General features: G+C 39.9%; 1 protein-coding gene across 1 annotated transcript; it reads right to left on the bottom strand.

The window, feature by feature from the left end:
- Positions 1-20883: 20883 nt before the first annotated feature.
- LOC106832275 (cytochrome P450 3A12-like) lies at positions 20884-56421 on the bottom strand. The gene is made up of 12 exons (XM_070485388.1): positions 56110-56421; positions 52404-52497; positions 50460-50512; positions 49770-49869; positions 45829-45942; positions 45424-45568; positions 40159-40286; positions 39431-39497; positions 36115-36275; positions 26204-26430; positions 23572-23734; positions 20884-21319 (listed from the first exon to the last, which is right to left on the bottom strand). The coding sequence occupies exons 1-12, from the start codon at positions 56178-56180 to the stop codon at positions 21224-21226; spliced, it is 1419 nt and encodes a 472-aa protein (XP_070341489.1). The 5' UTR covers positions 56181-56421; the 3' UTR covers positions 20884-21223.
- Positions 56422-72089: the final 15668 nt, after the last annotated feature.

The raw sequence follows: 72089 nt of genomic DNA, 5'->3' as shown, positions 1-72089 counted from the left end.
GGGGCCTAGAAAACTCATCAAATTACAAGAAGAACTTCTTGATTCCAAGGAAAATGAAAAGTTGTCATGAATAAAGTTGGAAGCATAGAATTAGAGCTGTGATGGCTCAACTGTGAATAGTAAGTACTTAAATCATATTGATGCAGACACTGAACAGGAATCCAATTCCCATCCCTGTTTTGGGAAGGCAGGAAGTGGTTGTCAGGCAAGGAGGATATCAGAAAACTTCCAGAGTAACTAAGAAACAGTAGTATTAGCATGTCATTTAAAGACATTACAATAAACACCAGAATGAACTATAAACAGGTTGAAAGTGGATTCTGGAAGGAAAAAGCAGAGCGGAGGTCGAATAGGGCAAGGAGTTCTGAGTTTTGTTATAAAACTTCTAGGGCTGTTCGATATTATAAAGCATGTATATCTATAAATTTTATTTTTTAAAGGCCTCAGATCAGATGTCACCTCCTTATCAGGTGTCCCAATCCTCTTTGGGGACAAGTGCTCCTTTTCTGTGCTCCCAAAGTACCAGGGCTGAACTTCCACCATTGGTCTGTTCACGGGTCTGACTTTTCCCTCACCAAATTGAGGCGTCTCGTTCCTGACCCAGAGTGGTGCTCAAAAAATGTCTGTGGATCTTAACAGAAGACTGGAAAAGAACCTTCCTGCTGACGTTCCAGGGGTGATCGAGGTGAAGGTGAACCTCATAGTAGCAGGTGTTGGGAAACCCCCCAATTACATAAAAGTGAATGGTGCCAGTGTGAGTCTACCATTGTTTCCAATACATGTTTCACAAACAGCCATTAGATGTTCTTACTGAAGGACTAGTATGTGTTCAGCAGCATTTTGGGTATTAACCACCTAGCATTTCCTGCCTGTCCCTCATTGAGCAAAGCACATGCCAGTGGGCACAGAGCATCCCTCATCCCTGAAGCACAGCAAGCCCTCAGCATGGAAACTCTCTGCAGGGATATGTGAGGGCACCAAAGCATCTACTCCAACACATGCAAAACTGCAAATTACTTTTATTCCTTTCTCCTTTTTGTCTGGAGCAGATACTCAAAAAGTTCTCAGGAGAAGGAAATTCATGGATAATAGTTGAAACTCTTGAGAGAAGTAAAATTGTTTTCATTTCTCCGCCAGCAAACTCCATACCTGGTGAGAGAGCATAGGAAGATTTGGTTATCCAACTGGATGATGGTAAGGTAGTTTCTATGCTCAGCCTTCCCTCCTGGCCTGGCTATGCTTACCTCCTGTTCCAGATCCTTCTTCAAGACACTCTCAAGGCCTGCAGCCCTCTCCATGGAGTCTGGCATAGTAGTGGAAGACAAAGTCAGTGAAGGGAGACACACAAAACTTCTGGGTTGGAACGGAAGATATGACTAGAGTGATGAAAGATGGAAGAGCAAGAAATAGGGCAGCAGCTTGAGTGAGCACTCCAAGATCAGCCAAAGGATTGAGTCTGACATTCTGAATCATCTCTTTTCAAGCAGGGGCCACCTTCAGAGTGTGGAAAACAGATGTCAAAAGACAACGGTGCCAAGTGGACAAAATCCAGGCCTCCCTTCAGTTTCACCACAGAACCATTTTCTAAATTGAGACTAAACATTTCTTCTAAGACTGTGGGCAAGAGCCCCAGAGGGTCTCTGAGTCTCTGCATCCATCTTCCTACAGCTGCCTTCCCTCTTTGTGTCTCTTTGTATAATGACACCACTCATTGAATTAAGGCCCACACACTCCACTGTGACTTCATGTTAACTAATTTCACCTGTGGAAGGGGGCATTGGAGAAGGCAGGGAGTGGAAAGCAGGAAACAGCCAGATCAGACCAGATGTCAAACTATGAGGAAATGAAGGGACGTTTGGAACAGGCTTGCTGGGAGGAAGTCATCTGGGGAGTCAGGACCCCAGGATCCCACTCCAATGTGTCATTCACTCACGTGACCATATGCAAGACCCTTCCACTCTCAAATCCCTGTTTCTAACATAAGGATGTCATACTCTATGTTCCTAGTGCCCAGGTACGAGGATCCCATGAGCTAAGTTCAAAACTTCCAAGGTTACAGACCTAGAAGACAGAGATAGGAGGGAAGGGTGGTGGCTGAGATAAGTAGCCAGACAGAATATGTCACAACTCAAATCAAGTCACCAATGATAACACATCTCATGTTTTCCTACAATACTGCCTCGTTGGCATAATCCTTGTTGAATGTTAAACAACGACCTTAACTTGGTACATGAACCTTAGAAAGTCCAAAGATAATCAGCATAAATTAGACAGGTTGTGAATATGAATTCAGCTCACCCCAGGAACACACTGTTATGAAACAACTCTAATGCCTCCCACTAGAATTCAGGGCTTTTTTGACAGTTTTGATTCTCCCAGAATAGAGCCATTAAAGTAGAACCTAAAAGAAAGTGACTTGCATGCCCAGAAATTATAACCACCAAATAAATGGCCCTGTGAAAATTCACTGAACATCATAGGTTCAAATTCTCTGGGAGACTTTCATCAATAAAACCCAGTGAAGGGGAAGTCACTTTACCAATGACAGAGTCAGAATATTTCAAATATATCTCAGAAACGAGGCAGGGACTGTGAACTATAAGGGATGACGACAATCTCTCTACACTCTAGGTCCTTCTGTCTGGTCTAATAACTAAATTGAGGGCCAGCCCTGGTGGCCAATGGTTAAGTTTGGCACACTCTGCTTCAGTGGCCCGGATTCAGACCCATCAAGCATGTGTCAGTCCCAAGCATGGACTTACACCATTCGTCTGTCAGTGGTCATGCTGTGGTGGTGGCTCACATACAAAATAGAGGAAGACTGGCAAGAGATGAGCTCAGGGTGAATCTTCCTCAGGAAAAAAAAAAAAGAATTAAATTGACGTGAGACAGAATAACAGGAGTAAATCAAACATAGGTTAGTAGTATGTAAACATGGGAAAACACCAGAAAAATTGACTCACTTGCCAGAATGGTCAAAGCCTTCATCTTAAATATTATCTTCAACCAAAAACAAAGAAGGGTCTTGGGGCTAATGGTTTGGAACTTCAAAGGGGAAGAAGGCAGTTTACATGGAGATAGCAATGCAAATGTTTGTTAAATAAGAGTTTGCTTGACCTTCTACGGAAACTGTGACTGGAAAGACAAAACTTTGATAAAAATGGACCCTCCCAATTTACCAAAACTCAGAGATACCTAGGGAATAGCCTGTCCTGAAAGAGATCTTCCATCTTAAATTGTTTTTTTTAATTTTTATTTTTTATTGCAGTAACATTGGATTATAGCATCATATAGCTTTCAGATGCACATCATAATGTATTTAGAATTCTGTGTAGATTACATCATGTTCACCACCCAAAAACTAATTATAGTCCATCACTACACATGTGCCTAATCACCCCTTTTGCCTTTCCCCCACTCCCTTTCCCTATGGTAACCACCAATCCAATCTCTGTTGCTATGTGTTTGTCATTGTTTTTATCTTCTACTTATGAGGGAGATCATACGGTATTTGACTTTCTCCCTCTGACTTATTTCAATCAGCATAGTACCTTCAAGTTCCATCCATGTTGTCACAAATGGCCGGATTTCATCATTTCTTATGGCTGAGTAGAATTCCATTATGTATGTATACTACATCTTCTTTATCAGTTCATCTCTTTATGGGCACCTAGGTTGCTTCAAGTCTTGACTATAGTGAATAACTCTGCAATGAACATAGGGGTGCATGTATCTTTATGCTTTTGCATTTTCAAGTTCTTTGGATAAATACCCAGTAGTGGGATAGCCGGATCATATGAGAGATCTATCCTTAATTTTCTGAGGAAACTCCATACTGCTTTCCATGGTGGCTGCACCAGTTTGGACTCCGACCAGCAGTGTATGAGGGTTCCTTTCTCTGCACATCCTCTCCAACACTTGTTTCCTGTCTTGTTAATTATAGCCATTCTGACCCGAGTGAGATGATACCTCATTGTAGTTTTGATTTGCATTTCCCTGATAGCTAATGATGTTGAACATCTTCTCATGTGCCTGTAGGCCACCCATATATCTTCTTTGGAGAAATCTCTGTTCAGATCTTTTGCCCATTTTGTAATTGGGTTGTTGATTTGTTTGTTGTTGAGACGTATGTGTTATTTATATTTTGTATATTAACCCCTTATCTGATATATGCTGTGCAAATACCTTCTCCCAATTGTTAGGTTGAGTTTTTGTTTTGTTGATGGTTTCCTTTGCTGTGCAGAAGCATTTTAGTTTGATGTAGTCCCATTTGTTCATTTTTTCTTTTGTTTCCCTTGCCCATCCAGACATGGTACTTGAAGATATGCTGCTAAGACTGATATCAAAGAGTGTACTGCCTATGTTTTCTTCTGGAAGGTTCATGGTTTTGGGTCTTACATTCAAGTCTTTAATCCATTTTGAGTTGATTTTTGTGGGTGGTGTAAGGGAATGGCCTACTTTCATTCTTTTGCATGGGGCTGTCCAGTTTTCCCAACACCATTTATTGCAGAGAGACTCCTTTCTCCATTGTATGTTCTTGGCTCCCCTGTCAAATATGAGCTGTCCATAAATGTATGTGTTTATTTCTGGGCTCTCAATTCTGTTCTATTGAGCTGTGTGTCTGTTTTTGTGCCAGTACCATGCTGTTTTGGTTACTATGGCTTTGTAGTATATTTTGAAATTAGGGAGTAGGATATCTCCATCTTTGTTCTTTTTCCTCAGGATTCCTTTGGCTATTCAGGTCTTTTGTTGTTCCGTATAAATTTTAGGATTCTTTGTTCTATTTCTGTGAAAAATGTTGTTGAAACATTGATAGGGATTGCATTGAATAAGTGGATTGCTTTAGGAAGTATGGACATTTTAACTATGTTAATTATTCCAATCCAAGAGCACAGAATATCTTTCCATTTCTTTGAGTCTTCTTCAGTTTCTTTCAACAATGTTTTAGAGTTTTCAGTGTACAGATCTTTCACCTCTTTGGTTTAGGTTATTCCTAGGTATTTTATTCTTTTTTTTCCAATTTAAATGGGATTGTATTCTTAATTTCTCTTTTTGCTACTTTGCTGTTAGTGTATAGAAATGAAACCGATGTTTGTATGTTAAGTTTGTGTCCTGCGACTTGAATGTATTTATTTATTATTTCTAAAAGTGTTTTGGTGGATTCTTCAGGGTTTTCTATATATAAAATCATGTCGTCTGCAAAGGGTGACAGTTTCACGTCTTTCTTTCAATTTGGATCCCTTTTATGTCTATTTCTTGCTTGATTGCTCTGGCTAGGACTTCCAATATCATATTAAATAAGAATGGGAAAGTGAGCATCCGTGGCTGGTTCCTGTTCTAAGAGGGATAGTTTCAGTTTTTCTCCATTGAGAATCATATTTGCTATGGGTTTGTCATATATGGCCTTTATTATGTTGAGTATTTTCCTTCTATACCCATTGTATTTACAGTTTTTATCATAAATGGATGTCTTATCTTGTCAAATGCTTTCTCTGCATCTGTTGAGCTGATCATGTGATTTTTATTCTTCATTTTGTTAATGTTGTGTATCACATCGATAGACTTGTGGATGTTGAACCATCCCTGCATCCCTGGAATGAAACCCACTTGATCATCATGTATGATCTTTTCAATGTATTGTTGTATTCGATTTACTAGTATTTTGTTGAGGATTTTTGCATCGATGTTCATCAGTGATATTGGTCTATAATTTTCTTTTTTTGCGTTGTCCTTGTCTGGTTTTGGTATCAGGATAATGTTGGCTTCATAGAATGTGTTAGTAAGCCTCTCCTCTTCTTCAATTTTTTGGAACAGATTTAGAAAGATAGGCATGAAGTCTTCTTTGAATGTTTGGTAGAATTCACCAGGGAGGCCATCTGGTCCTGGACTTTTATTTTTGGGGAGGTTTTTAATTGCTGTTTCAATCGCCTTTCTTGTGACTGGTCTATTCAAATTCTCTACTTCTTCTTGGCCCAGTTTTGGAAGTTTGTATGTTTCTAAGAATTTATTCATTTCTTCTAGATTATCCAATTTTTTAAAGTATAGTTTTTCATAATATTCTCTTACTATCTCTTGTATTTCTAGGTGTCTGTTGTAATTTTTCCTCTTTCAATTCTCATTTTATTTATTTGAGCCTTCTCTCTTTTTCTCCTGGTGAGTTTAGATAAGGGTTTGTCAATTTTGTTTATCTTTTCAAAGAACCAGCTCTTGGTTTCATTAATTTTTTCTATTTTTTTCTAGTCTCTATTTCATTTATTTCTGCTTGATTTTTGTTATTTCCTTCCTTCTGCTGATTTTGGGCTTAGTTTGTTCTTCTTCTTCATTTACTTTAGATGCACTGTTAGATTGTCTATTTGGGATTTTTCTTCATTGTTGTGGTAGGCCCGAATTGCTATAAACTTCCCTCTTAGAACTGCTTTTGCTATGTCCCATAGATTTTGGCATGTCGTAGTTTCATTTTCATTTGTCTCTAGGAATTTTTTTATTTCTCTTTTCATTTCTTCATTGACCCAATCCTTGTTCAGTAGCATTTTATTTAGTCTCCATATTTTTGTGGCTCTTCTGATTTTCTTCCCGTAGTTGATTTCTAGTTTCATACTTCTGGGGTCAGAATAGATGTGTGGTATTATTTCAATCTTCTTAAATTTATTGAGACTTGTTTTGTGGCCTAATATGTGATCAATCCTGGACAATGTTCCATGTGCATTTGAAAAGAATGTGTATTCTGTGGTTTTTGGATGGAGTGTTCTATATGTATCTACAAAGTCCATCTGGCCAAATGTGTTGTTTAAGGCCAGTGTTTCCTTATTGATCTTCTGTTTGGAGGATCTACCCATTGGTGTAAGTGGAGTGTTAAAGTCCCCTACTATTATTGTTTTACTGTCTATTTCTCCTTTTATGTCTGTTAATAGTTGCTTTATATATTTAGGTACTCCTATGTTGGGTGCCGAGATATTTACAAGAGTTATATCTTCTTGTTGGATTGTTCCCTTTATCATTATGTAGTGCTTGTCTTTGTCTCTTGTTACAGTTTTTGTTTCAGTCTGTTTTGTCTGATGTAAGTATTGCTACCTCTGCTTTCTTTTCTTTGCCATTAGCATGGAGTATCTTCTCCATCCTTTCACTTTCAGTTTGTGAGTGTCTTTAGGTCTGAAGTGTGTCTCTTGTATGCAGCATATATATGGGTCTTGTTTTTTCATTCAATTGGCCACCCCATGCCTTTTGATTGGAGCATCTAGTCCACTGATATTTAAAGTAGCTATTGATAAGTATGTTTTTATGGCCATATTGTTATTTTTTTCTGGGTGTTTTATTAGTTCTTCTCTGTTCCTTTTGTTTCTCTTGCTCTCTTCCCTTGTGGTTTGATGGCTTTATTTAGTAATATGTTTGATTTATTTCATCTTACTTATTTGCTTACTTATTATAGGTTTCCAGTTTGTGTTTACCATGAGGTTCCTATATAATATTCTATGTATATATCAGTCTATATTGAGTTGATAGACTCTTTAGTTTTACCTCTTTCTAAAAGCTCTACTTTTGCACTCCCCTCCTCCCACATTTTATGTTTTTGGAATCATATCTAATCTCTTATTTTGTGTGTGTCTATCCATTGCCTTCTTATCACAGAAATAGATAATTTTAGTATTTTTGCCTTTTAACCTTCAAACTATCTTCATAGGTGGTTGGTTTTCTACCTTTACTATGTTTTTACCTTTACCAGTGATTTTATTGCCTGGTTTTGGGTTTTTTTTAAATAATTTTTATGATCCTTTTTATGGCTATTTGTGAAGCACGGGTCTTCTGCTGCTGGTAAGCCCCACCTCCCACAGGTCCACAAACACCATCAACAGAGTCCTGGACTGTGCACACTTCACAGCTCCTGGGAGCATACCCCAATGCCCCACTGCAGGGGGCCCCACCTCTCCACCAATGCCCCTTACAGTTCACCTGGTCCTCACACAGGCCCAGCTCCACAGAGGCGGACACACTCACCTGCCTGTAGAGGATCAAGACACTCAGTCAATGCAGGCTTAAAAGTAGCCTGAGGGCTTGCTGTTGGGTGGGGCTGGTCCCTGGGGTGGGCTGCCTGCCCTGGCTGAACTGGATTACATCTGTGCTCTAGTGGGTGTGGCATACCCCTGGGTTAACAGGCCAGGGGAAGAATTTCCATGACTTCTGCCAAGGTCTGTGTCAGCACGCCTGGACTAGGTGACAACAATGGCGACCACCAATGTCTCAGTGTCTGGAGAGGTCTCTCGTCTCACTGAGATGCACCCAGAGCCTACCAGGTGATTCTCTTTTCACCAAACGACTGTCAGCCTTCTTTCTGGTGATTTTAGGTTCCTGAGATGGGTGAGTTTGTGCGTAGGCCCTTTAAGACCCAGGTCTTTTTGGCTTTGATCCAATAGCTTTTCTGGGTGTATTTCCCACTGGAGTTAATAGCCAGCAAAGCCAGACAGTGATACCCTCATTTCAGTATGGCTGAGTCTGAAGGATGTTTATAGCAGTATCGGGCCTGTGCTCAGGATCTCACTCCTCCAGGGAGGGCTGCATACCTTAGAGTGGCTCCCGCCTGGCTGGGTCTGAAACTCTGCTGCTTTTGAAGGTGGTGTTTTTTCTCTCCAGAAAGAATTTCTGCCTCCTCCGCCCTAGTGAGGACTGTCCCTTGTTGTGAGGGTTCTTTTTATCCAGGTTTCAGCTTTCTATCCAGGGTAACTTTTCCAAAAATAGTTGTAATCTATTGTATTCATGTTGTGTTCATGGGAGGAGATAAGTTCAGAGACTGCCTATGTCACCATCTTGAAGAGATCCCTAATTCCCATCTTAAATTCTTTTAGGCAGTTAGGGGGAAGGTCAAAGTTGCTTTCAGAGTCTTTTGATCTTAAAAGATGTCAAGCCAAAGAGACACATTTTAGGGTATCCAATTCTGATCTCCCACAGTACTATTCCCTCAGGACTTAGGTTTGCTGTTAGAAACGGATTCCCTTTTCTTTATTTTTTTCTTCATTCCACGGTAACTCAAAACCAAACAAAAATGTACAGTTCACCAATAAAGGTAAATATATGGACAAATAAAAACCTATTTTATCACAATTTTGGTTTGTTACTCTACTTTTTATTCTATTATACAGTTTAAAAGATAAAAGCATAAAAAATACCTATAAGTCTATATTAAGGGGTACACACTATATACAGATGTAATTTATGACATGAATAACATAAAGGGAGTGTGCAGAGCTGTAAAAGAGCAGAGTCTTTTGATGGGATTGAAGTTAGTTGAAAGTAGATTGTTATGACTTTAGGATGTTTGATGCAATCCCCGCAGTAACCACAAAGAGAATCTCTGTAGAATATGCACAATAGGAAATGAGAAGGGAATGGAAACGTGTCACTACAAAACATCCACCAAACTCAAAGGAAGGCAGTAAGGGCGGAACTGAGGCACAAACAGCTGTACGACACACAGAGGACATCAAAATGGTAACAGCAAGTCCTTCTCTATCAGTAATTACTGTAAATATAAATATAAATGGATTCACCTTCCCATTCAAAACACATAGATTTTGAGATCAGATAAAACAGAATCCAACTATGTTTTGTCTACAAGAGATTCGCTTTAGATTTAATGACATGCATAGTTTGAAAGTGAAAAGATGGAACATGATATTTCATGGAAATGAAAACCAAAAAGGGTCAGGGGTGGCTATACTCATATCAGACAAAATAGACTTTGGTTCACCCTTCACTCCCCCTGCCCTAGTCAGACCCTCATCATCTCTGACCTAGACAACAACCACAGCTTCTTGGCTGATCTCATTTCAGAGGGGATCTTTGTACATCTAATCAGGGTGCTCCCAGGTTATAGACCTCACATGGTCAGGTGCTGCCTGTGCCTTAACCAGTGAGAGGTGAACACTACAGCTGGGTTGCCAGCCCCCTTCCTCAACCTCATCCTGCCTCAGACTGGAGTCTTTGCAGATCCTTGCACACCCCATTCTAGCTCAAATCTCCACACCTTTGCTCAGGGTGCTCTGCCTGCCTTATTCTCTCAAAAATGCCTCCTCAACTTTAAGATTTCTTCAGAAACTTAAATATGGTTAGTTGAACACTTGCATTTACTTCTAAAGCCTCTTGAAGTCCCAGTAAAATCCACTAAAGGGCTTTCTTGAAAGGCGTAGATCCACAGGGAGAAAGACAACCAGAGAGGGGACAAGAGCCACCAAAACTTTAAACCCAGACAGTAGATGGAGCCAAGTCATCATGAGCTCTTCATGACAGATGCCTTTCTGAGCACTCTCCTGAGTCCTCAGAATAACCATATGTAGTAGATACTCTTATCACCCCTTTTTCACAGGCACAGAGAGGTTAAGTCACTTGAGCAACATCACACAGCCACAAAGCCAGGATATAAACCCAGGAAGTCTGGCCCCAGAGTCTATGCCTGCGACCACTGTGTGTCTTCCATGAAAGGGTACTCACTTGACAGAGCAGAGAAAGCTGAACCTGAAGCCTACAGCACTATAGACACCAGAAGCAAGCAGAACCAGGCTGCTGGAGGCCAGAAAGACTCAGAAACTGAATGCCCAGGACCTATAAAATCAGAAGGTGTAAGTGAAGCTGAAAACAGAACCTTGTTGAAAGGCTGTACAACAAAAGAGTTAGACGTCCAGATTCCCTCCTGTACTGGGATGAATAGTGCCCCCTCCCCAAAATTCACATCCACCAGCCACCTTAGAATGGAAAGAGAGTCTTTGCAGATGTAATTTGTTAAGATTAACTCATAGTGGAGTGTGTGTGTGGGCCCTAATTCAATGGCTGGTGTTCTCAGAAGAAGAGACACAGAGACATGAACAGAGGGAAGGCAGCTGTGTGAAGACAGAGGTAAAGACTGGAGTGATGCTGCCACAAGCCAAGGAACACCAAGGAACGATGGTAACCACAAGAACCTAGGAAGAGGCATGGAGCAGAGTCTTCCTCCCAGCCTAAAGTAGGACCCCACCCTGCCAACATCTTCATCTCAGACTTGGTCAGAGAGAGAATAAATTTCTGTTGTTTTAAGCCACCAATTTGTGATACTTTGCTATGGACACTTCTCTAACCCTGCAGAGGACTGGGAGACTCTTCTCTGTACATATTGAACTGGAGAGACTATGGACGTGGGGACCCCTGGTAGAGAGGAGGATGAGATGCTGGAGTGAAGGTGGGAGAAACCATGAGATTTCCATCACCATCTGCCACCTGACCAACAAGGCAGACTTCCTCCTCCTGGGCAGAAGACCAGAAAATTCATCCTTGGGAAGCTGCCCAGCCCAAAGGATTTACAGACCCTTATATTTAGGGGTCTCCAGACAGATGACTCTAGACCAAACCCCACCACTGACAAATCCCACACACTCTCAAATACAAGCAGACAGGCAAGGACCAGCCAGCACTGACAGGAAAGACCAAAACAAACAAAGAAGCTCAAAGGAACAGAAGCAGTGTGGGAGGAGGAGAGTTTCAAAAACAGTCACAGTGGCCTGAGAGCTGTGCTCTTGTGAATTCAGAGCACAGAGCAAAAAGGAACTCTTGGAAATAAAAAAAAATATACCAGAGGATTTAACGTTCTTTGGAAAGGTAGGAAGGTGAAGTTAAGTGTTTGACTCCAAAAGAAAAATAAACAGATGGAAATGGGAGAGAAAAAAATAAGAAAATTAGAGAATAGTTCCAGGAGTTCCCTCATATGACCAGTAGGAGTTTCAGAGCAGAGAACAGAAAAAAATGAAAGAATTAATTCAAGAAAATTTCCAGAACTGAAGGTCAACACACTGCATTGTCCAATACAGTAGCCCCTTGATACATTTGGTTAGTTAATTTAAGTACAAAGTTTTTAAAATTAGGTAAAATAAGAAATGCAATTTCTTAGTCACACCAGCAACAATTCAAGTGCTCAATAGCCTCATGCAGTGGAGGCCACCCTATGGGACCACACAGACAATGCGCATTTGCATGATCAAATAAAGGTTGATTGGACAACTCTGGCCTAGAGTAATGGATGAAAGCAGATCCACCAAGGCACTTGGTCATCAAATTTCAGAACATGAGGGACTAAAGGAAAATCTCAAAAGCTTCCAGAAGGAGTTGGGGAGCAAGAAACAGGTCACATACAAATGATCGGAAATCAGAAGAGCATTAAACTTCTTCACACCAATATTAAAAGCCAGATTCTGTGTCTTCACATTCAGGGAGAAAATTCTATCTCACCTAGAATTCTATGCCCAAACTATCAATCAAGTCTGAGGGTAGAACAGAGAATTATTCAGAATGCAAGTTCTTAAAAAGAAAAAAATTACTCCTGCACATCATTTCTAAGAAAGCTACAAGAAGATGTCTTCTACCAAAAAAAGAGAGAAAACCAAGAAAGAGACATCATGGATCTGGGAACAGGCAATTCAGTGCAGCAGAGAGGTGAGGGGAATTCCTGAAACTATGGCTCTGCAGAAGCCACCAGGAACAAACAGCCTGGACTAAAGCAAGGAGAAAGTCTACCAAGGGCTTAAACTAGAAGAGTGGAGTTACAATTCTTGCAGTAAAAGGATGACAGGGAAAGAGAAAACTCATCAAATTACAAAAAGGAACTATTGATTCCAAGGAAAATGAAAAGTGTCAAGAACAGAAATGGAAACATAGAAGTGTCTGTTACTCAACTGTGAACAATATGTACTTAAGTCATATTGATTTAAACACTGAATAGGAATCCAATTCCTGTCCCTGTTTGGGAAGGAGGGAAGTGGGTGTGAGGTTAGGAGGATGTCAGAGACCTAAACTCTCTTCCCAGAGCAATCAAGAAACTGTATTATTGTCATGTCATTAGTTAAATGACATGACAATAAACACCGGAAAAAACTACTAAATATGTTGAAAGTGGACTCGAGGGAGAAATCAGAGTGGAGATCAGGTAGAGCAAGGCACCTCCAGTTTCTTTTTTTTTTTCTCCCCATAGCCGCCCATTACATAGTTGTACATTCTTAGTTGTGGGTCCTTCTAGTTGTGGCATGTGGTAGGCCGCCTCAGCATGGCTTGATGAGCAGTGACATGTCCACGCCCCAGATTAGAACTGACGAAACACCAGGCCACCTGCAGCGGAGCGCACAAACTTAACCACTCAGCCACGGGGCCGGCCCCCACCTGCAGTTTGTTATAAACGTTGTAGGACTGTGTGATGTTATAAAACTTTTCATCTATAAATTTGATTTTTTAAAATAAATTTGTAAAAGCCCCATATCAAGTGTCACCTCCCTCCAACCCCTTTAGGGAGCAAGTGCTCCTTCTCTGTGTTCCCAAAGCACCAGGGCTGAACTCCTGCCATATAGAATTGGTCTGTTCGTGGCTCTGATGTTTCCCCACCAAACTGGGAACATCTTGTCCCTGACCCAGAGTGGCACTCAGGAAATGTCCATGGATCTAAACAGAAGACTGGAAAAGAAGCTTCCTCCTGACCTCCCAGGGGTGTTTGAGGTTCAGACGAACTTCCTGAACGGGGTGCCACAAGGATGAGTGGTTCCAGTGTGAGTCTGCCTGGTGTTCCAATACATGTTTCACAAACAGCCATGAGATATTTTTACTGAAGGCCTACTATGTGCTCGACAGTCTTCTAGGTCCTGAGAGGACATCAGTGCAGCACAGTTGCTCAAGGAAAATGTAGCTTTTTAACTTTTCATAATTGAGATCATCATCCCCATGAGACCTGGGGTGGGATACGAGAGAGACAATTTCTTGTTACCAGAAAACAACTTCTCTCTCTCATTTGGGGAATGAATTCTCTGACTTTTGTCTTTCTAATCCAGTTGCCACATCTGCTCCTCCAAGGATGAAGTTGGGATGTTTGGGGTATAACTTATGGCAAAGGGAAAGTGGGCTCAGATCTTCCCCCTGCCCTGGGCCTTGCAGGGGACACTTGCTCTCTGGCCTGGTTCTGCAGAGGGTCCTAGAGTATTCACTGTTGCATTTGTAGTTCTATGAGGCCTGAGAGTCACCCCTGCTGACCTGGGCCCTTCTCACTGGCACCCAGGTCTCAGCTCCACCCTCCACCAGCCTTGATGAGAGTGCACATGCACTACTTCCAGTCCCCTTAGCCAGCCTGTGACAGCCACCTGCAGGCCCATGGGCTCTCTCCTCAGATCCTATTATAGGCTGGATTGTGTCCCCTCCAAATTTATATGTTGAGGTCGTAACCCCCAGAACATCAGAATGCAACTGTAGTTGGAAATAGGATCTTTAGAGAGGTTAAGGTTAAATGAGGTCATATGGGTGGGTCCTAATCCAAGTTGACAGGAGTTTTTGTAAGAAGAGGAGATTAGGACACAGACATGGTCCTGGAAGACCATGTGAAGACCAGGGAGAAGATGGCCATATGCAAGTGAGAGAGGCCTCAGGAGGAAGCAACTCTGCCAACACCTTGATCTCGGAATTCCAGCCTCCAGAAATTGTGAGAGAATAAATTTCTATTTAAGTCACTCAATCTGCCATACTTTGCTATGGCAGCCCTAGCAAATTAATACAAATCCCTTCTCCTTCCCCCATGGGCCATGCCAGAGGCCTCTGGGGGCACACTGGTTGTACAGTAATTATGTTTCTGTCTCTCTAGGTAAATTATGAGATCCTCCTGGGAAGGAACTTTTATTTTTTCATTTTTGTATTCCTGAGGCCTAGGGCTGCTCTAGATGGATGGTGATTTTGAGTGAATACATGAATGAAGGAATTGTCTCCATCTTGCAAAACTATATTCAAATTTTAGTAAGATGGGGGGCTGGCCCCGTGGCCAAGTGGTTAAGTTCATGCACTCAGCTGCAGGTGGCCCAGTGTTTCATTGGTTCAAATCCTGGATGCAGACATGGCACTGCTCATCAAACTACTCTGAGGCAGCATCCCACATGCTACAACTAGAAGGACCCATAATGAAGAATATACAACTATGTACCCGGGGGCTTTGGGGAGAAAAAGGAAAAAAATAAAATCTTTAAAAAAAAATTTTAGTAAGATGGAGAATGCAGAGATCACATCATTCCTTAAATAGACCAATTAATTAATTGTTAGTACCAATTCTCATGGCATAACCCAAGAGTCATGGGTGTGATGACACAACTCACTTGTAATTTTCTGGGATAGGGAGGATCAAGCGTTGGGCAAATGTGGCTGGGCCATGGAACCATTGACACCTGCAGCAGCCTGTTTTAATCCCAATGCCTATTTCTAGCACTTCCCCTGGAGTCAATTCACCAAAATCATAAGACACTAGGACCTAGGATATTCCATCACTGCCATTTCTCTGCCACAGACTGCAACATAAGTCCACAAAAATAAAGAAAACAGTAAAGTAGGTTGAGGAAAAGCCCACCAATGAACCCATGTGGCCATAGAATACGGGCAGCATGGCGGGCCCAAGAAAGTGATAATGTAGGAGATGGGGCAGATGGCAGGACAAGACATAAGTAGACAATAAAACTAGTAAACTGTGTTTACAGGAAAACCCACTTCTTCACCTCACAGTGCAGCATCACAGAGGTCTTGGGTGGTAGGAGAACCAAAATATCAGAAAGTATTTTCAGGAATCCAGTGACTGAGGTATTCAGCAAATTGACTCTCCAGCAAATTGAGTTGCTTCCATCAGTCCTGCACTTCAGAGAAATAAATTTTAATAACAATAGCCATGACTACCAGGGGTTCACCACTTTCCTGAAATCCATTCTCAGAATCTCAATTATATTAACTTTCTTAATCCTCCCAATCACCCCATGAAATAGGTGCTGTTATCATCCCTGCTTCAAAGAAGAGGAAACTGAGGCTCATCAAGGTTAAAGTTCTAGATCCTCCAGCTTGTAAGTGGCAGAGCTGGTTAATGCATCCAGGGAGAGCCTGCCTTCTCAACCACTATTCCCTTTTGGCAGCAGTAATCTTTATTTTCTCATCAGGACAGCTGATGGGACAATAACCCTTCACATGTGTGTACACACTCCTGTATACACACACACAGCAACAAACCAACTCCCTCCCTTGCCTAGAAAGTTCAGCTGACAGTCATGTCTCTGGACAGTCTTCAGAGTTCTCCGCTGCAGCCATCCAAGATGATGTCTCAGCTTGTCTGTCCCTGTATTAGTTATCTATTGCTCTGTAACAGATTACCCTAAAATTTAGTGGCATAAAACAATAATTTTATTATCTCAGATTCTATAGATGGGGAATTCAGAAAGTGGCTTAGCCAGGTGGTTCCAGCTCAGAGTCTCTCATGAGGTTGCAGCAAATCTGTTGGCTGGAGCTGCCATCATCTGAAAGCTGGATTGGATTAGATAATCTGCATCAATGGTAGCTCACACATGGACCAGGACTTATTGAGGGGAGAGGTCTCAGTTCCTCGCCATGTGGCTACTTGAGTCTCCTCACAACATGGCAGCTGGCTTTCCCTAGAGTAAGGGATCCAAGAGGGCCAAGGTGAAAGCCTCTACGACTCAGCCCCAGAAGTCATACTCCATCATGTCCACAATATCTGAGTGACTTCACAGGTCAGCCCAATTACTGTCGGGGAGAATACACAAGGGTGTGAAAGCCAGGAGGAAATAAACATTGGGGGTGCATTTGAAAGCTGGCTACCACAGCCTACAGCCACAATGTTGCCCTACTGATAGGTATTTTGGGAACTCAGAGGCTTGCTATCAAGCAGAACCAGCATATGATAGGTACTCAGTAAAGTCAGTACACTCCATTTCCCTTTGGTCATCAACCATATCACCCCAAGAGTCAACCCTGCTTAGACTTTGGCACTCTTTCCTCTGAGCTGATCCACTACGCTACTGCTGCTTCCATTGATTCACAGTAACTTAAAGGATTATTGCTTTCTCCAATTTCCCTGAGTTCTCATCTCTCTTCTGAGTCCTATACATATTACTCTATCTGAAGTGAAGGAGGGATGTTCCAATTATCTATTGTGTCATAGGAAACTACCCCAAAAGAGTGTACAATAATGGTCTTTTACTTTGCTAATGAATCTAGGGTTGAGTGGGCTCAGCTGGGCTGATCTTGCTTGGGGCCTGTCATGTGATTGCAGACAGGCTGGAGATGGGGTCACCCCGGAAGCTCTCTTGACTTGTCTGGGTTAGAAGACTCAAACATCTGAGGGCTGTAATGCCTGGGTCTCCTCAGACATTTCCATCTTTCTAGATAGATACACAGATAATTAGATAGATAGATAGATAGATAGATAGATAGATAGAAAATAAAGATAGTTGGATAATAGATATAGATAGATGTAGTTAGATGATAAGTAGGTAGGTAGATATAGATGCATATAGTTAGAGATAGATGGATGATAGATACAGATAAATGAAAGTTAACTAAGTAAATATAGATAGATGATTGAGAGACTTGGACAGACATATATAGAGATAGATGATAGATAAATGATAGAATCATATATACATATGTACAGACTTAATTACTTATAAGGACTTTGTGCATCTCCGAAACAAGATTCCACGGAGAGGACAGTTCTTGTCCTAAAAAATCAAATATGGAAGTTCAGACACCTAACTGAGAGCCTTCCATCCCTGTGGATAACCACCCACTCTGCTTAAGTTTTCAGCCTGTCTGTCACAGGAGAGGAAGGTTATCTCTGAATTAACCAATGTTGACTCCACCATTCCCTGGTCCTGCCTATCTTTGAGCCCTGAAGGGATAAACCTGTCTCATCCTAGCTTTTCATGTATCCTGACGCCACACAGCCTAGACATGGCCACAGAGACTTGTCAGAACTCTGGGACTAGAAAAGCAATTCTAAAGGAGGGCAGAGACACCACACGGACCCGGTGGGAATATTTCCCTTTAGTCACTGCAGGGCAACCCCTCACTGAGTTTGCCCACACTTAGTTGTGATGATAAAGGCACTCCTAGAGTAGAGATGTTTATATTGTTCTTAGGGAAGTTATTGAACAGCATCAGCTCTGACATCAATGATTTCATGCTTAAACTTCCATGAGAAATGTAAGCAATTATTTTCTAAAATGGTAGATGAAGCTGGAGTTGATAATGCTGGAGACCAAATTTCAAAACCAATATTGGCCTCCTGAGGACGGAGGATATTTGGATGAAATAATAGCTGACATTTATTAAGGGCTCACTGTGTGCTGGGCGGTATGTGTCCTAACTACTTTGCACACATCATCTGATTTTATTGTAACTTGGGATAGGTGGTGGCATTACTCCCTATTTCGTAAGAGGGGACTCTGAGGCACTAAGTACTAAAGTGTGAAAGTGTCAAGTAACTTGTTCAAGGTCATACTTGTAAGTGTCTGTAGTGGAGGAAGATACCAGATCCCTTCCACTGGGCTATGCACTCTTCCCCAGTTGCTGGGAGTATTGGTTATTTCTAGCTCACAGCTGCCCTATTCTCTGGAGAATCACCCTTGGCCAAACTAAAAACAATTCACCTGGGGGTTTAAGCATTTACCCAAAAACACTGATTGGTCCAGACTCAGCTCTGGACTGAGCTGGGATTCAAAACGCAGGATCTCCAGGTTCATAACGCCCCATCTCTCAATCACTGTGTGTTGCTGCCTTCTGATATTAAAATAATATGAGTAAGACTAAGGGGAGAGAAGGAGAGACCTGTATAGGCCAAAAGGTGTCTTTGTGCCTCTTCCCCCAGCAAATAATTTCAAACTTACAGAAGAGTCTGTTCAAAGAACTATTTTCCTGAGCCATCTCAGAGTAAATTGCCGACCTGATACTTCATATCCCCCTGTATTTCCTACAAACAAGGATATTCTCCTACATTACCTCAATATGAACTTCAAAGTCAGGAAATTAGTGCTGCTATATTACTGCCATCTAACCCTCAGACTCCACTGAATCCTCACAGTAGTCCTAACAATGTCCTTTATAGCAGAAGGACCCAGCCCACGTGTTCTGTTTACATGTCAGCTCTTTGTAGTCTTTGGTCTGGAACACTTCCTCAGTCTTTGGCTATCATGACCTTGACTCTTTTGAAGATTAAACAGCAGTACAGACCAGGACTATAATATTCCTCAGTTTGGGTTTGTCTGATTGTTTCATGATTTCTTTCAGGTTTGCTTCCTTGGCAGAACTGTCACAGAGGTGACACTGAGTTCTCACTGCATCCCATCAGGTGACACTTGGTCAATTCATCCTGTTCCCAGTGATGATCTCCCTGATCACTTGATTAAGGATGTGTCTTCCAGGTTTCCCCACTGTGAAACTACCCTTTCCCCTTGTAATTAATGTGAATTTTGAGCAGCAGCACTTTGTAAATATCCTCACCAAATTGCAATATATCCATTCATTTGTATGTATCTGTGTGTACTCATGTTGTCCTACTTTATACAGTGGGTCCTAATCTCTTACTATCATTCTTATTGTGATGCTCAAATTGTCTCTGATTTGTTCATTGGAAGCCCCTCAGGCTGGCTTCTGTGTCCCGTTGACATGTCCTCACCACTTTTTAGCATTCTCTTCCCTTCTAGCACAACAAGACGTTTCAGGCTCATCTTGTACTGTCCCAGTCCCAGCCCTGGGATTAGCCATTTCTCTAAGGAGCCCTGGTTCCTTTTAGTAGAAAATAGTATTTATAAGTCAACATCTGGGCCGAAGATGTGCTTATTGCTATTAGCGTGTCACCGTTCCTAAGCCCTATCAGCGGAGAGAAGTAAGGAGGATGTGTTTTTATATTTACACACACACACACACACATCTATCTATCTGTCTAACATTTATCAACCATCTACTTATACAAAAAGCATGAATTCACACTAATACTTTCAGTTCCTATCCCTGACTCCACAGAGTTCATTCTGGTTTTCTCCTTTTCCGAATCAGTGACTCCCTTCTCCAAAACGCAGAGACCTGGCTCCCAGGATGGTTAACATATTTATTTATTTGATGAATCCCCCTTTATGTAGCCAATCCACACTCCATCCCTTTCGACACACGGATGCTCTTGTTACCCTACCTGGATTCTCCACACCCTATTTGGCTTCTGGCTGCTCTCACCAGACCACCCCTCAGGTGGACCCCTTTCTCACCTTCCTTGCACTCCCACACGTATGTCAGGCTGCCCCTCCATGTGCACACTCTCCCCACCCTGCTCTGTACCTGACTTGGAGCCACTGTGACTCCCTTCTCCACCCTTCCCCTCCAACACGTGGCTTCCCACATTGCTCTGCCCCACCTACTGACTTTAGGACTAAGTTATCCAGGAAGGGAAGATGGGGAGGAGAGGGAAAGGGAGGGAAGCATCAGAAAAAGAAAAGGAAGAACGTATGCCGCTTCTGATGTCAACTTAAACTGATGAAAACTTGTAGCCTTTCTGCCCAATCAGTTGATCTATCAACCATTTCTTATTTGATCTCCATTGTGTTAAGACAGTTGGAGTTGAGGATGGAACACAAAGAGATATAAGACAACATGTTTCCTGCCTTCAGGCAAGTAGGGGAGATAAGATAAAAACCCTAAATCAAAGTTAATATTCTAATGATAAGTGCCTCAGCTGAGTGTTACAAGAAATATGTGCTCCAAAAAAGAGAGAATTAAGCTGTGAATATACTTTCTAAGCAACAGGCAAAATCACAGTAGATTAACTCTCATCTACCTTATTATACCTAATAGGAATTCTGAAAAAGACCCCACCCAATCAGTGATTCTGAGGCTCAAAAACTTTTAATCACTGGCTCTCACTGATTCCATTCCAGATTCCCCCTAATGTGCACAAAGGCATCAGATAATACTTTTGTAAAGAGATGTTCATTGACTTGTGAAATATAATACTTTATGGAATATTCTAAATGAACATGTGATATAAATGCCTCTACTACAGTCAGCAGAATAATTCTTGTTCTCATTAAAGTTTGTTGATAAAATTGTTGAGAAAGTTTTATTCTCAGTCAGTGCTCAGGAAGAGTATATGGTATTAACTGGGGGTGGATGGAGATCGTCCTGTGAGAACCAGATATACTGAGTCCCAATATCTGGCACTTATTTAGCCCCTCCTTTATATCACACAACATGTAATACTCTGTGTAGACACTGAGCTCAGGAATGTAAGAATCAATAGGCATCCATCAAGTTCAGTAGGTTAAGTTCATCTTCATTCTGGATTTTATTCACAAAGTAAATTAAGGTCTCTGATGTTCTCGGATACAGATTCCTTGAAGGACAAAACAGAAGTCCTTAGGGAAAATCAGGCTCCATTCCAGGTACCATCTCTGGACTCAACCTTTAGAACAATGGGTTTCTGTGGTTGAATAAGTCCTTGATTGCCTATTTTCAGGGGGATCTGCAACAGTTAAACAAGCATATGAGAACTGCTTAATGACACCCTGTCGATAACAGAAGCAAAGTAGATAAGATACATTAAGGACAATAATGGTTTACAAACATATAAACTACTTTTAGCATCATGAAAATTTGATTCTTTATACTTCATTTGTAAACTATGTCAGACTGGATAGTGAAAGCTTTCATCCATCTATTCATTCAACAAAATATCTATGGAGCACATATTCTGGACAAGGCCAGACACAAAATGATGTTGGCTTGTATTCCTTTTTGAGTTAAAATTTAAGTAAAAATGAACCTTTAAAATTTAAACCAAATCCTTAGGGTTTATGGCAAACTATTTTGACAAGCCATATAGAGTTAATTTTGTGTATTTTGAAACTTACAAGGTAACTTGGAGGGTGTATTGCACATTTTAACTGTGTGGGACATCTTCAAGTTCTAAAGAGTCCAGTCACCTCTTCCAGTGGAACTCATCCAGTTTCATGACGGGGAGAGGTCTTTGTGAAGCACTATGCCTATTTTTTAACATCTCCTGGCTCCCACGTGTAATGCAAATGGTGCACTTCTGAAGACCTACAGTTTTTTAACCAATACTATTAGCTCAGTTCTTTTATAGTCACTCCTCAGTGTTGGGGGAGCCAGTGGCAGAGCAATCTTGTGAAGTCACTGGACTGAAGGGCAAGAAAATAGTCGTGGAGAGTGAGAGGCACCAGCTTGTGGAAGACTGAGAGTTTGCAGAAAGTGTCTGTCTATCCCAGGTGTGCCAGAGGCCCACTTTCTCTCAGGGCTGAGTCCTCTGTTTGTCCACTCTTACAGGATTGCCACACAGATGCGTTATGCTACAAATAAGATGGAAATCATCTCCATTCTCCTCTCTCCTGCAGAAAGCATACTTAAGGAGAGGAGTTGCATATTAAATGCAAAAATTCCAGAAATAAGTCTTATTATAGGAACTTGCTTGATATGAATCAATGGCTACTGCTCTTTATGTAATCAAGGAGAGATTCCTGATCCTTTTATAAATGTAAAACCTTGTTATTTTCTAATTTGAAATGATGTGCATATATATCACCTGCAGGCAGTCAGACACACACACAACACACACATACACAAATCCAATTTGTTAAATTTTTATAGTTAAAATTGTTCAAAATTTGTATCCAGGAGCTCTAAATCAACTGCAAATCACTCCTTAAGCATTCACTGAATGACAGCAAGGCATAACTGGGAGTTTATGAAAGGAATAAATGAGGTGCTAGTGTTAGAGACATTCTTAGGTACAAAGAAAACACAGAGAACAAAACTGGATGTTTTAATGACAAAGTATTAAATTAAGTGCTCTGACCAATGATACCAGCCTGCAGTAATTGACAACAGAGCAAAGGAGAGAATAGGCTCTGGACTTGATGGGGAAGGCCCCAAGGAGGGGCTTGGGGATTGAATGACAACTTGAAAGATGAGAACAGAACATGGAGGAAAGGAGAGTGAGAAAAACATTCATAGAGTTATTATGAGGATGTAAAAAGAGCCCAGCTTGACTGGAGTTGGGATTCTGGAAGGTGAGGTCAAATAATCAGGATGGCCCCAGACTGTGGGAGTCCTTCACATCTGGCAGAAATGCTTTCAGTTCATGATTCTCAACCTTGGCCGCACATGAGAATCAACGGGGGTGCTTTGAAAGCCACACATGGGTGAATTATTTTAGAATTTCTGAGAGCACCTAGGCTTGAAAAATTTTTAAAGTACTCTATTGATTTCATTATACAGACAGTAGATGAGAACCATTGTCATAAAGCTTCAGTAAGTTCTGGTAGATAAGAGCATCCTTCAAAAGGCATGATGTGGTAATCACTGAATTTCATGGCTATTTACAACACTTCCCCTTCCTTCCAGTGGACTTCAAATAGAATTTTAAACTTTGCTCAAGTTCAAAGGACTGAACACAGTCATGTCATACAAACTGAATTGATTCTATATGACCTTTATAGTTGAATCTTTATAAAGCCACAGACTTAGCAGACCAGAGCTGAATGGCTCTACAGGTTGCACATGACTTCAGATATACTCTGGCCAATAGAATAAATTATTCTTTGAATAGCACATATTCTTTTATATATATGTATGCTCTTCAAAGGATAATTTATTCTTTATATTCATATATATTATATATATATATGTATATAATCCTCGGTTTTAAAAGAAAACCTCCAAGAAATCATTATTCATGCAGAAAGTTAACTGTCTGACCTGTGTTTCTTTACAAGGTTTGAAGGAGAAGTTCTGCAGCACTCTGACGATAGCAAGTTTCATGTTCATGATAGCAAATCTCATGCCAATGCAGTTTCGAGGTCCAGTTCCAAAGGGCAGGTATATATAAGGATTTATGCTGTCCTTGTTATTCTTACTGAACCTGGTTCCACAATAGTAGATGACAAGAAGTTAATCAAGCATAAAATCCACAAGAGCTACAGGTTTGGAGTTCTCACTTAGACTCCTCAACCAGTAGTACACAGGACACTTTTGTGGGCTAGTCATTGACATGCTGCTACGGGTATTTTGCTGTGAGAAGTGTAAGCTACAGATACTTTTCATTCCAATGACCCTCTTGGAGCTTTCAATCTTGTTGAAGAGATGAGATTAATGCTGTTTAAAATAAAATTTATCTTTAAACATGAAAACTACACTCAGGGTGATGAGGTGTTCACAAAAGGAAATGAAAGTGATTGAAGGAAAAGTAGATTCCTGCCTCCACTCATTTATGTTGGTCATGTGCTCATGAAGAAAGGAAGCAGGAGAAATGTCCCCCATTATTTAAATTGTTATTTTCCCTTCTCTTCTCTTCCTCTCCCCTCTCCACTTCTCCCTCTCCCTCTCTCTCTCTCTCTCTCTCTCTCCCTCTCTCTCTCTCTCCTGTAGAAAAGCCTGTCAGGTGATTTACATGGGCATACGATGCTACTCTACTACAGTATAATCACTGATTTCCTTCTCTCTCTGTTACACTAAGCTATAAATTCCTTGAAGGCTAGACCTATATTTTATCCAATTTGATTCCTCAACACGTAATTACATTAAGAATAATTGTGGATTTCAGGAAAGTGATAATGGCATTGTAGTATGTACTTTTTAAAGAGTCCTTATATTTTAGAGAACATTCTGGAATAGTTATAGATGATGTGACATAATAATAGGGAATTCAGGAGAAGAGCAGCAATGATGTGCGAATGGGGCAGCTAACATGAGCTAATGGTTTTTGGGCAAGTGATGGAGACATATAGAGGCATGAAAACTCATATGCTTGGGTACATGTTAAATACACATATACTTGTGGACATATCAAAAATCCTCCTAAATAGGAATTTCTTTTTAAAGACTGGCACCTGAGCTAACATCTGTTCCCAATCTTTTTTCTTCTTCTTCTTTTCCCCAAAGCCTCCCAGTACATAGTTGTATATTCTAGTTGTAAGTCCTTCTGGCTCTGCTACGTGGGACACTGCCTCAGCACTTCTTGATGATCTGTGCTGAGTCCTCTCCCAGGATCTGAAGCAGTGAAACCCTGGGGCGCTGGAATGGAGCACATGAACTTAACCACTCAGCCATGGGGCAGCCCTTAATAGGAATTTTTTTTAACATTTGGATTTCTCACTGCATGGCCCAGTTCATGACACAAACTAAGCACTTACTTTTTGTTTGATGACTGAATGAATCAAAAAAAAATACAGTGACTGGTCTCTGATTTTATGTTTACGAAGTTACATAAAGGGGAACTGCTGAGCTGGGAGGAACCACAGAGGTCCCCTGGTCCAGGAAAAATAGGAGTTGGTCAACTCTGACTTCTTCTTTCAACAAGTACTATGTGTAGTTGCTATGCCAGCACTAGGGACACCAGGGCCAATATGACAAAGTCCCTGGAATGAGGGAGCTTATACTCAGGGGCTAATAAAAGTCTAGATCTTAGCTAGTGCCCTAAAAAGTTCATTCCAAGTTGTGCTCACCAATACAGTAAATGGGAAATTATCAACTCTTTTCAGAGTTCAAGTTGTGCCCAAAGTCAGACCTTGGCTCTGAATTCCCAGAAGAGCACGCTCAAGACCCCACCAAGGAGGATGTCTCAGATGTTTAGAGAGCAGATGACTTTGCTTTGGAAGGGTCACCCAATGCTAAGAGTAGAGGGGAGCTGGCACAGGATTGGTTGTCATGGACAGCACCAGAGGTCCTGTGCTCACCTTCATCCTCAATAAGTCTGCTTAAACCACCAGGGAAGAGGACCTCTCAGGTCATCACCTGTACTCTCATAATAATGCTAAAGGAAGCAGCACCAATGTTGGAAAAAATGGAATGTGGGAAATTTGGAGGCAATTTAAAGATCTGAAGAGAACCGTATAGAAAAACACAAAGGAAAGTATAAGCCTATATTCCTAAAATAAAACAGTGGTTTAGTAAACGTATGGCAAAATATGAACACACTCAAAATTTACACATATATATATATATACACACACATATGTAGTAGCATAAGATATTACTTATATTTTCCTGTTAAAGTAACTAGTTCACAACCAAATAAAATATAATGCCATTATAATTTTTAAAGTCTATATATGCATAGAACAATGTCCATAAGGACATACATCATATTATTAATGAGGCATATCTTAAGGTATTGGCAATGTGAGCAGCTATAATTTTCTTTTTCCTAGTGTGCACTTAGTGAAACTTTGACAACAGTGATCACTCTTGTAATAAGAAAAACAAACTTTTAAAAATAAAATTATGTACAAATGATTGCACATAACACATTTGTCATCTATACTAAAAGATGCCAGAATATGCTCAAACCTGCCAGGATCAGAGTGTATTCCCTTTCCCAGGGGCACTGTACCTTTCAGGACAGAACTCCTCAGGCTCAGGCCAGAACTCTGAGGCTCGATGAAGAATAAAGGTTGGCACCATCACCACTGTCCCTTTGGGAATTAGCACTCCATTGATTTCCACATCTTTCTTACAGACCCTCTCAAGTCTACCAGCAATTGGGAACAATCTGAGAGATTCATTCAACACCATGTCAAGATACTCCATCTGTAACAGGGTATCATATGTGGGAAGGGCCTGGGAAGAAAGAAGCAGATTTTGATAAATTGAGATTTGGGGTAAAATTTCCGCACAGTCTCTGTAGTACTAATGAAATGTTAGAAGCACAAAATAAAAATTCATATTGATAAAGGACCTTAGAATTTATAGAGATTTTAATACATATCATGTCCTCTGACCTGTTCAGTCATTCATTGAGATATGTGGAGTAGCTATGACTATGGGAGTTCACTGGGACAATACCCTAAACAGGGCCTGAAATCCCTCAAATTACGATGTAGAGGTTTTTCTTTCTCATGTGATCAAATGTGATTAATAGACTGTGACCTTACTCTTAAGTGACATATGCCAAAGTCATTGTTTCCTTTCCAAAAAGAGGCCACATATCTATACCAAGGAAAGAGAGTGTGTAAAAGAGAAAATCCCCTATTTGACATAAAGTCTTTTAGTTGAAAAATCCTGCTTGCTAGCACTTAAGATTATCCATATAAAATTTGGACAGAAACACTGTATTATATAAAATCTCTATAAATAATTTGGGGGAAAACTAGCTCCTTTCTAAACCAAATATGACAAGAGAAAAGCAAGACTCGGTGCCAAACCACACAATGTTGGTTCTAGGGAAGGTTATGGAAAGGATTAGAACACTACTCCCAGCCCCATCCTCTGTTGCTGGAATGGTCTCCTAGTTGCTGCTTCAGGATTTGACTGTAAGCTCTGAAGACTTAAACAAACCCCTCCAGCCAGAGAGGTCAGATCTCTTCTCATTACAAAGAATTCCATGCTGGTGTCAAGACGGCAGTGTAGGTGGACTCTGAACTCACCTTCTTCCATGGACAGAACAAATTTACAACTATGCTTGGGAGAACTATCCCTGAGGGAACTGAAAATTGGATAAAAAGAACTCCCACAGAAAGGGACACTGATGACTGAAGTGGAAGAGTCAGAAATTCCTTTCTAGAGAGGAAAAAAAAGCCACTTTCAAGCCATGGTGCTTCACGGCTGGCTGGGAACAATCTTAAGGTATGAAGCCTTCTCTGTAGGAGTCGGGGATCAGAGCAGGGGAGCACTACCACAAAAAGCAGCTTTTGGACTCAGCACTACTGAGACAAGTGTTATAATATCTGGCTTTTCTGGGCTATTAAAAGCTACAAAGAATACCCCCAGAAAAGCTATCAGACACAAGGGGAAAAAACCCTGCCCTTAAAGGGCCCACACATGAATTCACCCATTTTGGACAGCAACCTAAAATCACCAGAAAGAAAGATGCATGGTCCTTCAGTGAAAAGAGACTCACTTGGTAGGCTCTGGGTGCATCTCAGTGAGAGGTGAGACCTCCCCAGGGACTGAGACATTGGCAGCAGCCATTATTGTGACAGGTGTGCTGACACAGACACTGGCCAGGACCACTGGAGTTCTTCCCCAGCCTGTTAGCCCAGGGTCTATCCCATCCACTACAGCACCAATTTAATCCAGCTCAGCTAGGGCAGGCACAGTGGGGACTGGCCTAGGGACTGGCTACAACCAACAGCAAGCCCTCAGGCAACTTGTAGGCCTGCAGCAGTGGGATGCCAGGAGCTTCTGCAGCCAGGTGAGTGAGCCCACCTCTGTAAGGCAGGGAGTTTGTGAGGGGTGGGCCTGCTTTTGTGCAGTGTGTGGGGTGTCAGAAGTGGGGTGAATGGGTCCACTTCCATGGGGCAGGATGCATGCATGGGACAGGACTATGTTAACAGGGTTTGTGGTCCTGCAGACTGCTGGGCTTGTCAGCTGCAGTAGACCTGTGATTCTCAAACAGCCACATAGAGGATTGGCCACACCTTCCAAAGCCTGAAACAACTGGGTGCTCCCATGCCTGGTGTTGGCCCCACTCAGCTGCAATCCTGAGAGAGCTGACCACAGCCTTGCAGGTCAGAGGCCTACAACAATTGCAATCCCCTGAGCCTATCAACAAGACACAGTGGGGCCTACTCACTTAACAGGAAAAGTGCAACAGGAATGTGCTATTAGACCTTGAAGCCAACTGTGTTGTGGCTCCCCACAATCAATAAAGTGACTGAAGGATCCATAGCAGCCACAGGCAGCTGAGCATTACAACCAGCCAGCCAGGGGTATAGCCTAGACTCCTCAGGCACCTACAGCAAGGGAAACCCAGTCACAACAGAAGGGTCTATGTAGCCCACACCAGGGACACTCCTGGAACATTAAGAACTGGTGAAAAGAGCAAAGTACACTGCTGGACCTCATAAGGCACCTCTTACATAAGGCCACCTCTCCAAGATCAGGAGAAGTAGCTTACCTACGTAATATATATATATAAGCACAGAGAAAGAGCCAAAATGAGGAGGCCAAGGAATGTATTCCAAGTAAGAGAAGAGGACAAACCCCAGAAAAAAGTACAAAACAAAACAGAGATATACAATCTACCTGACAAAGAGTAATACCTAATAGCCATAAAGATGTTCACTGATTTTGGGAGAAGAATGGGTGAACTCAGTGGGAATTTCAACAAATAATTGGAAAATATGAAAAAGAACCCATTCGAAATGAAAAATACAACACTGGAGATGAAAACTTCACCAGAGAGACACAATAGCAGAGCAGATGATACAGAAGAATGGATCAGTGAGCTGGATGACAGACTAGAGGAAATCACCCAAGTGGAACCAATAAAAGAAAAAAGAATTAAAAAGAATGAAGACAGTCTAAGAGACCTCTGGGACAACATCAAGCACAGTAACATCCATATTATAGGTGTCCCAGAAGGACAAGAGAGAGACAAAGGGGCAGAGAATCTATTTGAAGAAATAATAGCTGAAAACTTTCCTAACCTAAGGAAGGAAACAGACCTCGAGGTACAAGAAGAACAGAGAGCACCCAATAACAGAAACCCAAAGAGGCTCACACCAAGACACATTATAATTAAAATGTCAAGAATTAGAGATAAAGAGAGAATCCTAAAAGCTACAAGAGGAAGGCAACAGGTAACATACAAAGGAAATCCCATAAGTCTATCAGCTGACTTCTCAGCAGAAACATTACAGACTAGACAGGTGTGGCACAATATATTTAAGGTGCTGAAAGGAAAACCTTACAGCGAAGAATACTCTGCCCATGTAAGGTTATCATGCAGAATGGAAGGAGAGATAAAGAGTTTCCCAGAGAAGCAAGAACTAAGAGAGTTTATCACCAAGAAACTACCCTTCAAGAAATGCTAAAGGGACTTATGTAAGGGGAAAAGAGAAGACCACAAATAGGAACATAAAATTATCAAAAAAATAAAATAACTGGTAAAACAGGGGAAGTGGGTAGGGGGAGTGCACAAGTGGTGATTAGAAACATTTGTGTGGTGATTGATTGTAATTAGTCTTTGGGTGATGAACATAACATATTCAACACAGAAATAAAATATAATGATATACACAGGAAATTTATATCATGTTATAAACCAATGTCACTGAAATAAAAAAATAAATTAGAAAATCACTAGTAAACACAAATATAGAGTAAAAGTAGCAGATAAACCATTTATTAAGATAATATGAAGTTCAAATGGAAAAGTACTAAAATTATCTTTTTCCATGATAAAAGGGTAATGGATACAAACACACAGAAAGTAAGAGGCAAGATATGATATCAAAAACATAAAATGTGGGAGGAGGGGAGCAAAAGAGTAGAGCTTTTGGCAAGAGATCAAACTAAAGAGACCATCAACTTAATAAATATTGCTATATGTGTAAGCTATTATATATGAACCTCATGGTAATCACAAACCAGAAACCTATAATAAATACACAAAAAATATAGAGAAAGGAACCCAAACATAATACTAAAGAAAGCCATCAAACCACAAGGGAAGACAGCAAGAGAAGAAGAAAGGAACTGAGAAGAACTACTAAAATACCTAGAAAAAAGGTATCAAAATGGCAATAAGTACATTCTTATCGATAGCTACTTTAAATGTCAATGGACTAAATGTTCCAATCTAAAGGCATATGGTGGGTGATTGGATTAAAAAAAAAAAGACCCATACATATGCTGCATTCAAGAGACACACTTCTAAGATACTCACAAACTGAAAGTGAAGGGATGGAAAAAGATACTCCACGCAAATGACAATGAAAAGAAAGCTGGAGACGCAATACTTACATCAAACAAAATAGACTTTAAAACAAAAACTGTTAACAAGAGATAAAGAGGGCACTACATAATGATAAAGGGAACAATCTAACAATAGGATGGAACACTTGTAAATATCTATGTACCCAACATAGGAGCACCTAAATATATAAAGCAATTATTAACAGACATAAAAGGAGAAATAGACAGCAACACAATAATAGTAGGAGACTTTAACACTCCACTTACACCAATAGATAGATCATCCAAACAGAAGATCAATAAAGAAACATTGGCCTTAAATGACACATTAGGCCAGAAGGATTTAGTAGATATATATAGAACAGTCCATGCAAAAACTGCAAAATACATATTCTTTTCAAATGCGCATGGCACATTCTCCAAGATAGATCACATATTAGGCAAAAAAACAAGTCTCAATAAATTTAAGAAGGCTGAAATAATACTAAACGTCTTTTCTGACCACAAGTGTATGAAACTAGAGATCAACTACAGGAAGAAAATTAGAAAACCCACAAACGTGTGGACATTAAACAAAATGGTACTGAACAACGATTTGGTCAATGAAGAAATCAAAGCAGAAATCAAAAGATATCTGGAAACAAATGAAAATGAAAATATGATATGTCAAAATTTATGGGATACAGCAAAAGTGGTTCTAAGAGGGAAGTTTAGAGCAATACAAGCCTACCACAACAAACAAGAAAAGTCTCAAATAAACAATCTAACAGTATACCTAAAGTAACTGGAAAAAGTATAACAAAGAAAATCCAAAATCAGTAGAAGGAAGTAAATAATAAAAATCAGAGTAGAAATTAATGAAAAAGAGACTTAAAAAACAATAGAAAAACAATCAATGAAACTAAGAGCTGGTTCTTTGAAAAGAACTCACCAAGAAAAAAAGAGAGGGCTCAAATAAATAAAATCAGAAAGAGGGGAAATTAACACGTCCACCTCAGAAATGCAAAAAGTTATAAGAGAATGCTACAAAAAGCTACATGCCAACAGATTGGATAATATAGAAGAAATGGATAAATTCTAGAATCATACAACCTTCCAAAGGTGAATCAAGAAGAAATAGAGAATTTGAATAGACTAATTACCAGTAAGTAAATCAAAACAGTAATCAAAAAATAAAGACCCAGGACTAGATGACTTGCCTGGTGAATTCTACTAAACAGTCAAAGAACACTTAATACCTATCCTACTCAAACTCTTCCAAAAAATTGAAGAGGAAGGGAAGCTTGCTAACTCATTCTACAAAGCCAACATAACCCTGATACCAAACCAAAGAAGGACAACACAAAAAAAGAAAATTACAGGCCAATATGACTGATGAACATTGATGCAAACATTCTCAACAAAACACTAGCAAATCAAATACAACAAAACATTAAAAAGATCGTACAACATGATTAAGTGGGGTTTATTCCAGGGATGAAGAGATGGTTCAATATCCACAAATCAACCAAAGTGATTTATTACTTTCACAAAATGGAGAATAAAAATCACAAGATCATCTCAATAGATGCAGAGAAAGCATTTGACAAGACACAGCATCCATTTATGATTTCAAAAACTGAATAAAATGGGTATAGAAGGAAAATACCTCAACATAATAAAGGCCATATAGGACAAACCCACAGTTAATATCTTTCTCAATAGAGAAAAACTGAAAGCTATCTCTCTAAGAACAGGAATAGACTAGGGTGTCCACTTTCACCACTCTTATTTAACATAGTATTGGAAGTCCTAGCCAGAGCAATCAGGCAAGAAAAAGAAATAAACAGGATCCAAATTAGAAAGGAAGAAGTGAAACCATCACTATTTGCAGGTGACATTATTTTATATATAGAAAACCCTAAAGAATCCACCAAAAACTTTTAGAAATAATGAGTGAATACAGTCAAGTTGTGGGGTACGAAAATCTACGTACAAAAATCTGTTGTCTTTCTACACTCACATCGAAGTAGCAGAAAGAGAAATTAAGAATACAATCCTATTTACAATTGAAACAAAAAGAATAAAATACCTAGGAATGGACTTAACAGGTTAAAGATCTGTACACGGAATACTATAAAACATTGTTGAAAGAAATTGAAGAAGACACAAAGAAATAGAAAGATATTCCATGCTCTTGGATTGGAAGAATTAGACATTTAAAATGTCCATACTTCCCAGCGCAGTCTACAGATTCAATGCAATCCATTTCAAAGTTCCAATGACATTTTTCACAGAAAGAGAACAAAGAATCCTAAAATTTTATGGGACTACAAAAGACCCCAAATAACCAAACCAATCCTGAGAAAAAAGAACAAAGCTGGAGGTATCACACTCCCTGATTTCAAAATATAGTACAAACCTATAGTAAAAAAACAGCATGGTAGTGGCACAAAAACAGACACACAAATCAATGGAACAGAAATGAGAGCCCAGAAATAAGCCTACACATCCATAGACAGCTAATTTTCAACAAGGAAACCAAGAGCATACAATGGAGAAAGGAGAGTCTCTTCAACAACTGGTGTTTGGAAAACTAGACAGCCACATGCAAAAGTATGAAAATAGACCATTATTTTACACCATACACAAAAATTAATTCAAAATGTATTAAAGAATTGAATGTAAGAGCTGAAGCCATAAAATTCCTAGAAGAAAACATATGCATTACATTCTTTGACATCGGTCTTAGCAGCACATTTTCAAGGACCACGTCTGACCGGGCAAAGGAAACAATAGAAAAAATATACAAATGGGACTACATAAAACTAAAAAGCTTCTTCACAGTGAAGGAAACCATCAACAAAACGAAAAGACAACCCTACAATTTGGAGAAGATATTTGCAAACCATATATTACATAAGGGGTTATTATTCAAAAGATGTAAAGAACTCATACATCTCAACAAAAAAAAAACTAACAAGCCAATTTAAAAACGGGCAAAGGAGCTGAACAGACATTTCTCCAAAGAAGATATACAGATGGCCAACATGCACATGAAAAGATGTTCAACATCCCTAATTATCAGGGAAATGTAAATCAAAACCACAATGAGATATCACCTCATATCCATAAGTATGGCTATAATTAACAAGACAGGAAACATCAAGTGTTTGAGAGGATGTGGAGAATAGGGATCTCTCATACACTGCTGGTAGGAGTGCAACCGCTATGGAAAACACTATGGAGATTCCTCAAAAGATTAAGAACAGAACTACCATATGATCCAGCTATTCCACTGCTGGGTATTTATCCAAAGAACACACAAAAAAAATGAATGCAAAAAGATATATGGACCCCTATGTTCATCGCAGCATTTTTCTCAACAGCCAAGACTTGTAAGAAACCTAGATGCCCATCAAAAGACGAATGGATAAAGAAGATGTGGTATATATACACAACGGAATACTATTCAGCCATTAAAAGTATGAAATCTGTTCATTTATGACAACATGGACGGACCTTGAGGGTATTCTGCCAAGCTAAGTAAGTCAGAAGTAGAAATTCAAATACCAAATGATCTTACTCATAAGTAGAAGATAAAAACAACAACAAACACATAGAAACAGAGATTGGATTGGTGCTTACCAGAGGGGAAGGGAGGAGGAAGGAGGGGGGAAGGGGGATTAGGCACATGTGTATGGTGATGGATTGTAGTTAGTCTTTGGGTGGTGAACATGATGTAATCTACAAAGAAATCAAAATATAATGATGTACACCTTAAATTTATATAATGTTGTATACCAACATTACTGCAACAAAAAATAAAGGTTAAAAAACAATTTAGGTAAATTGTTAACTACATGGAAAAATAAATAAATAAATACATTTTCCTCCTGGGAAAAAAATGAAATCCAGTTTTAGCAGAGATCTGAAAACAGTGTAGACAACTTGTGGCTATCTCTTGGTGTTATATTGAAGAATCAATATTGCAGATGTTAAAAGTTCGGCTCAGGAGCCAGACGTCCTGGATCATAGCTTGTCTTCCTCACTACCAGTTACATGACTAGTATATGAAAGTATTTCATCTCTCTGTAGCTCAATTTTCCAAAATGTGCCACAGAGATAATTAAAGTTGACACTTCATAGAGTTGTACAGCAGAGACATTCACTGCTCATCCAGTATCCATGTAGTCCCCCATATTTCCCAGGCCATTGAACTTAGGGGAAATAAGCTTTGCCAATCCGTTGTGAAATGAGGTGATGTATGTCAGTTTGGGGACAAAATATTTGAAAAGCCATTGAAGAACACTCTAGTTCTTTACTCCCCATCCCACAGGAAGGCCTCATGTTCTAATCAGCTACAAGAAAGTGAAACCTCATAGCCTGTAACCCTAGTAACTATGTGGAGCAGAGACTCCCACTCCCATCTTCTACTAACATCCAGTTGGAAATGTAAATCTGAGTTAGAATAAACCTTTGCTATGTAAATTCACTGATATTGAGGGTTCATCTGTTACTGAGTCATAACCTAGCCTATCCTGACTAATACAGAATTTTACGAAGGTTATATTCGCTTAGAAAGCATTTAGGACAGACATATATATTAAGAGGCAAATATAAACTATTCGTGTTGTTATTTTCCTTGTAATTATTATTATAAAAAAAGGAGAACAAAATGCTTTAGCTAATCTCTGTCTCTAAGTGACATCATATTTCAAACAAAAGAATCCCAATATGGGCTTTACCAGAGAAAAGAGATAATTTTTAATTTAGGTAGGCCCTAAAATGTCTCCTTACCTTATATGTATGAAATACCCATGACTGACAAAGTTCATGAGGCTTGTCCAAAATCACAGTCAGGACTCAAAGTCATGTCTTTCATTTCTTATCCTATGCTCTGTCCTCTACACCAGGCTTCTCCTAGTCTGCAAAGTTTACCCAGGGTAGTAGATTGAACTAGTGGTCCTAATTCTCCACCCTTTTCTGTGTCCGTGGCCTCTGCCACCTAACTTTGTGGTATTCTCCCATTCTGACTCTAGGGTTAGCCATGTGGCTTGCTTTGAACTGATGCAATGTTGGCCAAGTGTGATGCAAGTGCAGTCTTGAAAAGCGCCCATATGATTGGGCTTCTTGCTCTTGCCCTCTGCAATAACCCTACAAACAGGACACCCAAGCTAGTTTTTTGGACCGTGAGAGATGAATGGATCACATGTGGAGCTGAGTCAGCCCATCCAGCTTAGCCAAGGCCAGCCTAGACCAGCCAACACCTTGTCCAAAGAAAGTCCAGCCAATATCAATAGAGGTAACTATCCAGACACTTGAGAAATAAATTCTTATTGTTAAATGCCACTGAGGTTTTGTGATTTTTGCTTGGCCTGATTACGGGAACAGATAACTGATATGCCAGGACAAAGAGTTTTTTCAAAGATCTTATAGTTATGTGAGCAGCATACATTACCTATGTTTCTCCCTTTGTTTTCATCTCTTTAAATCCTTCATAAAAGGTGCAGGTAAAAGAATTGATACTTATGCATTTTGAACTAATTCTCCTAAGAAGTGATGAGGAGACATTCTTGCTAAGTCTTCACCTTCTCCCTCCCACTCTAGGTATCATCCACTCACCTTATTGGGGAAAGTCACATCAATCTCATCCTGAAGCTTCTGCTGGACATCAGGATGAGTGGCCAAAAGATACATAAGGAAAGAAAGAGAAGTGCTAGTGGTCTCGTACCCAGCAAAAATAAAGATAATAGATTGGGCCACAAGCTCCAGATCAGACAGAGCTAAAAGGAGAAGAAACATTTTAGGTAAAGAAGGTCAGTGTAAAACATTACAGTTTAGATGATTAGAAATCCAAATGAAACTCTCAACACCCTAGGGAAAAAATAGAAAAGCAGTTTTGAGTTAAACTGGGAGTGGTTTGCACTCTATCTGACAGAGCCAGAAAAAGGCAGAAATTGTCTTAATTCAGTTTTTCCCTAAGATCTACACTATTCTTGAAATCTACTCCTGGTTATGCCACCATCCCCACCAACACAGCTGGGTAATTTCAAGAGATAGCATTTCTGTCTAACATACACAGTGTTATCAGTATGTCCCTTGGAGAGTCCTAAAAGTATGTTAGCTGCAAGTAATATGGAGCAGCATTCTCCCTCAGGAACAAATTAAGTTATTCTAGCTATAATATAGCTTGAAATTTTTAAAGAAAGTCTGCAATACTAAAGCTTAATGGTAGAGAAAATTAAAGGATCTTTCCTCTAAACATGTTTGAGGAACTTAAGAGAATAATATTGCACTACAGATGAACTCTTGCAACTCAAAGTGTAGTCCATGTACCAGCAGCATCTGGGAGCTTATTGAAAATGCAGAACTATTGAATCAAAATCTGAACTTGCATGAGATGTGGTGGATTGTGTGCACAATCTAGCTGGAGCATGAATGACACCTTGAGAAGTATCAGATGGTGGAAGACCTGTGGTACAAGTCTTTAAATGGAAGATCTCAGATATGTACAGAAAATATAGAGACATGCAAAATGCTAGAAGAGTGGTGATTAACTGTAGTCTAATTAATGGCATTAAAATAGAAGACGGCAGAATGTGTCAATAGAGGGCATTGGAGAGCTTGAAAAAATATATATGCATGGTCCAGTGAGAGTAACAGCAACACTTATTCAATCATGGCCTGAATGTCATCTTCCTCAGCACATGCTGTCTTTCTTCACTCTAATTTATGCTCAGCAAACTGTGATTATAAGTTGGCCTCCCTTGTGATTTTCTTCTGAAAGAAACTAAGCATGGTCAGGGTGAAATCTACTTGCTTGGGACTAGAGTAGGACCTTTATTTAGGGCACTGAAATAAACATAATAGCTGACCTAACCGTGCAATTCACAACTAAAAGCAATAAAAAAATGATTATAAGAAAGTTCTGTAGAGTTCTGATTTCCCAATGATGATTTCTGTGATGCTGGTTGTCAGTAAATTCGGCTATCAAATTCTTTCCCCTGGTTAGCGTGAACCTCCTGATACTCAAAGTTCAGAGCTGTGCTGTCCAATATGGTAGATACATGTGGCTAATTTTAATAATTAAATTTAAATATAATTTAAGTTCCAGTTCTTCAGTGGCACTGGCCACATGTCAAGTGTTCAATAGCCACATGTGCCTAAGGGTTACTGTATCAAACAATGAGGATATAGAGTATTTCCTTCATCTCATAAAGCTGGGTTTGACTAGGTAGATAGATAGATAGATAGATAGATAGATAGATAGATAGATAGACAGACAGTAAGACAGGTAGTTAGAAGTAGATGTAAGCACAGATATAGATGTATCTATACTGGTGTGTTTGACTCAGATCACCCCTGCTGTCTAGGAATAATTGTTAAATATTCAGGAACTCTGTGAGATGGTTGTCAAACCATTGGTAGGTTGAAATTAAACATATGGGAGTTTTCATGTCATGGAAATAAACTATAAATCAGGGCCATTTTTTGAGAGACAGAGCATGTTTACATCACTGGTTATGGGTAGATATAGAATTATTTATGTGTATCAGTTTTGTACAAATACATTTGATGTTCTTAGTTTTGTCTACTGAGAAATACTAGAAGCAGAGACATCCTAGTAGCAGTGAGCTACTGCTAATGATTAGCAATGAGGCACCAGATTTGGGTTTATGAATACCATTTCTCAATAAAAGAAAGCAGAGCTCCTTGGAGAAATGGTTTATTCCAGGACTGGTCAGGAGAAGAAGGGAAACCTGGAATGTCTTGCATCATAAAGCAAAGAAGTGTTCAGAAAATGATAGGTGAAAAGGATACAGGACATTCTGTATGCTGTAATGGTGGATATACATCATACCATAGAAAGGACAACGCAAAGCATGAACCTTAATCTGGGCTACGGACTTTGGGTGATAATACTGTGTCAATGTAAGCTCATTAATTGTGACATATATTTCACTCTGATGAGGGATTTTGAGAGTGACAGAGTTTGCGTGTAACCAGGGCAGGGGGTATATGGGAACATTTCTGTACCTTCCACTCAATATTACTGTGAATCTAAAACTACTCTTACAAAGTCTATCAAAAAAGTAAAATTGAAAAAAGGAAGAAGAAAAACAAAGGACACAGGAGCCCACTTGAAAGGGCTTCCAGTGGAAAAGTCTGAGAGAATTTGAGCATCAAAATAAAGAATGATATGAGCTAGTAAATTTGTTATGTATGAGACCATATTAATATAAATATATAAGCAAATAAATAAATTTGGGAGAATGGAAAGTTTTCCCTTACAATGAAACATCAACTTATAAATGCAGAAGAAATGACAGAATTAGAAAGTCATCATTTTGCAACCATCACAGTAATAATGGTTTCAGTCAAATCTATCTGTGGATGATACATTAAGCAGGCAAACTTTGAAGAGGTACAACATGTTTACACAGCCTCAAAGCTTTGCCCCACACATTACTTATTATTTACACAGGGAAAAATAAAACTTTGCAGTAGATTAAGCTAGTGAATACATCTTTACCAAGCATTCAAGTTGAGGTCAACAACACTGGGGCAATGTGCCTGCTGTTATGACGGAGACTTGATGCAAATTTCCATCCAGAAGTTCTGATTCAGTGGATCTGGATTAGGCCTGAGAATTGACATTGGAAACAATCTCCCCAGAGGTTCTGATGTGGGTGATCCACAGACCACTGAATGACTTCCAGTCACTCTCAAATAACTTATTTATGGTTGCTCTTCAAGCTTTGAAGAAAGTTGTGACTGTACGCTTTTAGAAAGTGCCTCTGCCTACCATTTATATCTGAACATGTGTCTTTCTATAATTTTGCAGAAATTCTCTTCTGTCTGGAAAATTTCCTGGACATTTCAGAACTCCTACCTCGAGCCTCCCCATAAGTGCCCCTCTGAAGAACTCCTTGGTTACCTTTATGGGTGTCCATTTCTTTGGAATTCTGAGAGTTAATCATCAGCTGAAGAAAATCCACTCGGTGCTGAAAGCAGAAAGAAAAATTTCAATGACAAACAGTCATTTGTGACGTCAGATATAAATCAAGAGTGCAGTGCTTAGCCTCTTTCCTGAGAATATGACCCCTTTAAGTCCAGAAGTCTGACTAATGTTCCCTGAGTCATCAGTGAACAAAATCATCCAGCTACAAATCTTGGAGAGCAGGATGTTCCCCTGAGAGAAATTCAGCCATCCTGTCCAACTGCTTTTTGGTCTTCACTCTCTCTGATCTTTAGCTTCTCTGGCTTTTGAACACAGCTTCCTGGCCAAAGAGTTGCCTGCTCCCTCTCCTGTCATGTCTGCTTGTTCAGGAGGAAGTCCCTTCACTTCATTTTTCTCACCAGCCTTAATTTAATGAATGGCCACATAAGTTAATTCCCTGACTTTTGCAGAGTTCAGCGGCAGCTTTTCTATGAGCATCTTCAAATGCCCCACACACCCATAACTCTAAACAATCTTAAGTAACACCCTGGGGTACTTATCCCTGTCTCCCTGACCTGGAGACATCCTTGTGCTGGTCTCCAGGTCTCATGAAGGCAAAGCTGGGTTAGCTTCAAAAATTGACACAGAAGTGCACAAATCATATGTATAGATCTCAATAAATTATGAAAAGTGAACACCTTCATGTAACCACAACCAGATTTTACCTTTTGTTTATCTTTGAGGCGACTTTCTTTCATCCTTTTTACAGATTTTGTGAAAAAATCAGTAACACGTTTTGGAAACATACATATGTGTATTACTTCAAAAACTGCTTTAAGAAATGGAAAGAGTGCTGCAGGGGAAAAAAAGAAAGCACAATGAAAATGTGAAATTTACATGGAGCAATTTTAATTTTCTCTACCAATCAGAACAGTAAAAGAAACCAGGGTTCTCAACCAGGGGCCATTCCTTCTATCATCTTTGTTTGGACTTCGAAGCCAATGTTTCAGCTAGGGTAATTCCACACATAGAAATCATCACTACTTCAGTGACATCTGGGGCCCCATCCACATCTTTGGAATGACCAAAGGAACAGAATTGCAATTCTTGACCTCTTAGCCTTTTATCTATTGGACTAGGATTTCTTTGGATAAACCAAACCATAGTCTGCTACTTTAATTAATCGTGCAGTTCAGGAAATGGAAGTCAGGATAGAAATAATACATGATATCTTCCAACCACAATGAAATGAAGTTAGAAATCAATAACAGAACGTTAACTGGGAAACTCACAACTATGTGAAAATTAAACAATACACTCCTAAATAACCAATGACTCAAAGAAGACATCCAAAGGCAATTAGAAATTACTTTGAGATAAATAAAAATGAAGACAGCATCTACCAAAACTTATGGGATGTGACAAAAGCTCAGAGAGAAATTTATGGCTTAAATTTCTATATTTAAAAAGGACAAGGGTCTCAAATCAATAAGCTAACTTTCCACCTTAACACACTGAAAAAAGAAGAGCATGTGAAACCTAAAGCAAGCAGAAGAAAGGAAATAGTAAAGATAAGAGCAGAAACTAATAAAATAGATAATAAAAAAACAGCAGCAAAAATCACTTAAACCAAAAGCTGATTCTTTGGAAAGAACTTTAGCTAGATTGACCAAGCAAACAAGAAAGAAGATTCAACTCACCAACATCATAAATGAAAAAGACATTACTACTGATATTAAAAAAATAAAAAGAACTATAAGGAATACTGTGAACAATTGTATAGCAATAAAATTAGATAACTTAGATGAAATGGACAATTTCCTAGAAAGACACAAACCATAGGAACTGACTCAAAAAGAAATAGATGATCTGTAGTGGTAACCAGAGGGGAATAGGCCAGAGACAGGGTGAAAACAGTAATGGGAACGTGTACATGGTGACAGGCAACAACTAGACTTTTGGTGGTGAACACAAAGAAGTCTATACAGAAGTCGAAGTTTAAGGATGTACACCTGAAATCCATATAATATAACGTACAATTTGACCTCAGTTACAAAAAAAGAAACAATCAGAATATACCTATAACAAGTAAAAAGTTTGAGGTTGTAAACAAGAACATACCCACAAAGAAAACCTCATGTCTAGATGGTTTCAATGGGGAATTCTACCAATTATTTAAAAAATAATTAACATCAATTTTTCACAAACTCTTCCAAACAATAGAAGAGTAGGGAATACTTCCAAACTCACTCTACAAGGCCAATATGACCCTGATACTACAAACAGAAAAAGACATCATAAGAAAAGAAAATTACACACCAATACATCTTATGAACATAGATACACAAATTCTCGAAAAAGTACTGGCAAACTGAATCCAGTAACATATAAAAAGAAGCATGCTCCATAGCCAAGTGGAGTTTATCCTAGGAATGCAAAGTCGTGTAATACACCATATCAATAGAATAGAAAACAAAAACCGCATGATCATCTCACTAGACGCAGACAAAGCATTTCACAAAATCCAACCCCCTTTTGTGTTAAAAACACTCAACCAGCTAGCGATAGAATTTCCTCAATCATATATGAAAAAATCATAGCTAATACCATACTTAATAGTGAAAGACTGGATGCTGTCCCCTAAGATTGAGAGCAAGATGAGGATGCCTGTCTGATCACTTTTATTCAGCACTGTACTATGAGGTCTAGCCAAGGGAATTAGGTAAGAAAAAGAAATTAAAGGTATCATTATGGGACATAAAGAAGAACGTGATGCAGTCTACACAAAAAGTGAAACATAATAACGTACACCTGAAAAATTACTTAATGTTATAAGCCAATGTGACCTCAATAAAATAATTTGGAAAAAAAAATAAACCTATTTCCATTATCACATAATATGATCTTGTATATAGAAAGTCATAAAGAATCCACCAAAAATCTATTAGAACTAATAAACTAGTTCAGCAGCATCAGAATACAATTTCAATATACAAAATCTTAATTGTATTTCTATACACAGCAACAAAGCATCCGAAAGTGATATTAAGAAACCTCAATTTACATTGACATCAAAAAGAACCCAGAATATTTAGGAAGAAATTTAAGAAAAGAAGTGCAAAATTTATACTCTTAAAATTACAAAACATTGTTGAAATAAATTAAAGAAGATCTTTAAAAATGGAAAAGCATCCCATGTTCATGGAGAGAAAACTTAATATCGTCAAGGTGGCAATACTCCCCAAATCTATCCATAGTTTTAATGAATTGCCTATCAGAATCCTAGCAGCTTCTTTGTAGAAATCAAAAGCTGAATTTAAAACTCATATGGAAGCAGGGGACTCAGAATAGTCAAAACAATATTGAAAAAAAAAGAATACAGTTGTAGGACTCACACTTTCCGATTTCAAAACTTACTACAAAGCTATAATATCAAGGCAATGTGGTAGTGGCATAAGATTAGACATATAGATCAATGGAATGGAATTTAGAGTCCAGAAATAAACCCTCATGTCTATGGTCAATTGATTTTGAGAAAGGTTCCAAGACCATTCAATGGGGAAAAATAGTCTTTGCAATAAATAGTGTTGGGACAACTGGATATCCACATGCAAAAGAATGAATTTGAACTCTTACCTCACACAATATACAAAAATAAACTTAAAATAGATCAAAGACCTAAACATAAGAGCCAAAACTATATAACTCTTAGAAGAAAACCAAGGGGTAAGTCTTCCTTGCCTCAGATTTTGCAATGGATTCTTAGATATGACACCAAAAGTACAGGCAATAAAAGAAAAAAGTAAATAAATTGTACATCACCAAAATGTAAAATTTTGCACTTCAAAGGATACTGTCAAGAAAGTGAAAAGATAACTACAAAATGGGAGAAATATTTTTTAAATCATATATCTGATCAGGGACTTTTATCTAGAATATATACAGCACTCTTACAACTCAACAACAAAAGACAACCCAACTACAAATAAGAGAACTCTTTAAGTAGACGTCTATCTAAAGATGATATAAAAATGGCGAACAAACATAGAAAAAGTTACTCAACATCACTAAACATTAGGGAAATGCAAATCAAAACCACAATGAGATATCATTTCACACCCACTAGGATGGCCATAATCAAAATGATAGAAAACTGTTGACCAAGTGTTGGGGAGGATGTGAAGAAATTAAAACCTTGATGCATTACTGGTGGGAATGTAAAATAGTGTAGCTATTGTGGAAAACAGTTTGGCAGTGTCTTAAGAGGTTCAACACAGAATAACTATAGAATTGGCAATTGCACCCCTGAGTATATACCCAAAGAATCAAAAACAGATATTCAAACAAAAATTTGTACATGAATGCTTATAGCAACACTATTCACAATAGCCAATAGGTGGAAACAACCCAAATGTCCATCAGCTGATGAATGGATAAACAAAATATGGTATGTCCATACTATGGAATATTATTCGACCATGAAAAGAAATAAGTACTGATACAGATGATACTTGAAAAAACTATGCTAAAGAAAGTGAGCCACAAAGACCATATATTGTATGATTCCATCTACATGAAGTGTCCAAGCTAGGTAAATCTATAGAGACAGAAAGTAAATTAGTGGTTGCTTAGGACTAAGGGGAGTGAGAGGTGGTAGTTAAAATGTACAGGGTTGCTGAGATGACAAGAGTGTTCTAACAGTTGATTATAGTGATGGTTGCACATATCTTTGAATGTAATAAAAATCTTTTTTCGGTTTAAGTGAATTATAGTTAACATAAAATACTGTATAAGTCTAAAGTGTGCAGCATAATGACTTGACATATATAAATTGTGAAAAGATGACCACAAGTTTCGTTAACTTCCATCACTTCATACAGTTAAAAAAACAAAAATTTTCCCTTGTGACGAGAACTTTTAAGATTGACTCCCTTTTTTTCTTTTTTCTTTTTCTTTTTTGATTGCAGTAACATTGGATTATAACATTATGCAACTTTCAGGTATACATCATAAAATATTTCGAATTCTGTGTAGATTACATCATGTTCACCACCCAAAGACTAATTACAATCCATCACCACTTCTGCACAGCAAGGGAAACCATCAACAAAATGAAAAGACAACCTAACAATTGGGAGAAGATATTTGCAAACCATATATCAGATAAGGAGTTAATATAAAAAATATACAAAGAACTCATACAGCTCAACAACAAAAAAACCAACAATGCAATTAAAAAATGGGCAAAATATCTGAACAGAGATTTCTCCAAAGAAAATATACAGAGGGTCAACTCTCTTAGCAAGTTACAAATATACCATACAGCAGAGATAGCTGTAGTCATCATGTAAATTACATCCCCAGTACTTATTTATCTTATAACTGAAAGTCTGTACCTTTTGACCACCTTCCTCCAATTCCTCCATCGGCAGGGTCTGATGGGGACAATAGTGCACCCTTAACCCCCACCTCTAGTAACCACAAATATGATCTCTTTTCTTCATGAGTATGTTGTTGATTTTGAATTACACATGAAAGTGAGAGCATACAGTATTTGTCTTTCTCTGGCTGACTTATTTCACTTAGCATAATGCACTCAAGCTCCCACCATGTTGTCAAAATGGCAGTTTTCCAAGTTCCAAAGTGTAACTTTCATGCTCCACCCACTGCCCACCAGTAGGTACCAAATGCCTTCCCTTCTCATCATTCCATACCCTCCACACTCAAACTTTGGTACAATCATATTTCTTCTTTCTATACCTTGTATTTTTGTCTTCTAGAATAACCAAGGTGACAATTAAACACATAAATTAATCCTGGCTCATATACACAGGTAAGAAGACTCTTTCTCTCCAGAGTGCACTGCCTTCTTGGGTGAGCCACCTCTTCTTGGATGACCCATTGGCATTGTAGCACCACATACCTACTTCTGTTTGGTCACTAGACCACTACATAGCAGGAATTTTGGCTCTGAGTTACCTATCTGGAGGATCTGGAGGATCTGATGACAGAGCTCATAAACCCAGAAACACACACTTCTACTTGCTTTTTCAAGGTGACAGGTTTTCCTTTCTCTGCTTCCTTCCTGAGGTTCCTCACCAACACATCTCCATACTGGCCAATGATGGGGAACATCTAGACACAATATACAACACCACCCAGAGTTAAACGCAGAGACTCAAATCCTAGAAGAACATGGCTTTTACAGACATGGAGCAGTAAGCGACATTCTATAATGAATCTTATAATGTTTCTTCTAAGACATAAAGGTAAAACACCATTTTTAGAAAGCTCAATTTCAGAAAAATACCCCTTGGAAAGGGACTATGATCTTATTTTCTACCTGATCTCAGATGCATTCTTGTTTCTAATTAAAAATTCTCTTAATTTCTCACCTCCTTGAGCTTTCCACTGGTGAAGGTTGGAGACAGCAATGTTCTTATTCTCTTCCATTGTTCATCCTCAGACAGAGAGATGGCATTCTTCATAAATCCCACTGGACCAAGAGACTAGACTCAAAAGCAAAAGACATTTTGCCCTACGTAAGTTTCAGAGCTCTCAACAGTTGTGGAAAATTTATTACATGGGCATCAATTTTTCAACAAATATTTGGTGACTGTCTACTTTGTATCTGACCCTATGCTAGATGCTCAATAAATATTTAGCCCAAATCCCTAGGTTTCTGTGAGGGTAGTGAAGACATCCAGCCGCCAGATGTGATTTCCAGCCTTTATATTCCAATATCCTTTTAAATGCAAATGATTCATGTGGTGGGAAAACTGTTCTTCCAGGGAAAGAGAAAGGAATAAGACCTAGTACATCCACCAGAGCTGCACAGGGTAAAAATGGATTGATGACAGATAGCCAGATAGCCCTGGAAAACTGTATTTTGCCTCAGACTAGTTCTGTCTTTAGATGAAAGACAGAGCATGAGAAACTCAAAAAAGGGATGGTTTGATATGGTGATTTTCTAAAAAAATATAGTAAATGTTTACAAAATTAGTAACTTATTTACTATTCTGAAGAAATGGTACAATCACATGGAATTCCATTACACTTTTTCTATAGGGATAGAAAAGGAAAAGAAAGAGATAATTCTATTTCTCAGCTTGGGACTGGCCTAGCAAGCCAGCATAATTGAGATTTTCTTTCATCTTCCAAAACTGTATTCTGTTTTAAAATGAATATCTCCAACACTCATTCATGATAAAAATTCAAAAACTAGGAATAGGAAGAAAGTTCCTCAACTTCATAAAAAGCATCTACAAGAAATCCTACAGCTAACGTTACAGTTGTGACGAAAGACTGGAGTGAAGTCACCAAGATAGCTAAATAGAAGACTCCAGTCTCTGTTGCCCCACAAGGAACAACAATTAAACAGCTATTGATGCATGAAAACAGGTAACAAGCTTCACCAACACAGTGGAGCAGAAAAACAAGAATAACTACACAAAATGTGTAGGGAGAATAGTTTCATTTTCCCTGCATCATCATCCCCTCTCCCAGGACAGCACTGCTCAGTGTCAAGAGGAAACTCTCCAGCCTTAGAGACTTATACTTGCTTGGAATAGGACAGCAAGTTGAGCAACCAGTGCCCAGCCTTTCAGGAAACTGTACAAATGACCCACTTTGGTATCAGCCCAAGAAGGGACTGGCATACCTCACACATCTTAAGACAGCTAGGAACAAAGCAGAAGGGCAGGGACTACCAGTATCAGCCATGTGGTGTGAGTGACCATGGTTCTTTATGGCCTGCTCTGCAGAAGACCAAGAAGGCTTTGTGGCTGAGAAAACCAACAGTCAGCTTAGACTCTGTGGATGCCATATAGATTTTCCTGCTGATACCCCACAGGTTTTACCTTCATAGACTCCAGCTGCCTGAGCCAGGATCTGCCCCACTACGCCCTAGCCAAACTCTATGATACCCAGGATTCACACAGGCAGCAAGAGCTGGACTCTGCCTGGGCATATACATACCAACAGCCCAACCCACTTCAGCTTCTCTGGTGCCTGGAGCCAGCCCTGACTCCTGTCAGTGGACTGCACTGCCACATGTATGCACAGCTAACCCCTGCAGCTGCACACTTTCACACTGCCAATCTCAACTCCAGTCACCAACCCCCACTGCAATGCATGTGCCTGAAGTCAGCCCCCACAGATGAGCACACTCATACCACCCACTCTGGTCACCACTACTACCTCCCTTGGTCTCTCACCACTTGACCTGGAGGTGATGCTGAAGACCTCAACAGCCCTTGCAGCCACTGTAGACCCTCCACAGCTCTTACTGCCAAGGATCATGCAGTTGGTGATGTTGTGAGCCCCAGCTGCCTGAGCCAGTTGTGCTCCTTAATTATGGAGCCACCCACACTCCCACAGTTGAAACCTAGCACCACTAGACTAAGGGCCACAGAACACTCCAGCATGCCCTAATCCACAATAAAAGATCTTTCCTTACTAAAGTTAGTTCACAAAGTCTGGAAGAGGTGACTGAAAGGCACAGACACCATTGCAAGTCTACGGGGATGAAAAGAATCAGAGAAACATACACCATCAAAGAACGCAACAATCTTCCAGTAATGGACCCCAAAGAAATGGAGATCCACAAAATGCCTGACAAATATTTTGAAATAAATTTTCTACAGAAGCTCAGAGAGCTACAAGAGAACACACACAATTTAACAAAATCAGAAAAAAATGCAAAAAGAAAAGTAAATTCAACAAAGAGATACAAAATGTAAAAAAGAACCAAAGAGAAATTTTAAACCTGAAGACTAAGAAATACAACAGAGAGCTACAAGGGAGCCCACATAAGGCTATCAATGGATTTCTCAGCAGAAACCTTGAAGACCAGAAGAGAGGGAAATGATGTATTTAGAATACTGAAAGGAAAAATCTACCAACCAAGAATACTTTAACTGGAAATGCAATCCTTCAGAAATGAGGGAGAGATAAAGTCGTTTCCAGGCAAAGAAAACCAGAAAGAGTTCATAACCAGTACAACTACCTTACAAGAAATGCTAAAGGAAGTTCTTCAAGCTAAAAAGAAAGGGCACTAACTAGTAACACAAAATCATATGAAAATATAAAGCTCACTGGTAAATGTAAATATATAGTCAAATTAAGAATACAGCAATATTGTAATGGTGGTGTGCAAATCCCTTACAACTCTAGTGTAAAAGTTAAAAGACAAAAGAATTAAAGATAACTATAGCTAAAGTAATTTATTGCTAGATACACAATATAAAAAGATGTAAACTGTGACATCAAAGATGTAAAATTGTGGGGAGAGTAAAAGCATTGAGTTTTTGAGTGAGAATAAAGTTAAATTTCTATCAGCTTACAATAGAGTGTTATAGCTATGAGGTGTTTTATGGAGGCCTCATGGTAAGCACAAAGCAAAAACCTATAGTAAATACAGAAAAGATAAAGAGAGAGGAATCAAAGCATATCACTATAGAAAATCATCAAATCACAAAAGAAGACAGGAAGAAGAGATGAAGAAGGAGCAAAGGATCTATGAAACACTCAGACAAAATGGCAATAGTAAGTCCTTTCAATAATTACTTTCAATGTAATGGACAGAGGAATGGATAAAGAAAATGTGGTGTCTATATATGTATATATAGAATTGGATATTTTTCAGCCTTAAAAAAAGGAAGAAATACTTCCATTTGTGACAACATGGATTAACCTGGAGGACAACATGCTAAGAAAATTAAGTCAGACAGATAAGGACACTATGGAAAACAGTATGGAGATTTCTCAAAAAAAAAATAGAAATACCATATGATCCTGCTGTCCCACTACTGGGTATTTATACAAAGAACATGAAGTCAACAATTCAAAGAAATTTCTGCACCTCTGTGTTTACTGCAGCATTATTCACAGTAGCCAAGACATGGAAGCAACCCAAGTGCCGATCAATGGATGAATAGATAAAGAAGATGTGGTGTGTATATATGTATATACCACTCAGCCACAAAAAAGACAAAATCATGCCATTTACAACAACATGGATGGACATTGAGGGTATGATGCTAAGTGAAATAAATCACACAGAAAAAGACAAATATCATATGATTTCACTCATATGTGGAAGATAAACATACAGATAAGAAGAACAGATTAGATTAGTGGTTACCAGAGAAGGGCTTGGAGAGAGGGTGAAAGAGATAAAGGGGCACATTTGTAGGATGACAGATAAAAACTAGACTATTGGTGGTGAACACGATGCAGTCTATACAGAAACTTATAGTAACATACACCTGAAATTTACACAATGTTACAAGCCAATATGATCTCAATTAAATAACTTTTTTAAATGGATGCCTACCCGCCGGTTTGTGAAGACAGAATAACATTCTTTCACTAGTACTGTTTTGATCATATCTGGATCTGTAATGGCCAACACAGGCTGTGGGCCATCATAAATCCTGTTGGGAAAACAGAGTTGATTAAATTTAACAAGCAAGATTCTAGAGCTTGAGCCATGCTTAGAAGTCCAGACTTCCATCCCAGCGTTACATAATCCATACTCCTAGAGATGATGGCTGAAAATAACATTAGAACATTTGTTATGTCTAAGTGGTATGTACATGGGTATTTCCTGTGCCATTCTCCATAATTTTTTCTATGTTTAAAATATTTCATTATAAAAAGTAAGTTAGGTTAGTAAATAATTGAAGTCAAGTAAATTGTCTCAGAACAAAACAATAAAGGTTAAGGAAAGTCCACTGACTCAGTCAGGAAAACATTAGAATTTTGACAATGTATCAAAAACATGATAAATGCATATGACATGATATGAGATTAAATTGCAGACATACTGATAACAAATATACAAAACTCTGTCTATAAATGGCAATAGATTTGGACTACTCAAAAAGTGATAGAAGGATTATGAACAATTTCATTCTCTTATTTTAAAAATTTCTAAAAGAGGCTCTGGAATGAGACTGTCTCCCATGCAATGAGGGCATCATCATAACAACAAGTCTCTCCCATGAGTATCTGGAATACTCACCCCCACATACTTCCATACTTTTTAAAACATTTCTTGTCAAAATCCCAGAAACCCTGCAAGGAGGAAAAAAATAGGATTATTAATCTAAATGTATTGAAACATACCTCTAACTGGGACACAAATGATTTGAATCCCATGAAACTGGGTTTACTATCTTTCACTGGCATTTAGAGGGAATCTGTTATTCAGAGATGTCTTGGGGGAAGGAGACAAAATAGAGGAGCTATTTGAAATGGAGAATGTAAAGTTGCTCTATAATTTTCTCCAAGTGTTATAGATGCTAAATGACTTACCTATTTCATGAATACCAATTAAGTCCTTGTCTTTCTAAAGAGTTTTCACTTCTGTATGTGTCTCTGAAACCAATAATCTTCTGAATTATTACCTCCATCAACACTTGAGAAAACTGAAGCTGAGTGAAAGACAGTGGCCTGCACATTCTTTCATCTCCTAGTTAAGCATCCTTTTCATTTATCTCATGAGCCCTCTCTAGAATTCTAGCAGAATTAGGAAGTTTAAGACACCAGTGAACTCTTTTGGTCTAGCAGATTTAAATAAGTCTAAGGCATGTTTGCTGAGTGAAATACTGAGTGAATGAATGAATGACAAAGTGGAGCTGCCTTCCAGTTTTCCAGCTCAACGTGGAAAGGATGGTGAGAAGCCACCACTCCACAAAGGACAGAGGAAATTAAAACACTTGCTCTGAGTTTTCAATTCTGTAACTTAAAAAAATCTTCCCTTCACTAAGTTTCAGATACGATGTTTCGACAATGCAAAAGAAGGTCCCAGGTATGTGGATCTTGGGGTGCATCTACTCAGGAGCTGATGTGGGAAAGATGGAAAGGAAATTATTGCTTTTTCAGAGGGAAAAAATAACAAATTTCTTAGGCAGTAATTAGGCACTGAGGTCTCAATTGGGAGAAGTGAGAGAGGAGAAACAAGCCTCAGATCTATGGGAAAGGAAATCTGAGGCAGAGAGGATCCTGCACACAAGCTCTCCGTGCTGGCCTTCTGGACCTGAACTTGCAACCTTCTGTCCAGTGGCCAGGCCCTGGGAGAGGCATCACAGCTGGATTAACCACAAAGGTTCCACCAAAACTCACAGTCCATGTGCGACCTACCACATTCTGTTCAGTTACGTTAAATTTTTAATACTTTTGTCAAACCGTGTACTTCCTAGTGATTTTGTATAAGTGATTCTGCCTTTTTAAAAAAAAAATCTATCTGAAGTCCGTAGACAACCATCATCTTTTCTCAGTTATACCCACTCCCTGCTCAGGCTCACCCATAGGGAGTCTCTTTTGAAGGAAGAGAAGTAAAGCAAAAAGCTCTTGTCCCAGCTCTCAAATTCCAAAAGATGTCATGAGTAACAAAGGGTGATTTAGAGCCGTGGATATTAATGCCAGGGGCTTAGCAGTTCTTGAGAGAATTCAAGTATGTGCAGATTACCTGATGGTGAATACTGAGGCTGCCTAATAAAAAGAAGTTTAAAAGCTACCTAGGGAAATTTTAAAAAAAAAGGCTACCCAGAGCTTATGCTACAAACAGGAAAGTCTGGCTCTAGTGTGCACAGCTTAACGAGCTTCTACTGGGCACTCCGTTCATACTATTCTCCTAATACTCAGTACAACTGTGCCTTCCTGGGAACCTGAACCTCTCAGAAAGAAAATCCTCTTAACAATGCTCACAAGTTGGAACATCAAGTCATGTGCTGAGGCAGCCAGAGAGCTGAGCTGTCCAACTGAGGAAAAACCTGAGTTTCATAACAGCTGAAAACAGAACCCTGAGGTAAACCTAACCGTGTTCTGGGTGGGGCTTATGACACCTTTTCTGGAAAGCATGAAACCTCAGAACTTCCTCCTGAGGAGGGATGTTTTTACTATGAAACTAATCCAGGGTTTGCAACCAGAAGAAGCGAAATAGGGAGCACAAACAACACTCTACCTTAAGGTAGCACAGAACAGTTCCCAAAAAAGGTAGAGATGTCGGCCCAGGAATTCCCAGCTTCTTAAAAAGTCCATGTGTATAGGTCCCATATCTATAAAGTGAAAGAGAAAGCCAGGTCACAGGGATTGTGAAACGGCCTGTCACTGACTCAGAACTGGAACAGTCAACTGAGGAGGTAACATGTAGATGAGGAATAAGAACAGGAACTCCAACAGCAGTAGTTACATTCACTCATCATCTCCTTTTCTACCATCACTGTGAGACCCACAAAAAGTAACGATGAGTGGCTAAAAGCAGCAGAAGACTTCGTGGTTCCAATCCTAGAGTGAATACCTGATAAAGGTTTCCAAATTTGAGTGCTCTTGAGAGGTCCAGGCTGGAATTCTTCCAGGGAATTCATATGTGTTTATTTAGTAAGTTGACTCTTCCATGATTTTGAGATTCTCATTCTATTTAGAAAGGGGAAATTTTTTTTTCTCCTCCAACGAGATTTGGGGTAACTGTGTCCACTCAACACAAGAGAGTTACTGAGAGCCTACCGTGATGTTGTTCTTACACTTTACTCAGCGGCTTTTATGGTTTTCCTTCTATCTATGCCCTGACCCCATTTTAGGATCTGCTCCTTCTTAAATCTATCTTCATAGAGAGGCCTTGGGAAGCTAGATTTCTTATCCCCACAGAATGAAAACCGTGTTTGAGCATCCATTGGCCTCATAAAAATGCAAGTGTCTTTCAGCTACACCCAAGTCTCTGCTGTCAGGCAATTTGGTTCACTTGAGCTAAAGAGAAGGGAGATGGACTCATGTGCTCCCTGAATGATACTGCATAAAGGGACCAATGACTAAAGGATCCACTTGCAGACCATTCTTACCCTCCTGGGATCTGGTCCTCCAATCTGTGATACTCACCTGCTAAGCACAGCACCAGGAACACTCTTCTTTTTCAAGATGATCAGTCACAAAGCATTTACTTTGCTGCTTCTGTGCATCAACAATCTCAAAAACCATTAAGGCTGATGCTTCCTATGGGACACCTGCCTGCAACTCATCTTTTGTGTGTTGTGTGTGGATCCTACAATGGGGGTTGTGGATCCTTGCAAGTCTTCCCACTCCAGTGTTACTGAGAGATGGCAGAATGGAAGAAGACGAGTGGCTGAGGGAAGAGCCTGCTGACAATGGTTTTAACCATGCAGTTGTTAGGCCTGTAAGACTAACTCTGTAAAGGCAAATTACGAAATTATGGCTTAAAAGTATGTTATGTATAAGTAGTTCAACATGCCCTACAGTGCTTTCAGCTAAAATACATGCAGGCTTCCAAATTTCAGATACCTTCCTGTTGATAGCAAAAGATCCACTATGAAACATAATGAGTAACCATAAAATGTCCCAGGGAGTTGAATTAAGACCCTGTCTCTTCTTATTTGGAAGTTAGCCTTTAAGGCAGTTCAGGTTTCAAATACTCTGTACAAATAGAGCAAATGTTATAATGTGTGGTAAAATAAATCCAAAAAAATTGCATGAAAGGACGTGTGTTTGAAAAACCCAGCAGAGGCACCTCGACCAAGCCCAGCTGGGCATTCGGATCCTTCACCCAGAACAGCTGGTGGAAGAGTGTGTACTGACTGCCAAAGAAAGGAGTGGTTTGGTTAGCACCACCCCAGTTTCTTCCTTTACCATCACAACCATGGCAAACCAATTACACCAATTTCTCCTGCTGAACTTTAAATGTGTTACATGAACTCCCAAGTGAGGCTGAGCAACTGAGTGAATGTTAGCAACACTGGTCCAAGGAAAGATCTGGTCTAGTGTCTAACCTCACATGGTTCCATATCAAGGGAGAGGGTGGGCTGGGTGAATTCTTCAGTTTCTTTCCAGCTTCCCTCTTTTTGGTAGAGTAATCCTGCTTTTGGTACAAATGAAGGGGGTAACACTAAAGCCAATCATTTTTATCACATTTACGTTGTGTTGGCATAAGGAGGGCATTGTCTACTCTACAGCATCTGATTCTTGGCTGCGTCAGTGTCTCTAAGGCTACGGTGTTGTTTGCCCAGTGGTGACACTATCTAGTGACAGTCCCACTGCAAGATAGACAACACACAGAGTGACTTAGATGGCATCCCTGTCTCCAGGCTTCAAGCACATGAGATGCTAACCCTGATGCCCTATGAGGGACCTCCTGTTGGACCAGGACTGAGGAGTATGTCTGCTCTGAGGGATGAGGAATATTCTTCCACTTCATCCTAACTCTTATCTGGATGCCTTTCATATCATCACTGGATCACAGTCTCACTTCCTCACCTGCACTGAGAGACTAAAAGAACCTGCTGGGCAGGGATATTTAAAACATACATACAATCTATATCATAAAAGTATGTATTTGTATACTAGATAAATATTCCCGACATTACTCTACAAAGGTGAGGTTACTTATTCACCTTTGTAGTCACAAATCCTAAATCAATAGCTCTCTCTTATCTTTCAGAAAGTACACGCTGGAAATAGTCTTATCTCAGCAAAAAATCTAGTATTAAATAGAATGAAATTAAACCACATCAATTAACATTAAAATGTCATCAGTCAGAAAATATGTTGCCACAATACCTGGAATTCCTAACATTGTTTTGAATGAATTAAAACCAGGTTTATATTTCCTTTGTTCACATGTGTGTTCATGATTTCCTACTCCCAGAAACTGAAATTGAGAGAGAGATCCGATGTGACATGGAGGGGCCTTCTCTACTCATACCTCAACCTGCTCGATGATGCCAGGAATCTCACCATTGAATGGGATTCCTCTGCTGGATGGTTTTGATTCATCCTCCTGTACTGTAACTTAAAGGGAAAAAATATTTAAAATCTTAATTGGCTTTTGGGGCTCTTGCCTTTACAGGCTGCTAGCAGATTTCATATCAGGGGGAAAAGAAATCTCAATACTGATGCTAACCATCCCAGAGACTGGAAGGAAAAGATGAAAGAAAAGAATACAATTTCAAAATTTCTACTAGGTCTCCTCTGATCTAAAGCTTTCTCATTTAGTGATAAATAGTTCTGCATATTACAGGATGGGGGAATTGAATCTCAGGAGGGGATTCCCAGGGGAGAGGCACAAAAATAGAAGTGCTGAGTCTGAGGAGAAGGGTAGAGCAATCTCCAGCCCACCTGAAAACTCTGAGTGTGCCAGGAGCCTTGTGTAAATGATGCTGGCAGTGGGAGGGAGAGGAGCAGGAATTACAGAGGGGACACAGGGGCCAGTCCTTCTATATGTCTCTTGTGGGAGACACAGGACCCAGAAGGCAAAGATAATGAGAAAAAGACCCAAGCCACTTCCTCCTACCTCCAGGATCCCCAGAGCTTGGGAAGTGGGTGAGGACCTCAATGTCCAGGGGTCTGTTGTTTTTAATCTGTCTCTGCTGAATTAAGGTTGACTAGTCTAGGTCCAAACTGGTAGTCAATCAGAAGATTATTCCCAGTAGCAAATAATGTCACTAAACCCTCCTAGCTACAGAAATTGGTGGGGGGGTTGTTTACCCCTTCAACAGATCTGGGTAGATCAATAAGAACTCCCTATGTGTTCATAGCACCTGAAAATTAGAAACTTCCCCTTCACTAACTCTTTTAATCTTTAAAATGGATAATGGAAAGGGGGACCTGACTGGGTCCCCAATTGCATCGTTACAGAGGACACAAGCTGGACAGTTACTCACAGATAAAGGAGCACCAGGCTGGTAGCCAGGAGAACCCAGGTTTCCATGGAAAAGCTTGGGATTAGGTCCATGGCCACTTTCCTTCTGAGATTCTCTCCTCTGAATTCTCCTTTCAGCAGTCGGTGCTGCTGTTTGCAGGCCTGTGGGTACAGAGCTTCCCTTCCAGCCCAGAGGAGATTCGGTGAGGCTGGAAGTCTTATTTGCTGGGAAAAGGGGTGGGGCTGGAGCTGCAGCCAGTAGAAGGGCCACCTGCGCTCCACCTGCAGGTGCCATCCCCGCCTGATACTTGACAAATCATCATGGGTACTCTCTGTTTAATGTTATTTGAGTTCATATTCTGTGGGAAATCAATAAACAACTCAATCAGTGTTATCAGTAAGCCCAAATATTACAGATATTCAAGTAAATCCAGTGGCTATTGATCTCTAACCTGCCCTTGACTCCATGGCTTCCCACATTCCAAAACACTCGAAATCCTTCAAACAACCTGGGCCTACAGATCTTTATCCGTGTAGTTTCCCATACTTAGAAATTCCCTTGTGCCCCTAGAAGGCTCCTACTCATCCTTCAAATCCCTGATAAGACAGAAACCCCTCCCTTAGTGTCTTTCTTCACCAACCTCCTAGAACAGATGTAACCACTTCCTCCTCTGGGAAACTTTTATCTCCCCTCCTACAATTCTACTGTTGTCCTCTCCACCCTCCAGAACCATTGTTGGATTCCACACCTAGTTCTGTTACCAGATTAAGAGCTCTCAAGGGCACAGCCAGGGTATTAGTCACTGTTATGTCCTTAGTCCCAAGCTGAGGGCATCCTGAAAAGTTGCTGGAGTTGAGTTGGTAGATGTGAGATTGCAGGGCCCCTTGCATGTCCTTTCCCTGTGGCTCACTGGTGACCACACCATCTTCTTTGATTATTAATACAAGAGGGACTAACTACACCTTGGCCACTATAGCTGCATGTTCAGTCTGATCCATCAGGATTCTGTTGACAAGAGGGCCCCAGAACGAGAAGCCAGATACGGATGAGATGGCAATGGCAGCACAAAATGGTATCATCCATGCAGCTTTCTTTCCAGACCCTCAGAATGTTCTACAGTAGACAGCTAGTTAGACAGATTCTTGACCAAAGAATGGCCCCCTATCTCTGTAAAAATCAATGTGCAAGAAGAACGGTTTTGAATGGAGCAAAGAGTAGAACAGCTGCCTGGATGGCAAGTGGACTCCAAACACTTTAGCCAACAGTGATATGGTGGATACACAAACAGCACCGAGATTCCAAAAATATGATATGAGATTTTTCTCTGGGCAAAGGGATAAGAGCAGATGTCTTCCTGCTTTTTGATGAGTGTGGGGTTTTCCAATCGGTTCTGAGGAGCTGGTAAAAAAGAGGCTTATAATAACAGTCATTGTCCCCGATGAATCCCCCACCACAGTCTTGATGGGAGAGGTCTGAGGACTGGCCATCTGGAAACTATACCAGCGCATGGTCATCGCTTTGACCCGTCTTCTGTGTCTGCTTGGCCTGAAACCATGGATTATGTGAAAAACAAAACCTTGAGTGTTCCTTAAACTCAACAAAAACAGAAGACATTTAAGCTGTGTCGGTGCACTTCCTTCTTTCTTTATCCTTTCTCACTTTCAGCCCTTCTGTAGAAAGTGATACTGCTCACTAACTCTTTCCAACCCTCTGACCTGAAAGTCCCCAGGGCTAGGTGACAGTGGCCTGAGCAAGTGGATGTCTCATTGGTAAAATGCAGTAAGTCCCAGCTATCTCACCTACCGCCATTAATTTCCTTAGGAGCTTGTCAATTAGCCTGAAATTTTTACCACCACACTTTGTCATCTTTGGGTAGGCACCTATTAAAATCCATAGCTGCCACTGGAAGGTGTAATTCGTGAATACATCTATTCATCCATGCAATGATTCAAGGCCAAATGGGTGAATGTTATGTGTAGGTATCTTGCAGGCTATGGGCTAGAAGCCATACAGTCCCTTCCTTGGGAGCAGCATCCCAGTGGAGAGATAGAGAGACATAACTGTGCTCAGAATGTGGATTACCTCTGGAATCTCTGGGATAATGGAGTCCTACCAAGAGGGAATTAAGCAGAGAAGTGGCTGCAAGCTGGAATACTAACAAAGGACAGATGTGGGAAGCTGGAAGATGACCCCCAGTAAAAGAAAAATAGAAAGTCCCAGGAATTCCAATATGTTTCTGTCCCCTTTTGGTGCCTTCCCTGGGCACTGGTAAATAGGGTCATGCTACTATCCACAGTTTACAGATGAAGAGACTGAGATTCAGTGACTACAAGTGGCTTCTCAACAGCTATTGATCATAACAACATATTATAATAAGCTAATAGGAAGGGAGATTGAAAAGGCTGATGCTGCTCTGAAATGCCAATATTCAACATTTGCCATTTCCTGGTAAGGGCTACTATAGGAACTAAAGAAACCCAAGGCTGGAACAGCAAACTGGTTAAAATCCTAGTTCCTATCTCCATGATGACCCCCACAGCAGTTCCCCTATGCGTGTCCAGAACAAAGAACTCCAGCTCATCTCAGCAGGAACAAAGACAGATGAAAGTCAGGAAGATACTAAGGGTATTGTTGGGGAGGATCTCCCTTCAGTGCTCCCAACCAAAGAAGTACACAGAATACATCTAAACAAGTAAAGACTAGAGTGTCATCCAATAACAAGGACAACTTAATTCTGTCCCCTAAACCCAAAGCCTTTCTTCTTTTTCTTGGAAACAAAACCTCAGTAGAAACTAATGTCCATTCATCTTCCTCCAATATACATAATCCTCTACAACAATTTTGTAATTAAGCCTAATATGACCATCCACCTGCTCCAGTCAACTTAGGGTCTGTCCATATGGTTGTGGTCTATCTCAAGAGTGATAGGCTAGTCAATGCATGGGACTAAAATGTAGCCAACACCATGTGCTACCCAATGCAAATGGCCTTTCTCTGAAAGGGGAGATAATAGAAGGCATGATCTTTGAGTCCCTTCATTCCACAGAAGGGAACACCTAACATGAAGAGACTTCCATACTAACAGTTGTGCTGAATGTGTGAAGGAAGACACTGTACATCAGAAGAATACCCCATACACCTCATGTCTCTCATGTACTTGTTTGTGTACGAATGGGCTCCTCATATACTTTCAAAGCTCTGTTCTAAATGGTTAGGGTGAAAATATGACTGAGACACAGACATTATTCAGGTTGGAGATAGAGACAAATTAATAGATAATTACAGAACAGACACATAAAAGTAATTATACAGGTATGAGAACACAGTGTCCTCATCAACAGAGAGTGGCTTATCTGCTTTTTCAGTGTCCTTAGCAATCAGTCAAAGCTCACTCTCAAATAACATTCAGAGAAGCATTAGGCTAAATATCAATGCAGATGGACAGATTGACAGGGACTGACTGATACAAGGAGCACCATCAGTCTGACATTCTCATCCTTTTATATTCTTAGCTCAAGTGGCTCCTCTTCTGGGAAGCCAGTCCTGACTTCCACTGGCCAAGCAAATTGCTCCTGGTTTGGGGAGGCAGTGTTGTTCTGGAATGATTTAGGCATTAGATACAAGTTTCACAGGTCACAATCTGGAGTGTGCAAAAAATGAAATCAAGATTATGTATCTGTAACTCAGCTCTTGAGCCCCCATTCTTCTCAATAGGGCTAACCTTGATCTTGCCAACTCAGGGTAACCAGGTGTTATCTAAATTTTGATGGCTAGGCCTCATTGTTGGTGGGGAAGTGGTGAGGAAAGTAGCAGATCCTTGAACATTCTCTTTTGGCATTGGAGGAGGGGGCACCTCTCCCCACTGTCACTGTGTGTTGGTTGGGCTCTATGCCTGCTGTGTTCAGGCAAGGGGCCAAGACTGAATATAAAAGAATCAAGATCCTTGACCTCATGAAGGCACAGTGGAGAGAGACACTAAACAAATAACCACACAAATAAATATTGAATTATAAATCGGGACCCATGCTATGAATTAACAGTATTGGACACAGTTGACACTTCTTTCTTTCCTTACACTCTCTCCTCCTTTTAAAGACATGAAAAGATCAGAATCAACAGGACTTGATGCATTGGAAGTGTGTGACCATGGGCATGCCTGGGCTTGTGCCCTCATTTGTCTATGAAGGAAGTTGACCAGAGTCAACTTAAGAGACATTATCCCAATCACAAGACTCCGTCACTGCCTGAATCTCTCAGCCTCTGTGTCTCTTGAGGATTTTCTTTGTGTGTAGGTGTGTGTGTTTCTTTTATTTATTGCAGTAACATTGGATTATAACATTATATAGCTTTCAGATGTATATCATAATATATTTCAAATTCTGTGTAGATTACATCATGTACACCACCCAAAAAGTGATTATAATCCATCACCAGACATGTGAACGTAATCATCCGTTTTGCCCTTTCCCTCCCCCCTTTCCCTGTGGTAAACACCAATCCAATCTCCATTGCTATGTGTTTATTTGACATTGTTTTTATCTTCTACTTATGAGTGAGATGATACGGTATTTGACTTTCTCCCTCTGACTTACTTCACTTAGCATGTTAATACCCTCAAGGTCCATCCATGTTGTCACAAATGGCCAGATTGCATCATTTCTCATGGCTGCCTAGTATTCCATTATGTATATATGCCACATCTTCTTTATCCATTCGTCCCTTGATGGGCACCTAAGCTGTTCCAAGTTTTAGCTATTGTGAATAATGCTGCAATGAACACAGGGGTGCATGTATCTTTACGTATTTGCGTTTGCAAGTTCTTTGGATAAATACCCAGCAGTGGAATAGCTGGATCGTATAGTAGATCTAGTCTTAATTTTCTGAGGACACTCCATATTGCTTTCCATAGTGGCTGCACCAGTTTTCACTCCCACCAGCAGTGTACCAGGGTTCCCTTCTCTCCACATCCTCTCCAACACTTCTTGTTTCCTGTCTTATTAATTACAGCCATTCTGAACGGAGTGAGGTGATACCTCATTATAGTTTTGATTTGCATTTCCCTGATAGCTAATGATGTTGAACATCTTTTCATGGGCCTGTTGGCCATCTGTATATCCTCTTTGGAGAAATCTCTGTCCACATCTTTTGCCCACTTTTTAATTGGGTTGTTGGTTTTTTTGTTGTTGAGCTGTATGTGTTCTTTGTATATTTTGGATATTAACTCCTTATCTGGTATATGGTTTGCAAACGTCTTCTCCCAATTGTTAGGTTGTCTTTTCAATTTGTTGATGGTTCCCTTTGCTGTGCAGAAGTTTCTTAGTTTGATGCAGTCCCATTTCTTCATTTTTCTTTTATTTCCCTGGCCTAGTCAGACATCGTACTTGAAAGTATGATGCAAATATCGATGTCAAAGAGTGTACTGCTTATGTTTTCTTCCAGAAGTTTCATGGTTTCAGGTCTTACATTCAAGTCTTTAATCTACTTTGAGTTGATTTTTGTCCATGGCGTAAGAAAATGGTCTACTTTCCTTCTTTTGCATGTGGCTGTCCAGTTTTCCCAACACCGTTTATTGAAGAGACTCTCCTTTCTCCATTGTATGCTCTTGGCTCCCTTGTCGAATATTAGCTGTCCATAAATGTGTGGGTTTATTTCTGGACTCTCAATTCTGTTGCATTGATCTGTGTGTCTGTTTTGTGCTAGTACAGTATTCTCTTTTGGTTACTATGGCTTTGTAGTATATTTTGAAATCAGAGAGTGTGATACCTCCAGCTTTGTTCTTTTTTCTCAGGAATCCTTTGGCTATTCGGGGTCTTTTGTTGTTCCATATACATTTTAGGATTCTTTGTTCTATTTCTGTGAAAAATGTTGTTGGAACTTTGATAGGGATTGCATTGAATCTATAGATTGCTTTAGGAACTATGGATATTTTAACTATGTTAATTCTTCCAATCTAAGAGCACGGAATATCTTTCCATTTCTTTGAGTCTTCTTCAATTTCTGTCAAAAATGTTTTAGAGTTTTCAGTGTACAGATCTTTCACCTCTTTGGTTAAGAAAGAAAGAAAGGAAGAAACTTAACCAAAGAAGAAAGAACTTTCTTTCTTTCTTTGAGGAAGATTAGCCCTGAGCTAACATCTGCTGCCAATCCTCCTGTTTTTGCTGAGGAAGACTGGCTCTGAGCTGACATTCATTCCCATCTTCTTCTACTTTATATGTGGGACGCCTGCCCCAGCATGGCTTGCCAAGCCATGCCATGTCCGCACCCAGGATCTGAACCAGTGAACCCCAGGCCACCAAAGCTGAACATGTGAATTTAACCACTGCGCCACCGCGCTGGCCTCTCTTTGGTTAAGTTTACTCCTAGGTATTTGATTCTTTTTGTTGCAATTGTAAATGGGATTGGATTCTTAATTTCTCTTTCTGCTACTTCATTGTTAGTGTATAAAAATGCAACCAATTTTTGTATGTTGATTTTGTATCCTGCAACTTGACTGTATTCATTTGTTATTTCTAAAGGTTTTTAGTGGGTTCTTTGGGGTTTTCTATATATAAAATCATGTCGTCTGCAAAGAGTGACAGTTTCACTTCTTTTCCAATATGGATCTCTTTTATTTCTTTTTCTTGCCTAATTTCTCTGGTTAGGACTTCCAATACTATGTTAAACAAGAGTGGTGAAAGTGGGCATCCTTGTCTGCTTCCTGTTCTTAGAGGGATAGCTTTCAGTTTTTCTCCATTGCGAACGATATTTGCTGTGGGTTTGTTATATATGGCCTTTATTATGTTGAGGTATTTTCCTTCTATACCCATTTTATTTAGAGTTTTTATCATAAATGGACGCAATATCTTCTCAAATGCTTTCTCTGCATGTATTGAGATGATCATCTGACTTTTATTCTCCATTTTGTTAATGTGGTGTATCACCTTGATAGATTTGCAGATGTTGAACCATCCCTGCATCATCTGGAATGAAAGCCACTTGATCATGATGTATGATCTTTTTAATGTATTGTTGTATTTGATTTGCTAGTATTTTGTTGACGATTTTTGCATCAATGTTCATCAGTGATATTGGCCTATAATTTTCTTTTTTTGTGTTGTCCTTGTGTGGTTTTGGTATCAGGATAATGTTAGTTTCGTAGAATGAGTTAGAAAGCCTCTCCTCCTCTTCACTTTTTTGGAAGAGTTTGAGAAGGATAGGTATTAAATCTTCTTTGAATGTTTGGTAGAATTCACCAGGGAAGCCATCTGGTCCTGGACTTTTATTTTTTGGGAGGTTTTAGATTGCTATTTCTATCTCCTTACTGGTGATTTGTCTGTTCAAATTCTCTACCTCTTGGTCCAGTTTTGGAAGGTTGTATGTTTCTAAGAATTTATCCATTTCTTCTGGATTATCCAATTTGTTGGCATATGGCTTTTTGTAGTATTCTCTTATTATCATTTGTATTTCTGAGATTTCTGTTGTAATTTCTCCTCTTTCATTTCTGATTTTACTTATTTGAGACTTCTCTCTTTTTTTCTTGGTGAGTCTAGCTAAGGGTTTGTCAATTTCGTTTATCTTTTCAAAGAACCAGCTCTTGGTTTCATTAATTTTTTCTTTTGTATTTTTTAGTCTATTTCATTGATTTCTGCTCTAATTTTTATTATTTCCTTCCTTCTGCTGATTTGGGGCTTTGTTTGTTCTTCTTTTTCCAGTACCTTTAGATGAACTGTTAGATTGTTTATTTGGGATTTTTCTTCTTTCTTGAGGTAGGCCTGAATTGCTATAAACTTCCCTCTTAGAACTGCTTTTGCTGTATCCTACAGATTTTGGCATGTCGTATCTTCGTTTTCATTTGTCTCCAGGAATTTTTTGATTTCTCCTTTGATTTCTTCATTGACTCAATCGTTATTTGGTAGCATTTTTTTTTATCTCCATATTTTTGTGGCTTTTCTTATTTTCTTACCTAGTTCATTTCTAGTTTCATATCTTTGTGGTCATAAAAGATGCATGGTATTATTTCTATCCTCTTAAATTTACTGAGAATTGTTTTGTAGCCTAATATGTGATCAATGCTTGAGAATGTTCCATGTGCATTTGAAAAGAATGCATATTCTGTGGTTTTTGGATGAAATGTTCTATATATATCTACTAAGTCCATCTGGTCAATTGTGTCCTTTAAGGCCAGTGTTTCCTTATTGATCTTCTGTTTGGATGACCTACCCACTGGTGTAAGTGGAGTGTTAAAATCCCCTACTATTATTGTGCTACTGTCTATTTCTCCTTTTATTTCTGTTAATAATTGCTTTATATATTTAGGTTCTTCTATTTTGGGTACACAGATATTTACAAGTGTTATATCTTCCGGTTGAATTGTTCCCTTTATCATTAAGTAGTGCCCTTCTTTGTCTCCTGTTAAAGTTTTTGTTTTAAGCTCTATTTTGTCTGATATAAGTATTGCTACCCCTGCTTTCTTTTCTTTGTCATTTGCATGGAATACCTTTTTCCCTCCTTTCACTTTGAGTTTGTGAGTGTCTTTAGGTCTGAAGTATGTCCCTTGTATGCAGCCTATATATGGCTCTTGTTTGTTTATCCAATTGGTCACCCTATGCCTTTCACTTGGAGCATTTAGTCCACTGACATTTAAAGTAGCTATTGATAAATATGTATTTATTGTCATTTTGTTACTTTTTTCCTGAGTGTTTTAGTAGTTCTTCTCTGTTCCTTTATTTTTCTCTTGCTCTTTTCCCTTGTGGTTTGATGGCTTTCTTTAGTTATATGTTTGATTTCTTTCATCTTACTTATTTTTTTACTTCTTAGAGGTTTCTGATTTGTGACTACCATGAGGATCTTACATAATATTCTATGTGTATAGCAGTCTATATTGAGTTGATAAACTCTTTAACTTGACCACTTTCTAAAAGCTCTACTTTTTCACTCCCCTCCTCCCACATTTTATGTTTTTGAAATCATATCTAATCTCTTGTTTTGTGTGTGTCTATCCATTACCCTCTTATCACTGAAATACATAATTTTATACTTTTGTCTTTTAAACTTCCTATTATCCTCACAGGTGGTTGATCTGCTACCTTTACTATAGTTTTCCCTTTACCAGGGACTTATTGCCTGGTTTTTCAGGGGGTTGGGAGTTGATAATTTTTATCCCTATTTGTAGTCATTGTTTTTCCACTTAAATAAGTCCCTTTAGCATTTCTTGTAGAACTTGTTCTTTGGTGATAAACTCCTTTAATTTTTGCTTATCTGAGAAGCTCTTTATCTCTCCTTCCATTCTGAAAGACAACCTTGACAGATAGAGTATTCTTGGTGGTAGGTTTGTTCCTTTTAGCACTTTAAATATGTCGTATCATTCTCTTCTTGTTTGTAGGGTTTTGGCTGAGAAGTCTGCTGATAGCCTTATGGGCTTTCCTTTGTATGTCACTTATTGCCTTTCTCTTGCCACTTTTAGGATTCTCTCTTTATCTTTCATTTTGGACATTTTAATTGTAATGTGTCTTGGTATGGGTCTCTTTGGGCTTCACTTTGTTGGAGCTCTCTGTGCTTCCTGTACTTGGATGTCTGTTTCCTTCTTTAGGTTAGGATTTTTTCAGCTATTATATCTTCAAATAGATTTTCTGCCCCTTTGTCTCTCTCTTCTCCTTCTGGGACACCTATACTATGAATGTTAGTATGCTTGATATTGTCCCAGAATTCTCTTAGACTGTTCTTATTCTGTCTAATTCTTTTTTCCTTTGTCTTTCAGCTTGAGTGATTTCCTCTAGTCTTTTGTCTAGCTCGCTGATCCTGTCTTGTGTATCATCTACTCTACTACTGAGTCCTTCTAGTGAATTTTTCATTTCCAGTATTGTATTCTTCACTTCTGATTGGTTCTTTTTTATATTTTCCAGTTCTTTGTTGATGAGCTCACTGTGTTCATCCAGTCTTCTCCCTATATCTGTGAGCATCCTTATGAGTTTTTGTTTGAACTCTTTGTCAGGTAGGTTCTTTATTTCTGCTTCATTTAGTCCTTTTTGTGTGATTTTATCCTGTTCTCTTGTTTGTAATTTATTCCTTTGTCTCCTCATTATGTCTCTTTGTGCTTATATCTGTGTGTTAGGTGAGTTGGCTATGTCTTCTGATCTTGGAGAAGTGGTCTTATGTAAGAGATGGCTTTTGAGGCCCAGCAGTGTGCTTCCCTCTTGTCACCAGTCCAAATGATCCAGGAATGACCCCTTTGTGGGCTACTTGTGTCCTGCTATGGCACGGTTGCCCTTAATGCCAGTACCCAGGGGTCTAGTCTTTCCCTTCCTGGCCAGCTGTTTGTAAATGTGCTTTGAGGAGCTTCAGCACCATTGGCTACAAGGCCTAACAGCACACTCCTGTTGCAGTTTTCCTCTTAATTGGGTAGGTACCCAGTGTAACTGGTTGCTGGGTTCAGGAGATTAGAGTTCCTGTAGGCCTTAGGCCTACAAGGCTGTTTTCGGTTCTCTTAAGAGTGCAGCTGAGTGGGGCTGGCCCTAGGCATGGGGGCACTCAGTTGTTTCAGGCTATGGAAGGTGGGGTTGATCCTTTTTATGGCTATTTGTGAAGCACAGATCTCCTGCAACTGGTAAGCCTCACACCCCCTCCACAGTAACACACACACTTTCAACACAGTCCTGGTCTGTGCACACTTCACAACCCCCTGGAGTGTACCCTGATGCCCCACTGCAGAGGCCCCACCTCTCCACCAATGCCCCCCACAGTTCACCTGGTCCTCACACAGGTCCTGCCCCACAGAGGTGCACACACTTGCCTGCCTGTAGAGGATCAAGGCACCCAGTCAATGCAGGCTGACAAGTAGGCTGAGGGCTTGCTGTTGGGTGAGGCTGGTCCCTAGGGCAGTCTTCCTGCCCCAGCTCAACTAGATTAAATCTGCAGTCTAGTTGGTGTGGCAGACCCCTGGGCTAACAGGCAAGGGGGAGAACTTCAATGGTATCTGCCTGTCTGTGTCAGCACGCCTGGACTAGGTGACAACAATCACCACCACCAATGTCTCAGTCTCCTGAGATGTCTCTCCTCTCACTGAGATGCCCCAGAGCCTACCAGCTTGGTCTCTTTTCACCAAAGGGTTCTCAGCCTTCTTTCTGGTGATTTTAGGTTGCTGAGATGGGTAAGTTTGTGAGTGGGCCCTTTAAGACCAAGTCTTTTCAGTTTTCATCTGATAGCTTTTCTGGGGGTATTCCCCACTGTAGTTCATAGCCAGCAAAGCCAGTTAGTAAGACCCTTGTCTCAGTTGTGCTGAGTCTGAAGGATGCTTATAGCACTATCAGGCCCCAACTCAGAACCTCAATTCTCCAGGGAGCACTGCATACCTTAGAGTGGTTCCAACCTGGCTGGCTGAGAAACTCCACTGCTCCTGACAGTGGCTTTTTCTCTCTCCAGAAGGAATTTCTGCCTCTTCTGCCTTAGTCAATTCTGTCTCTTATTGTGGGGCTTCTTTTTATCCAATTTTCAGTTTTCTATCAAGGGAAATTTTTCCAAAAATAGTTGTAACCTATTGTGTTCATGGGACAAGATGAGTTCAGAGTCTGCCTATGCCACCATCTTGATGAGATCTATTGAGGATTTTCTAAACCCCTCCTTCCTCTTCCTTTGTTCTCCTTCCTGACACTTAGAGGCCTCCTGGGCCCCCAGGCCAGTCAGGAACAAAGTGTACCGAGGAAAAATGGAGAGCAAAGTTTACATAAGATGGACCTGGGAGAAGAAAACCATTCATTTAGGCCCTGAGTTATAAATTCTAGAGTGGTCTCTCAACTGGGACCGCAGAGAAAGAAGCACATCACACATCACACACACACACTTATACATACACACTTTTTACCTCACAAAGGGCATGATCTGCTCACTGTGAGACAAAAGCCAATTGTCAAGAGGCAAGATGGTGACAGAGAAAGGGCACATTATTACAGCTTGCTAGCAGGAATGAAGATGGTCAATTAATGTCCAAAAGAGCCGTCTTAAGGAGGGCACAGAATCTTGAAGCAATTATATAGGCCAGGGGGTTATAAGGGAGGATGTTAGGAATGTTGACCCTCTGGTGTTACAGACTGGGAGTTCCCACACCAGATCTTAAGTTTTCATTGAAGGAAGATACCAGCATAAACTCTCTGTTTGGGCGTCATCACATTCCTAAGGAACTCAAAAGAATGAAGTTACCATCTTATCGCAACTGGGAGGTATATGCACTAGCAGGGGTCATAAAATCTACAGAACAGGTGGATCTCCTGGAGGGTGAAAATCCAGCTGGGTTGGCTAGTCAGAGGTCATTCAAAGTTACAAAATGGTCTCTTTTCTGCAATATGGCTTCTTTTATGTCAGCCTTGTTTTGAGCTGGTTTCACACTCACACAGAGCAAGACCTAACCTCAGCCAGTGAGAACTAATATATATTGTTCTGAGTATTTGGCCTGAATGAACTGATTTAATCTACCCAACAATCCTATGAGATAGGTATTATTGTGATCCCTACTTTAAAGATGAGGAAACTGAGACACAGAAAGGTTAAGTGACCATTTAAGGTCTCTTCACTAATTCCTAGCAGACTGGGACTCAAATTTTGATCTTCTATCTTTGGAACCCCAGGTCTTAATTTTAACCAGGCTCAGCCTTGCCCAAAGCCACACAGAACTAGTGGGAGGACAAGCACTGGAGCCCAGGCCTTCTGAGGGAGTAGTGACCAGTGCTCTCCCCCAATACAGAGACAAGGTGAGGTGCCCTAGAAAGCTCCTCTATGAGGGCTAGAATATGGTGGAGGGATGTCCCTTCTGACTCATACACTATGTTGCACCATGCAGAAAGCCCCCCTGCTCTGAAATAGAAACACTTCTGTAGACGTTACAGCAAGGAGAAGAGGCGAAGGACTTCCTCATGGTTTCTCACTTTCTACTCCATCCCAGAGTGTTTACTTCCCAATACACTAACCGCGAACATTTCTACAGTAATATAGAATTCTTAAAGTTCTTTCATGTCTCTCTTATTGATCCTCACAAAAACTCTGTGAAATAAGCAGAGTGGGCGTTATTTTAATTCCCATTTTACAGATGTGGAAACAGAAGATCAGGGTGGGAAAAAGTCTTGCCCAAACAATTAAACCATGAATCCAGGGCATGGAGTAGATCTTGTGTTTCCAAATCGTGCCATGTTTGCTTGGACTCCAGGGGGCCTCCTGAAATAACTTGACAGGTTGCTACAGCATCACATGGGATACATATTTCCTTCCACATTTCCCAGCACACTTCCACTGTAGTTGCAAAAATGCTACAGAGATGGTTGTAACCACAAAAATGGCATGCACATCTTTCTACCCATTACTAAATTATGTATTTCCCTAGCTTGAGTTGAGGGCAAATGGAGAGTGTTGCAAATAGTTCGGACATGTTGCAATCAGAATTGTTTGTGTCTCCAGGAAGCATTTAGTACAAAGTGATGAAATCAATGACTGAAAGAGGAATCAGAGAATGGAAGGAAAATTTCAGAAGACTACATGGAAGGCAATTAATGAAACAAAAAATGTAAGATGAAGAAAAAGAAGAGTGTCACAGGTCATGTTCAAAAGAGGGGCAAAACCTTAGAGGTCTATCCTAATTCTTTCAATAAACTCCTAATGTATTTGATCTTACCCTTAGCTGGCCTCATCCAGAGAATCTCCTACTCAGTCACTAGACAAACAGAACCTGGTAAACATGGACCTTTTAACATTCTTCCAAGGCTCAAATCCCTCCAGTATTCCTATCATCCCCAGGATAAAATCCAAATACCTCAGGGTAGAAATACCAGACCCTTGTTCATTGGGCCATGGCTGCCTTCCTCTGTCTTTTCTGGTCCACTTACTCCTGTGTACATGATGTTTTAAGCAAATGGTATGATTTGTCACTCCCCAGTATCCCCAAATGAGACATGTTTGTGTCTCCCTGTGCCTGCACAGGTTGTTCTGCCTGGAAAGGGCCCAATTCATTTTCCATCTGATGAATTCCTAGGCATCCTCCAGGAGCCAGCCAGACCATCATTTCCACTGCCTTAGAAGGTAGGTCATGGGAAACACCCCACTTCTGCACACCCACAGTTCCCATGGAGAAATATATAGTGACTCTCAGCCCAGGATGCTCATTACAAAATCTTCCTACAAGGAAAATATCACATCCAGAGTGTTTTACACTAAGCTTCAAGGAACAAATAGGTCTTATCCTGGTTTCCCAAGAAAGGAGAGGGTATTACACAGGGGAATAACTACTAGGAGGCAGAGACCATTGATGGCCATGTTAGAGGCTGTAACCACAAAGGGAAAGTCAAGAGACTATGAAGTGTCACAAAAAATCAATGCAGAGAACTGAAAAAGAGCACATCTTGCCCAGCTCATTCTATGAGGGTAGATCAACTTGATTCAAATCAGATAATAACAAGACAAGAAAAGAAAATTGCACATGCCAGCCCTGATCATCTCTGGGGTGTGTGTGTGTGTGTGTGTGTGTGCGTCGGGGGGGGTCATTTCCTTGAAGTTAACTAATTCACTCAAAAAAATAAATAAATGAATGGAAAATGGGAGATAAAAATAAGAGAACTAGAGAATCACTCAAGGAGTTCCATCATATGACCAATAGGGGTTTCAGAAAGCAGAATAGAAAAAATGAAAGAAATAATTCAAGGAAATTTCTAAAAGATGAAAGTCAGTGTACTGTGTTGTCCAACAGAGTAGTCCCCAGACACAGGTGGCTAGTGAAATTTAAATATAAATTCATTAATATTACATAATGCAATTTATTGGTCACACCAGCCACAATTCAAGTACTCAATAGCCTCATGCAGTGAAGGCCATCATATTGGACAACACAGATACTGAGAATTTGCCTCATCAAAGAAAGGTTGATTGGACATCTCTGGACTATAATAATGGATAAAAGCAGGGCCTCCAAAGCACATGGTCATGGAATTTCAGAACACCAAGAACAAAACAAAGATCCCCAAAACTTCCAGAAAGGGTAAGGGAGCAAGAAACAGGTCATATACAAAAACTCAGAAATCAATACGGGATTAAACTTCTCAACAGCAATACTAGAAGCAAGACTCTGAGCCTTAAAATCCAGAGGGAAAATTCTAGCCCACCCAGAATTCTGTGCCCAAACTATCAACTAAGTATGAGGGTAGCACAGAGAATTATTCACACGGGGAAGTTCTTAAAAAAAATTATTCCTCTCTATCGTTCCTCAGAAAGCTACAAGAAGATGCTCTCTACTAAAGCGAGGGAGAATACCAAGAAAGAGACAGCCACAGGATCCAGGAACAGGCAATTCAGGGCAGCAGAGAAGCAAGGGGAATATCCAGGACAACAGCACTGCAGAAGCCACCAGAGCAAGCAGCCTGGACTAAAGCAAGAAGAGAGCATTAAGAGGGTTTTAAGGTGCAGCGAGCAGAGTTATGTTTTTGCTGTAAAACGGATGATGGGACATGGAAAACTCTTCAAATCACAAACATGAATTATTGATTCCAAGGAAAATGGAAGTTGTCAAGAGCAAAAATGGAAGCAGAGAAGTGTGTGTGTCCCAACTGTGAATAAGTACCTAAGTCATATTGATGCAAGCACCAAATAGGAATCCAATGCCTATCCCTGTTTTGGGAAGATACAAAGTGGGTGTGAGGCAAAGAGGATATCATAAACCTAAACTTTCCTCTTCCAGAGCAATCAAGAAATAGTAGCATAAGCACGTCATTTACTGACATGGCAATAATTGCCAGAATAAACTATTAAACAGATTGAAGGTGGATTTTGGAGGGAAAAATCAGACTGCGAATCAGGTGGGGCCATGCATCCCTGTTTTGTTATAAACTTTATAGGACTGTGTGATGTTATAAAGTTCAGATATCTATAAATTTCATTTTTTAATAAAATTTTGGAAGCCTCTGATCAGGTGTCAGCCCCTCCCAACCTCCTTTGGAGACAAGTGCTCCATCTCTATACTCCAAAGGTACCAAAGCTGACCTCCCACCATATTG

The sequence above is a fragment of the Equus asinus genome, chromosome 14 (assembly GCF_041296235.1).
Source record: "Equus asinus isolate D_3611 breed Donkey chromosome 14, EquAss-T2T_v2, whole genome shotgun sequence".
Taxonomy (NCBI): domain Eukaryota; kingdom Metazoa; phylum Chordata; class Mammalia; order Perissodactyla; family Equidae; genus Equus; species Equus asinus.
The sequence above is the reverse complement of the archived record's forward strand: the minus strand, read 5'-3'. Positions and strand labels throughout refer to the sequence as shown.

What these genes read in the sequence shown, in the direction of transcription:
- LOC106832275 (XM_070485388.1), bottom strand. Translation starts at nt 56,180, where the DNA reads ATGGACCTAATCCCAAGCTTTTCCATGGAAACCTGGGTTCTCCTGGCT. An exon ending in AGCCTGGTGCTCCTTTATCT is followed by an intron (nt 52,498 to 56,109) that starts GTGAGTAACTGT and finishes TTCACTTTATAG; the next exon opens with ATATGGGACCTATACACATG. An exon ending in TGTCATCAGATCCTCCAGAT is followed by an intron (nt 40,287 to 45,423) that starts CCTCCAGATAGG and finishes TTTCCCCTGCAG; the next exon opens with CACTCTTTCCATTTCTTAAA.